Here is a 50,701-nt window from a genome sequence, read left to right on the forward strand (position 1 = left end):
GCGCAACGGTTCGATGTTGCAGTATCATACGAATAAGAACGCGCCAACCTCTTTGCGCCGGGAATGTTTCCAAAATTTGAAAGAGGCAAATTAGTGTTTGGTGAAAACCTCGAGTCTATGGGCATACTTGCAGCAAGATGTTCCCCGTTCGTGTTTGACCATGACAAATGATCCTCGAAAAATAACGACTCTCTCCTACAGACGCAAGGGCTTTCGCCCAGTGTGAGAAAACCATAGGGAGTGGTGATTTTGGGAAGATGTGGGAGAGACATTGCTGCCCGTGTCGTTGGGTCAACAAATCGATCCTCGGGTAGATGGCCGTGAAAGTTTAGGGTCCGAGGATGACAAAATGAGAAACGTTGCAACAGTGGCATGGTGTGCCGACGTGGATATCCGAAAGCGCAAGCTTCTCTGTCTCGCGGAGTTTCCAGGCGCCCTGCGTGGCCAGACTGCAGGCGCGGAATTGTGAATGTTGGAATACGGTCTGGTGTCATGACCATTTGCAGTAAAGACACATTTTTACTCTTCTCCGTCCTCTGGCTTTTTTTGAATTGCCAATACGCCAACATTATAGTGATAGCCTAACGACAGCCGAATAAAAACTTTTACGCACAGTAGAACTGGGCCCTACATTAACAGAGCAAGACGTTATCCACGTTGATTTGCTGTAGCTTGACTTCTGTCATATTTTCATACTGTCCCGTCTTTGTTTATTGATTTCCTTAGGACCTGGGGATCCTACCATGTCGTGGAGAGAATTGATGATAAAAGTCCCCCGTCCAATTGTCTCACATGATTTTTAAAAGCGACAGATAAGCAGGTGGTCATATATTTAAGTGGGCAGGACATATGCGCCAATGAACGTCGGAAACGATCCCCTACGTACTGACGTAATTTGGGTCAGTTGTGGCCTCAACCCATATTATTAATTAATATAATAATATCTGTATGGCTATCAGTGCCTATCAGTGTCATGACAAGACCCATGTGAAAAACTGAAAAATATACAAATTGTATCACATTTGACACGTATAGCTCTGACATAAAATACTTGTCCAGAGATTTTATATATATATATATATATATATATATATATATATATATATATATATATATATCTATAGGTGAATTGTTTAAACTCAAATGTGAGTATCTTTCCTTCTTGTACATTTGTATTGTTCAATACAAATGTGAAAACATGTATGGCTCGGAACTGTTGTGTAAAATCTTCAAATCCGGAGCAACTTTACGTGTTGCACACACTAAGGCGCTGAGGTTTTGATGGAAACAAATGTCCGTGCTGGTAAGCGATAACTACCAATATTATGATTACTAAACTATTTGTGTTCCTGCACCTTATGTACTGGCATTTAATAACTACTGATAGTCACTATTAGCCTGCTTACTCAATTGGTTTGCTTGGAAGTGCTGTTGGTTAGCGTTAGCTGACTTGCAGGGTCCCGATTCTTAGTAGCATCTGGCAGCAAAGAATGTTACTACTGCTAGGCTAATACAACAACAACCATCGCAGTCAGTTGGTGATGCTTCGACAGACACAACTTCAACATAATGATAGTGAATTCAATTATCAAAATGTAACATTTGGTGCCTTCATTAGTGGTACAGTGGGCGATGACAGCCGCGAGTTTTGTAGATATCTGGGATTGTTTTCCTTTAGCTAGCTAGGATGATGAATAACTCGCTAACGACACACTGACTCGCAAGCAAGCTGTATCAGACAGTAGCCATATCTCTCTGTACACTGTTGACTATCTTGCTGTACAGTGTGTTTAAGAGCAGCTCTGCGTTGGAATGTAGATGTTAGCCTAAAATATTGAATCAGAATTGTCGACTGTGCTCCTCATCCATCCTGTTTGCAAACTGTATTTCCTCAGGCCAGCAAGCACAATAAGCATGGTCCGGAAGCGCAAGTACAGCTCTCCGGAACCGTTGACCACGCACTCTAAAGTTCAAAAGAAGAATGACACTGTATGTGAGCTTCAGGTTTCTAAAGGTGTACCACCCACTCCGAAGAACATGACGGTCTCTGCTTTTTCTACAACAAGGGAATCTGGGATAGAAGTTCCCGATGTGCGAATACCACAATCCAGTAGGTTCAAATTATGTATAGAGGAATTGATGGGAGAAAAAAAACGATGAAATAAACGTCAAAAGAGAGTGACAAGTTGGAAGTAGCTCTATATATAGCTATATATAAGTAGCCCATAATGATAAATGTTTTTCTGCCTGGTCAAGATAATACATATAATTTTAAAGTAGTATAAAGTTTAACAAAACCCCTTTCATATACTCAGTCTAGGGTTATGGACAATTGTCATTGTCATTATTTCCTCCATTTTGTAGCTACAAGTCCATGTCCGGATGTAGAAGAGTGTCCGCAGTCCTCCAGCCCCTCACACACAGAGTCAGAGACTGAAGAGGATGATGCAGAAACGGGCCTGGTCATAACTCTGGGTGAGTTATCACATTCTGCTGCTTGATGTTCAGCTCAATGGGCTTGCTGCGATGGATTACAAAAGCCTATCCTGAAATGTTCTTCCATTTTCAAAAGGAAGCCTGACTTGAAAGTTTGAGAGGCACCAAGTCTCAGTCGACCAACGTGGTCGGCTGGTGTCAACAAGCTTTCCCCTCACCCCCTCCCCCCTTCCCCTCACAGATGGAGAGGGCTGCGGCAGCCGGAAGACGAGAAGGAAGACCAAGCGAGTGTCCGACGGCAGTCAGGGGGAGGGTCAGCCCGGCGGTGGGTTTGGCCTGCAGACATTGTCCTCCCAAGACAGCGAGAGCCAGAGCGATGACGAGTTTGGCCAGCTGGACATCGACCTGGAGAGGAAGTCGAAGCAGCACAACCTGACGTCCGTCCACATTCGGACCATCCTCCATGTGGGTGGAGCACAACTCTTCCGAACAACCCGTTGCTCAACAGAGAGCCTGCTCATTGTGGAAACATGCTAAGGGGCCGTGGGGATGTTAAGAGTTGCAGTTATTCACTAGTTATGAGGCAAATTGTTTTGTTTAATGATTCATGCTTTTCAATTTGGTCGTTTTATGGGTCAAATTTGAATGTGGTGTAAATATCAGTGATTTAGACATTTCAGCACTGTAATGTTCAAAGTGAAATGAACTGAAGCCATTTGTGACCATGGACCTGTGTGTGTGCTCTACCCCGCAGGAGGTGATTACTAACAAACATGTAGTGGCCATGATGAAGGAAGCCATCAAAGAGACCCAGGACATGCCCATGTTTGTGAGTGCTAATGTTTCAGTTTTCATGAATTTTACGTTGACAGTTTCAAAAGTTGTTTTTAGCAAATGGTTTGGCCATTTGTTGCACTTAAAAATAAAGAAAAATAAGTATAATAATTGTACCTTTTTCACCACAGGAACCTAAAATGACACGGTCTAGACTGAAGCAAGTGGTAGGAGAGGGGGTGAGTATTTTCTGCAATATGGTTGGATAATAAAAGATTCTGGAATCCTGAGAACATTCAATTTATGTTTTTCTTATCTGCTACCGGTGTGTAGGCCATTCCCAAATGGAATATCTCACCCATCAAAAGGGTCAATGAGGTGAAACCTTTATCTTTTCCCTTCACAAACATACAAATAAAAAGTATTTCAAGTGATAGATGAATTGCAAGATAGATGTTTTTCATTCTACTCTCAAGAAAGAGTTGAATCACCCTGGAGCACTGTGCTAATATGACCCCCCCCCTCCCTCTACTTCCTGGTTCCAGCCCCCACAGTTTGTGGACATCCCTCTGGAAGAGGAAGAGGACTCCTCAGATGAAGAGTACTGCCCTGACGAGGATGACGAAGACGAGACGGCTGAGGAGGTATGGAACACTTCCCTCCCCAGAATGCACCAGCCCATTTGTATTTGAGAAACTGAGGAATTCCCTTTTCTGGAATTGTATCCATCTTTCACGCGTGTCCTCATATTTAGCAGAAAAGGTTAGCAGAAACTGTTACACAGGAAAAGAGTGTATATACATGAAGGGATCAGGTGTTTATCTCTTTTTTGAATCTCTTTATTTGGACTTGGTTCCTCACAGACGTTTCTGAGCGATGTGGACAGCACATCCTCGTCGCCGCGGTGTGCCCACCGCCCTCAGCCCAGCACCCCAGTCCAATCTTCACCCACAACCAGCAGTCCAAGACAGGTAACACTGCCAACACATGAACCTGTCCTTGTGTTTGGGGAGGGCTTACACCATACATACAGTCTAAAATGTTGCATTTTGTCGACTCATTTTAGGACTCCTAATAGTAAAAAAACAACAAACAAACAAGCAAAAATATAACATTTTGCATGAGTTGATATGTATTATTCGTGTAAATGATCTCAACGTATCCAAGCCAAAAACGTAATACTTAATGAGTATGATGACAAACTCATTTATCTTCGTCGACAGAAGCCCAGGTGTTCCCGGCACCTCAGGGTGGCGGCTGTCCCCATGGGGCCCCCTCCGCCCCCTCCCTCCTCCAGTGGGTCCCCCGGGGCCCCGGACACCACCTTCATGGAGAAGCTCCATGCTGTGGAGGAGGAGCTGGCCCTCAGCTCCGTCCACCCCGAGACCTACCAGGTGGGCAGGAAGTTCCCCACGATCAAGGATGCTTGAAGGCATGATCAACTGTAGTCCATCCATTTACTCCGCAATAACGCACCTGTACTGTAGTTACACAGCACAATGTCACAGACGAAGCAGAAGACAATGGGTCCTATCCATATTTCCGAGCTGAATATATCGTGTGCGATCCTGTTTTTGGTCCCTTTACCCTCATTGTGTCACCGTCTCTCATCCCAGGCGCTAGGCGGCGGCGTGGCGGGCGGTCTCGTGGCTTGCCGGACGCGCTCCAAGCGCCCGCTGCGGGACGTCCCCCTGGGCCAGCTGGAGGCGGAGCTCCGCGCCCCGGACATCACGCCGGACATGTACGACTGCGACGCTGTGATGAAGGACCGCCACTGGAGCGAGTGGCTGCAGGGCCTCATGACCTCCGACATGGAGAACGACGGTCAGGGAGGGGAGGAGGGGGGATTGTTTCCTAAAGGCGTGTTCACGGAGACGTCACATGCAGACAGATGTAGTTTGTCCGTGCTGGCGTCCTTCGAGTGTTCTTAATGGCCCTGTCTGTTTGCTCGCTCATGTTTTCGCACATTCTGACCTTTCCCCCGCGTCACCCCTGCTGTTTGCTGTCTTGGGGAGGGGAGAGGATGGGGGGGGAGCGATGACTATGGAGACCACGGAACCCCCCCCCGCCTGTTTTTTTCTGTGGTGAACATAATGTACTGAGGGCTCTCATCCTCTTAACAATCCTCCGTCTCTTCTCCAGCATGCCCTAACATACTATACTTATGTGATGTTTTTTGGGGGTTGCATCTGTAGTTTTGTAACCTTATATTATTGAAAACGTCGTTTTTTACAGACCCAGTTGAAATGACAAAGTTCTAAATGATCCGAGTGAAACGGGGGGGAAAAAAATATGAAATTTCCGCTCTTTCTTGCTTCTTCTCTCTCTTAGAAGACGGTGATGACGACGACGACCCAGAGTACAACTTCCTGGAGGACCTGGACGAGCCCGACCGGGAGGACTACAGGACGGACCGCGCCGTCCGCATCACCAGTGAGTGTGTGTGTGTGTGTGTGGGGCATGATCTACACAAAACACCGTTGCACGTAACAATTCATATACGTTCGGCCCCTACACCGACCAATACAGTCATCCTCTAGACAGGTTGACCAGCGTAAAGCCACAGCAACACTATACAGGCCTGGAAAACGCTCTGATGAACCAACTGGCGGAAGAAGGACAAGAATTCATGTGGCGTCTCTTGTCTTTCTCTTTCAGAAAAGGAAGTGAACGAGCTGCTGGAGGAGCTTTTTGAAACGGTACGTCTGTCTTTCTCTCTCTCTCGCTTTCTGCTTTTTCTAGCTTTGTCACCTTCTCGCTCTCTCGCTCTCTCGCTCTCTCTCTCTCTCTCTCTCTCTCTCTCTCTCTCTCTCTCTCTCTCTCTCTCTCTCTCTCTCTCTCTCTCTCTCTCTCTCTCTCTCTCTCTCTCTCTCTCTCTCTCTCTCTCTCTCTCTCTCTCTCACACGGACACACATTCTCTTTCACTCTGTCTTCGTTCAATCCGAATCGGTCTAGGTATTCGCTCCATCTCTCCTGAATGTGTCTCGTTTGTCACACTCAGTTCCAGGATGAGCTGGGAGGGAACGAGGGCGAGGGCGAGGGCCACGAGGAGGACGAGGAGAGGGAGGAAGAGGCTCCGTCTCAGAGCATGCCCAAATTCAACGTCCCCCAAGCTATACGGTAAAGCCACTTTGTCCCATCTGACTCCTCCACAGTCTGTCCCCAAAAACACACGGCCCCCATCACTTGTTAATGTGCCTTTGGTAACCAAAGTTCTCTTGACCAAAACACTACCCGTGAGTGTTTGCCCATAAACCCTCGACAGCGCTTTAGACCTTCGGTTTAATGGACGTTGATGTGCCGATAAGCTCAATTCTGCTTCTCATTTCTTCTCTCAAACACACGCACACACTCTTACGCACGCACACACACACACACGCTCACATTACCTTGTTGACTTGTGCTCGATGAGCCGTGACGGCCATCTGTCCCTGTGTGCTGCGTGGGCCCCTTTACGCCTGCACCTTCAGGAGCTCTGCTTGCAGGTGGCCACACAACTGGCCATACTTGCTATGTGGAAATCAAGGAGTTATGTCACCTTAGTGTCACATGAGCTTCCTTTAAAAAGCCAAATACAAATTCTAGATCGTATAAATATGTCAGTGTTCTAAGGAAATATGTTTTGAATACCCTCAATACACACACACACCCACACACACACTTAAACACATATAATACACCTCCCTTTGGGACAGGGCAGCAGAGAAGTGCTGTACCTGCTTGGGTAGGGAGGTACAGAAAGGCTTTGGCAATGCTTTTCCACCTACTAAGGATCAAGAGGTGGATTCATTTGCTTCTGAGCTACACTTCCAATAAATATAGGAACACAATTTCACTGATTTGTCATCCATTTCACTTTGTGCTTGGCGTACTTAGCAAAAGTAAAATATCGATGCGAATAAACAGCAAGGTCTGTGGACATGTGAGAAAGAATGTTTCCCCCCCCAAAAAAACATTGAATATAAGTCTAATAAATATTATTATATATATATATTTTTTTTACTGACAATCTGTCTCACGTCTGTAAATGCTCTTCCGGTGCTGCCGCGCTCCCTCCCAGGCCGCCAGGTGCTCATGTCCCTCCGTACACCTGAGGGAGTCACACGGCTCTCTGGCACGCCGCTCGTTCATCGCCGGGGAACACGGCCACGTCGCCGGCCACGAACGCATGTCGAAGCACGCGCACACGTTCTGTGCCCAATGCACAGCCAGCCTCGTTAACACAGATGGATGGACGGATGGCCACTCACGCCCCCACACACATGCTATTCTGTTATCGTCCCTCCATAAATCCCCCTCGTGGAAGCGCTTGTGTGCCTGTTGGCGTCACAGTTTCTGCCCTGGGCTCTAATGTCTGGTTTTAAATGTTAACGACTGACGTCTGTTGTGAAGGTTTTTTTCTTCTTTCCTACCTGCTGTCTGAGAAACGGTGCTGTCTGCTCAACTATCAAGGACAGGAGAGCTGGAGAGGTGGGAGGGGGAGATGGGGATGGAGATGGAGGGCCGTGTTATGTTGCATAATGGGCACCTAATCATTCCTTTTCATCAAGACATTATTTTACGTTGGGACAACCTTGTAAGAAACCCTTTCTATTCATACAATCTCAACAGGTGGTGTGTAGCAGAGGGGATAGAGAGACTGACTTGTAACCTTATGCTCATGAGTTTAAATCCACATTCAGCCTGTTGTTGGCCAAACATGAAGTAGTTTTGTGGAGGAACCCGCATCGCTGCTTGCAGCTACATTTCTTTTATTGGTTTTGTGTTCCTCCATTGAAGGACATGAAGAAAAAGAAAAAAAAAGGTTTTTCAAACAATTGCTTGCACCTGTTGAACTATTGTAGCGGTAAGACAAAATCAATAATTAAATTGTCCTTTGACACCGATCTCAATGATTCGGCTCTTTTTCTTTATCTTGTCAGGTTCGAGGCTCCGCTAGCTAGCATGCTCTCCGAGCGCCGCCGTGCGGTCAGGGAGCAGTACGAGGCCCTGCAGCAGCGGCGAGCGCTCCAGGACACGCCCACACACACGCCCAGCCTCCCCAGCCACGTCTTCGACACCACCTCAAGCACCACCCCCCTAGTGCTGTTCTGCCCCCAGGCCCGCCCCGCCCTCACCCTCGACTCCGCCCAGAAAGCCCAGCTGCAGCTGCAGGTCCAACAGGTAGGCGCGGTGACTCGAGCACTTTCCCGTATTTGAAATTTGAATGCACGCTATTTTCGATCCAGGGCGGGGGAGTTATGGCGGGCCAATGAAACAAACGAGCCACGCCCGACATCCAGAGTTGCTCACATCTGACTTTGTTGACGTTTCGAACTTCCTCCCCGATGAAGCACGTCCAGCTGCTGACTCAGCTCTTCCTGCTCTGCAGTCCAGTAGAGGCCCTGCACCACCAGGCCTGCACCACCCAACAGTACCTGGTCAGTACACAAAACCGTCTCCAATCGCACCCCCACCCCGACTCAGCATACAAACTCCTTCATCCCTCATTTCCCCCCCCCCCTGCTGTGTCCAGGAGGAGCTCCAGACGTTCGCCAGGCGGCAAGAGGAGAAGGGGGGGCCCAGTGTCTTCAGGGTCTGTAACCTGAAGGGGGCGCTCTCCCTCATTGCTGAGCAGGAGATGCCATGTCCCAAGCCCCAAGCTCCTCCCAACGCCACCTTGCCTCCTCAAGCGCACCCCAGTTCCTTCAGTAAATGTGAGTGTGTTTGTTTCTTTGCCACAACGGGTAACAGGGAGTCAAAGTCTTATGTTCATATTGTATAGATCAACACACCTGATTCAAATGAATGGTCATTACCCGGCTTCCACAGAGCTTGATAACGACTCGTTCGTTTGAATTAGGTGTGCTGGTGCAGGGAAACACCTATACATGCAGGACAGCGGCCCTCGAGGACCAGGGTTGCTTACCCCTGGCATAGATGAACGGAGGCCAAGTTTCTAGTTTTTTGGTTTACCTACAGAGCTCTGCCATCATCTTCTATCCGTCATGTCTAAAAATAGGTCAAGGAGGCAGAATAAGCATCCACGTGCCAGCGTTGACCAGAGTATGTAGGTGGACTGTGTTATTAAAAGTGACTGAGAGCTCCCATGTGTGTCGTTGGCTCCACAGCGCGCACCTATGCCCAGCTGCCTGCTCCGACTGCCTGGCTGCTGGCCACCAGGCCTGTGTTCCTGTACCCTGAACTCCTGCCCCTCTGCAGCCTGGACCCAGCCCTGCACCGCCCTCGCACCAAGAACCACTACACACGGGGGGAGGAGAGGTGACCACAAACAAACTCACCTCAAGAAGGATAAGCCTTGTTATTTGACCACTTAGGTCATATCGCACCAACCTTCACGTCGAGGGTTTTTGTGTTTGGATACACGTTTAGTTTCATACAGATGACCCAAAAGACTGAATGAGAATGTTTTCACACACACACACCATAAACCTGGTTGGAGATGTTATACATATATATACAAGGTCTAAGGAAACTCGAACGCTCTTTGCAATCAAATATAACTGGGTTTTTATTGAAGCTTGAAGCGATCTCCTAAAGTGACCTTTCCATGCTTAGATTCTATGGGTCTCTAGTTCCTTAATTGGAGGTATTGTTCTGACTTTCTTCCTCCTCCCTTACAGAAAGAGCAAAAGGGAGAACCTGCCTATTCATGGGAAAATATATCCTAATAATACAAGACCTTTGTTTAAAGGAAACAGTTTTACACATGTCGAGTTACACATTATGGGATTTATTAGAACTAATCAATCAATTATTGCCACCACAATGTTAAAGGTAAATCAGGTGCCATCAACTCGACCTGTGTAAGAAGGTTATGTGAACACTCAATCTCATCAATTCGTCATCAGTACCGCAATATGTGCCTTCTGTTCCAAGAATCGAATGCACTCAAAATGTATGTTTCTCATTTTGAAATCACTCACCTCTGAGCTGAAACGACCTCTCCACTAGTACACCGCAGGCTAATCGTTTGATGACTCATACAACCCGGTATCATCGTCAAAGTGCGCCACGTCGGCGTTTAAAGTTCGGATGAATTTCGGATGAAACATGAATGAACTCAAGGACCAAACTGGTTGTCTCCCCAGTCTCATAGTCCTGGGCCTGGAGCACTTCAAAGACACGCAGATGCCCCACTATCTGATGTGCCAGTACCTGATCCGCAAACACAGCCACAGCCACCTTCGAACCCACATCAAGGAGATGCTCAGCCCCAAAGCCTCTCACAACATCTTCAAGGTGGGGCCCCTCGTCAACACTGTCACCAAGAGTCACCTGGGGAACCATTACGTTCAGTGATAATAACAGCCATACTCTTTGTGTATCTCTCTCTCTGTTTGTGTAGCTGTACTATGAGAACCACATGCTCCCTGCCATGCCCCTGGCATGTGGAAGGGTCATGCCTGGGGAGGAGCGCCCCCCTGTGGAGAGAGAAGAGTCCATCATGCCAAACTGGCTGAAGGTATGCATGTACCTCACCACCACTCAGGACAGAAATTACACAGAAAAGTGAAAAGACAACAAGACTGATATTCATGTATTAGTACATAACTAGAAGGCTACTGGTTAATGAAATCCAATTTGTATAGCCCTTTTTCGAGAAATGTCACGGAGGGCTTCACATACATTTACATTTAGTCATTTAGCAGACGCTCTTACACAGAGCAACTTACAGTAAGTACAGGGACATTCCCCCCGAGACAAGTAGGGTGAAGTGCCTTGCCCAAGGACACAATGTCATTTGGCATTGCGGGGAATCGATCCAGCAACCTTCTGATTACTAGCCCGACTCCCTCACAGCTCAGCCATCTGACTTACACCCATACTTCAGTAGATAACTTAAACTCCAAAAGCTGAGGTATAACTGACAACTGACACATGTTTGTATAAATTCTCTGCAGAAAAGTCTACCTGTCATACACAAGGCAGTAATGGCGTATAACAAAGCAATTGGGCAAGACTGTGATGAAGAACCACCAGTGCGTTCCTATACCTTCCCCAGGGGAACGCAGTACCCCCCTTCTCTGCCCCGAAACGTCCGGCTACGTCTGCACCCCCATATGAACGACCGAGTCTGCCGCCCGCCCATCGCCCCCAAGCCTCGCCCCTTTCACGGTTTCACCCCCACAGGCTCTCTAGCACCGCTAGCCAAAGCACCGCTAGCCAAAGCACCGCTAGCCAAAGCACTGCTAGCCAAAGCACCGCTAGCCAAAGCACCCACAGAGGCACCCAGCTTTTTGTCCCACATCCCAGGACCTATTCCCTCACATGGTGTCATCCTATTGGCTAATGCCCCGAGCACTCCATTCCAAGGGGTCTTGCCATTGGTTACTCCTGCTCATGGGGAAGTGGCCTCGGGTCTCATGCAGATCAAGCCAGCCACCCCCACGGGATCCCACCTAATAGGCCAGTGCGTGATGTCCACTCCCACAGAAACAGCCTACCAACAGATGCAGCAACGGAAACTGTTACCCATTCATCCTGCCCCTCTAAAGCAGAACCCCACCATGGCCTTCTCTGCGGGCCCTCAAACGGGCCCTTGGCTCCCTTGGCGTATTCGACGCCCCCCCACTTCTAACCACAGAGCCAAAGCCAGGGAAGCAGCTCTGGCCCGCCAGCGAACCCCCGCCAGGCCCATCCTCCCAGCCCCCCCCAGCCCAGACCTCGAGCTAAGCTGCACGTCCACCCTGACAGATTATGGACTTCAGTCAGCTCCTGTGTTCCTCTCCTGCGCGCCCTCGCCGCCCCTCCTCCCCTCCCCGTTGACCGCGAGTCCCACCAACCCTGGCCCGAGCAATCAGAACTGCAGCTGGAGGCAGCCAGTAGAGAGGTCAGAGGTCAGAGACGTGGTCGAGCCTTCGTCCGCAAGCTCCCAACCGCACGGCAGCCAAACAAGCGGCCTCTCGCTCCACCACGGTAACGCCGCCGTCCCAGACCCCTCAGCACAGGGGGCCTCTACGGACAGGAACTCCGACTATGTCCTGCTCCAGATGACCTCTAACGGCTCCACCCAGACGTTCTGGGTACCTCAATACTGCCTCACCCTCAACACCACTCACAATGACTTCCAGCAGTTAGGCAGCGGGCCCGGCGACCTTTCGGCTGCCCCGCAACAGCAGCTAGCGCCAGATTTACCCTCCGGCCTCTCGTCGCCGACCCCGTCGCCAGCTCGTGCCGCGACCCAGCAGGAGGCTCCCCCGGACTGTGACCTGCCCAACGCCACGGCAGGACAGAGCCTGGAGGAGCAGCTGTACCAGCTGGTGGAGGGGTTAAAAGATGGGGCGATCGAAGAAGAGAAAGAGGGAGAGGAGGAGGAAGAAGAGGAGGAGGAGAGGGGCGGTTGGGGGAATCTGGAGGGTCCCCTCCTCACCCTGTCGGCATCGTCCGGGAGCCCCTGCTCCAGCCTGGACAGCCAAGCCGACGCCCTGGAGAGGATGATGGCAAACGGGATGGAGGGAGGGCGGAATGAGATGGAGGAGGAGGAGGAGGAAAGGATGGAGCTGGGATTGGAGAGGTGCTCGGGAATGTCCAAGGTGCCCCCGCACGCCCCACCAGAGGAGGATCTGAACAGAGAAGAGCAGGGGAAGAGAGATGGAAAAGGGGGACACCGCACCACGCCAAACATGACCAGGGCTGGTAGAGAGACACCGGGAGGAAGTGGAGGCGATGGGGTGAGGAACGAAGGAGAGGAGGAGGGGGAGGGTGGCGAAGGGGAAGGCAGCGGGGGAGGAGGGGATGACGGTAACGGAGGGAGGGGGGAGGGAGACGGAGAGCAGAGCGGGGAGGGAGAGGGCGGAGGCCGGGGAGAGGGGGAGGAAGAGGGGGAGGGTGCGGCGAGCGGAGGGGAGAAGGACGGGGACGGGGACCCGGAGAGGCAAGGCGACGAGGAGGAGGAAGAGGACTTCGATGACCTCACACAGGACGAGGATGAAGAGGAAGTGATGTCATCTGCCTCAGAGGAATCTGTGCTCTCCGTTCCAGAGTTGCAGGTACATGAGTCCTATCAATATCAACCCCCCCCCCAAAAATAAATAAATAAAAATAAAATAAAAATATGTTTCTACTTGAAACAATACATCATAAGCATGTGTTGAGTAAATTGCATTTATACCAATACAGTAGACAGTAGTGGTGGAAAATGTTCCCTTGAGCTCTGTAAACTACTTAGTTACCGTCCCCAATCTCTGGAATCCCACAGGAGACCATGAAGAAGCTGACATGGCTCGCGTCAGAGGGCCGGCTGTGTGGAGAAGGCGACTCTGAGGAGGACGCCTCGCCAAACTCCCCCGTTTCCCAGAACTCCCAGGAGGAGAACTCGGACGAGGAAGAGGAGGGTCCGGGGGCCAAGGGGGAGGGCCTGGATCCCGGGGAGGGCGGGGTCAGTAAGGCGGCGGGCGACGAAGACGCCCCCCAAGGTGAAGACGCCCCCAGGGCCGGCGGCAAGGCTGCCGGACGAGGTCGAGGTCAGTCAGGAGACACTGGACCAAGCTCACACATCATTCATGTGAAGAAATAGTGGATTTTATTTTGACGAATTAAGGAAGTTTAAAGTTTATAATATTAAACATGAGAAGGGGGGGAAGTCTTAACACAAAGAATCGTGGTACCCAACAGCTTAATGTCCTGTTGAATCGTCCATTCACACCCAAAATGCAGGCGTCTCCATCTGTCTCAGTTTGGACGATGTGTTCCACAGGAAGGGGCCGTCCTCCGCCCCGCGGCCTGAGGCGGGCCAGGCGGCAGGAGCGCGACAGCAAGGACGCGTCCAAGCTGCTGCTGCTGTACGACGACCACATCCTGGACAACGACCCCCTGAGGGAGAGCAAGGACAACGCCTTCGCCCAGGCCTACCTCAACCGGGTGAGCCGGAGCTATCAGGCTCGCTTTGGCTGGCTGTCTTGTCGTGGGGGCCACTGTAAAGCCTTTTATATCAGATATTACACTGTGATGTATTTGCGTTCATGACTAATATTAGCTATCATATTACATGATAGGATATGGTACATTTGCTTCATGGCTAATATTAACCAAATATCATCTTACGTGATAGGATGGTATATAATGACTTTTATGGCTAAAATTAGCAATCATCATATTACATGATAGGATTTAATATATTAGCTTCATGGCTAATATTAGCTATCATATCATCTTGCATGATAAGGGATGACGTTTTAGCTTTTATGGACTTCAGTTCTCCCCCTACCCTCTCTGTTTTCAGGTGAAGGAGACTCTCCAGGACGTCCCGGGGAAGGTGGAGGAGTTTCTGGGGCTGCTGTACGAGTTTGAGCAGGGCGGCGAGGGGCGTAGTGTGGTCGAGCTGTTTACGCAGCTGCGTGGCGTCCTGGCCGACCAGACGGAACTGCTGCGGGACTTTGCAGCCTTCCTCCTCCCCGACCAGGCGCTGGAGTGTGGCCTGGTAGGGTCCATGTCCTCCTAGTTGTCTTTCTTAAGCAGCCCAGTGGCTTTCATGGCTGTAGTCTGTAGCATATTCAGGCAAAGCCTGGTGGTTTATTTTTATAGGTTCTTTCTGTTGCAATGAGGCCTGACGTTGTGCCCCTTCTCTATACATTTTGTCAACATGTCCACTTTCCGTTTGATCCCTTAAATTTAGTCTGCTCCTTCCTTTCCTCACGGACCCTCGTATCCCCCCCCCCCCCCTCAAATCTAGTTTGAGGAGCAGCAGGCGTTTGAGCGAAGCCGGCGGTTCCTGCGCCAGCTGGAAATCAGTTTTGGGGAAAACCCGTCTCACTACCAGAAGATAGTGAAGGCTCTGCAGGGAGGCCCTAACCTCAGCCCCGCCAGCATAGAGGAGGTACGCTGCTCACAGCCTCCCCATGGTCTGAGCCCAGAAAAACACTTTTGTTGGGTGGTTCATTTCAAATTTGCTGCAGTGAATTTTGATCTCTTAAAGCGCGTAATGCTCAGTGTAAACATTTTATTCGAACCTCCAGATTGAGTTGTAAATAAATGTGCAAGACATAGTTTTCGTTTTCTATGTCGATGTTTACTGTCATACATTTCCTCATTTCTTTTTCTTCAACGGCATCACTGTATTTCTGTATTCTGAAGAAGGCATTTCAACCTCTCTTTGTGGCCTCTGTCTTTCCAACAGCTGAAAGCACTGATGTCGTCGCTACTGAAGGGACACACTCATCTGCAGGGGGAGTTTGGGGTGTTCTTTGATGAGCTCCGCCCTCCCCCAGCCCGCCCTGGGCAGTTTGAGGAGGCCTGTTGGCCGGAGGAGGGCGGGGTGGGAGTGGAAGGCAGCGAGGGGGCCGGCTTGGCGTCTGGGGGAGGGGCCAGTAGCGGGTTTGAGGAAGTTACCCTTCCTGATCTGGAGGAAGAGGAGGAGGGGCAGAAGATTCCCCCCATATCAGCACGAAGCCGGAGAAGGAAGATTGGCAACTATAAGGTTTGGATGAAAATACTTTTTTTTTTTTTTCTTTCCTTTCTAATTGACAACAAATGATTTTACTTTATAATTCAGATTGGTCGGTTGTTGCCTACACAGGAGTGTGATTGGCCAGAAAAGGATTGCTCCTGCCTCTGTCACGATGCAAAGCTTCGTCGACACAAAAGGAAAGTGTGTTCTCGTTGCCACATCAACAAGGTAATCTAACAGCCTTTTGTGGCTGTTGTTACACTGTCAAAGTGAATTAGGAATTCCTAGGAAAAGCTATTGAAAATATTTTAATGGTGGTTTGCAATAGTTATATGGTATATTGTGACAATGAAACAAATGTATTTTATAAAAAGTGAGAGTGAGGAAAATTCTAATTTATTATGGGTATATTACAATTAAATAAGAAATTGACACATTGCTGACCTTCCTAGGCCCCAGATGGTGTTTCCAGGGCGATAAAGAGTCTTGACCCCTTGTACCCCGCGTCAACCAGCCCCACGGCTGAATTACCTACAGATGGAGGTGGAGAAGAGAGGGAGGAGGAGAAGGAGGATGAGAAGGAGGAAGAGCCAGAGGAGGAGGCAGAAGAGGAGAAGGAAGTGGATTCTGAAGTCAAAGATGAAATTGACAGTGGGGCAAACAGTCCACTGCCTGGTATGTGCAAATGACAGTTAGGGCCATAAATATTTGGACGCTGACACAAGATTTGTTATTTGGGCTTACCCAAACATATTCCAAGTTACAGTTAAATAATGAATATGGATTTAAAGTGCAGTCTTTCAACTTTAACACAAGGGTATTTGTATCTACATTGGAGTGAGGGTTTAGGAATTACAGCTCTATAATATGTAGCCCCCTTCTTTTCAATGAACCCAAAGTAATCGGACAATTGGCTCAAAAGCAGTTTCATTGACAGGTGTGAGCTATTCTTTGTTATGTCTTCATCAATTAAGCAGGTAAAAGGTCTGGAGTTCAAAGTGTGGCATTCACATTTGGAAGCTGTAGCTATGAACCCACATGTGGTCAAAGGAGCTCTCAGTGCAAGGGAAACAGGCCATCATTAGGCTGTAATAAAGAGAGATAGCGGGAACAGTAGGAGTGGCCAAATCAACAGTTTGGTACATTCTGAGAAAAAAGACAATGCACCAAATGCCTCTGCCATATCGGTTCTTTCATTTTAAATACATTGTGGTGGCGTACAGAGCCAAAATTGTGAAAATTGGGATAACTAACCTGCTTTCAAATAAGTTGCTCTCTCTCTTTCTCTCTCGCTCTCGCTCTTGCTCTCTCGCTCTCTCTCAGCACAAGGACTGGACTGCTGGGAAGGCACTGAGGAAGGCAGACTCCCTCTCACGGTAGAGAGGGGGGAGGAAGAGGACGAGGAAATGGAGGAAGAGGAGGAGGAAGAGGGGGAGGAGGAGTGGAAAGATGGGAAGGGAGAACCCAGTCCTTCACCGAAGAAGAGCAGGGTGGAAATAGAAGGGTCCGGCTCATCTCATAGCCCCTCAGTCCCCCTCTCTGGAGTGATGGAGACCCCCCCTCAGCCTCGCCCCAGCCCCCCCTCTGACCCCCCCGTGTGTGCCAAAAACATCTCCCTAACTGCAAGTGGAGAAAAGGTTATCCTTTGGACAAGGTGAGCGAGATCATTCTTTACTTCCAAGGCTTCTTGTGTTCTTATTTGTAGTTTTTACAAATGATTCTATGTGAATACAATTTTATTGAGTTAAAAATGCATCTCGGTCTGGGTCCACAGAGAGGCGGACCGTGTCATTCTAACAACCTGTCAGCTGCAAGGAGCCAACCAGAGTACCTTTCAAGCAATCTCCACACAGCTGGGCAACAAGACCCCTAATGAAGTAAATGGCTGCTTTAAATTGATTTTGCAAAAAGCCATAAACAAAAGTCTAAAAGTTGGTCAGCGTGTTTCAGAGGTTTATGCCTCAATTTGGGCAAGTTATTTGTCTATTTAGAATATAATATCAAATGTATTCAGACTAGTTTAGGTTTCTCATGCATACTGGTCCTTGTTTGTTCCTTTCCTACCGTGTTCTGCAGGTGTCGAGGCGTTTCAGGGACCTCATGCACCTGTTCCATACTGCCGCTCGCCAGGTCAACTCCAAGGATGAGGCTGTTGCTACGGACAAACAGGCTGCCACTGATGAGAAGCTGGAGTGAACTGGAATGGACCAGTTCTGAACTGCACAGACACGTCTGATTTGAATACACCTGAAACGGATTACTACATGCCTCTCAGAACAGCTTTGTTAAGGAGGGATGCACAATTTGTATTTCAGGTTTTTCACGTCAAGATTCTTGTGATGCCTGGACATTCACAATATTTGGACCGTATGGTCATTTCTGGCATATATTATATATATGTTGATGTGTGTATATATATGTATGTTAGAGTAAAACCAGCGATGCAATGGGCAGCTTCTATGTTTGACAGTGGTCAGGCATAAAGGAACTCTGAAGTTAGGATGACGTTGAATTGCACCACCAAAATACAATGTGTTTCAAAGAGTTGTTGTAAAATGTTTATAAAAAAATGCAGTGGTCCCTCTTTTTTAAGCCTTGGTTGTACAGTTGTGTGGCACAGTTCTGAGATGCAGTTTTATTTTATACAATATTGATGTGTGCCTCATCATTTGGCTTGCAAATATTCAATCATCTGTGATGGATGAATGGTGGTAGTTTTATCAATAAAAAACTTTACATGCACAAATATATTAATATGATACATCTTTCCAAATTGTTGGTGTAAGTTGTATGCATCTCGGAGTAGGAGACGGAACTGGGACAACCCACCCGCGCGATAGATTTACGTCACTACGTGCACCCAAACCAGAAACCAAAGCAGAACCTTTACCCATTCAATTTGTTGCCGCAAGCAGGGCCGCACGGTTGCAATCTACAGCAACCAGTAATATAAAACCGATCGAACTTTTTGGGTGTTCATTTAATAATTGTACAGATGGATACGTTTTCGCGTTGGTCTCACCTGTTTTTGGTGCTTGTATTGGCTGGGCGCAGCGACCTTTTTGCGGCTGCTAGCGATGTGCTAGATCTTGGTGACTCCGATTTCGAATACACGGCAGCCGAGCAAGAGACAATGCTGGTGGAGTTTTTTGCCCCCTGGTAATCAATTTTATAGACATTTAACTGTTATGGCGTACGATGCTTAATTGCAAGTACTGTACATTCAAAGCGAGTAGATGAATTTAGCCAGCTAGCGCAACTCGATGTGTGCAGGCAGGCTGGCTAATCATCACAAAAAGTTGAAAAATGTCGACTCGTTCTTTTCTTGGCCACACTTGCACCAGTTACCTCAACTGTCACACGTTATTATCACACCTCAATGTACATGATGATTAGCTAGATATGTTACTTCCTCTAGTCTAAACGACATCCATGCCGACATAACGAGCTGCTTATTCACCATCTCCTAACGTCCATCAGGTGTGGTCATTGTCAGAAACTTGCACCAGAATATGAAACTGCAGCAACCAAACTGAAAGGGACTGTCTCTTTGGCTAAAGTGAGTATTGCGTGCCGTCACATAAAGTGTTTTAGGGAATGTCCTCACACCAAAATATTTTGCGTGTAATCTTTTGTGTTGATTGTCAGGATATCCTGCCAGGATATTAATCATGTTCCAGTTTAGGAGTTGCCTAACTATTGTGGTTTTTGTTCATTTGTGGACTTGGAACAGTTCCCACAGTAGGCTTTATATCTATGTTACTGCATCTGTAAGTCTGATAAATTGGCTTTTTTACCCATGACTACTATATCCCAGGTGGACTGCACAGTGAACTCAGAAACATGTGGACGCTATGGGGTCAATGGGTACCCCACTCTGAAAATCTTCCGCAACGGAGAGGACTCTGCTGCCTATGATGGTCCCCGGAGTGCAGGTGCACTACTACAAATTGTGATTCTGTGAATGTGTGTTTCTAAGTTTAAATATGCTATGTCACAGTATTGTCAACGTGTCTTAATAGATGGTATTGTGAGCTTCATGAAGAAACAGGCAGGTCCCAGTTCGTTCCCGTTACACACTGAGGAAGCTCTGAACAACTTTGTGAACAACTTTGAGGCCAGCGTGGTGGGTGAGTACAAATCCTGTAACAGTTATGATGACCAAAGTATAAGTAGCACAAATCACAGGAAGAGTAATAAAATAGACCAAGTCATCCATCTTTCCCTATGTTCCATCTTCCTATGTCCAATTGAAGTCTCATCCTGTACTCTCTCCCTTGAACTTTTTCCTTTTGACGTTTCGTGCCCCATTTGTTACCTTCTCCAGTATGTTTCCATGTCAGTCCTTCTCAATTCTCCCTACCTGTGGTCAGGCTTCTTCTCCAGCGGTGACAGCCCTCAGCTGGCCGAGTTCCTGAAGGCGTCCAGCAGCATGAGAGACAGCTACCGCTTCGGCCACACCACAGACCTCGGCTTGGGCCTCAGCCACGGCGTGGAGTCAGAGTACGTTCCGAAACTTCTAGACAAGTACCGGGAACTGATCCTGTTGGGGATGTTCAATACCCAATTATGAGGATTCATTACTTTTAATATCAGTCTTATCAGTTTGGAACAGATTCATTACTTTTAATATCAGTCTTATCAGTTTGGAACAAATCAGTTTTATCAGTCTTATCAGTTTGGAACAAATCCAAACTCAAGTTGGAACAAATCCAAACTGCAGTTGAGTGCACTACATTTCACAAAAATGCAGGTTTTAGATGCCGTGTGTGTGTGCGTGCGCTCGTCTGTGCGCACACTGTTTTTGTGAACCAGGAGTGTGCTGCTCTTCCGACCCCCGCGACTGAACAGCAAGTTTGAGGAAAGCGTGGCTAAGTTTGGCAAGGATGTGTCCATCGCTGCCCTTCGACAGTTCATCAAAGACAATGTGTAAGCTTTGTGTGTGTGTGTGGGAAGATGAACCACTGTGTAGGGGGATAGAGCTGAGTGAGGAGGTGCTTTCTTGCTCAGTGTGATGACATTTTGCTCTCTGGACTTTGTTTGTCTTCCTGCATTATATCAATCCGGTATGTTTGTACCCTTATCAGGTTTGGGCTGTGCCCTCACCTGACTCCTGAAAACAGAGAGAACTTGAGGGGGCAGGACTTGCTCACAGCCTACTTTAACGTGGACTACCACCGCAACATCAAGGGAACCAACTACTGGAGAAACAGGTTAGTTGTCAGTTATCATTCAGTCAGCCATAACGGAATAGGCAAATTCTCTGAGCAGTCTACTCTGAATTGAAACTGTATTGCAGAACTATACTACCATAATTTTCGGACTATAAGCCGCGCCTTTTGTCCAATTTTTTGACCCTGCGGCTTATATAACGGTGCGGCTAATCTATGGATTTTTACAGCTAACGGTTAATAAATGGGAGCTTCCTTAAGCAGCCATCTCTTTCCCGACAATCCCCTCTGTGCACAAACCTTTACATATGGTAATTAAACATTAAAACACCTGTGCGGCTCCAGTGCGGCTTATATGTACACATCATTCAATTTAGCTGCTGCGGCTTGTATAAGAATGCGCCTTTATAGTCCGAAAATTACGGTACTCACTTGACATTCAATGCTTTTTTTACATCACTGAATGCTCCCCCCTCCCCACCCCTTTGTCTGACCCTCCCCTCAGGGTGATGAAGGTGGCCTCTCAGTTCCAGTCCCGGGGGCTGAGCTATGCTGTGGCTAACAGGGCAGAGTTTCAAGATGAGCTGGAAGAAGAGTTCAGCGTGGGGGCGGATGGGGGAGAGCTGCCCATCATCTCCATCAGGACCACAAACGGCCACAAGTATATCATGCAGGAGGAGTTCACGTAAGTAACTATTTTGCCAAAACATCTCTCCAACTTCTTGTGCCAGAGACTTAGAGCCACGGGTGCTCATACCCTTTGACTTGGCTCCCACTTATATTGTATACTCCCCAAGTCATGTATGCAAATTAGAACTTGTGCATCCGTCCTACACACTCAAACCTTTAGACATTTATGTTGACCTGATGTGTTCTGGCCAAACAGCATCTGTGTGTGTGTCTGTCCTGCAGGAGGGATGGTAAGTCCCTGGAGAAATTCCTGGAGGACTACTTTGCTGGCAAACTGAAGAGACACGTTAAGTCGGAAGCAGTCCCAGCAAGCAACAGCGGCCCAGTAAAGGTGTGTCATGGGCTGTAGGGTTGCAAGTTTTTGTCTATGCTGGCCCTCGTCACTTGACAGGAAAGCAATAGGAGGGACATATCGTCGAGGGGCACTCGTAAGCTGTGCCCGTGTTCGAGCCTTGAGGGTTTAGGTTGGTTGAGGGGCAGTTCTATGGGCGTATGTGAAGCCCTCTGTGACATGCTTGCGTGTAAAAAGGGCTATACAAATACATTTGATTTGATTTGATTCGACTGCTTGGTCCTTACTCTGATCACTAGAGGGTGCCCACTGGCATTGTTTAACAAGATTCCTCCCAGACTAATGCATTTCCCTGTGTATTCAGGTGGTGGTGGCAGATAACTTTGAGGAAATAGTGAATGATGTGACCAAAGATGTGCTGGTGGAGTTTTACGCCCCCTGGTGTGGCCACTGCAAAAGCCTGGAGCCCAAATATATTGAGCTGGGGGAGAAGGTATAGTATTCCTGTTCCCGCATGTCTTTTTTGTTCCCACTGTATTGATGGCGTATAGAATAATGTGTATGCAGTTGTTTCTGCTCAGCATATAGCCTTTTCTTAAAAGTATTGATGCAGAAGTTTATATATTGTCATGCACATGCTTTAAACTCACGTTTTTGTATTGTCTTCGTGTTAGCTCTCAGCAGATCCAAATATTGTCTTAGCCAAGATGGATGCCACCGCTAACGATGTTCCACTGCCCTATGACGTCCAGGGGTAAGCATCATCCACATACCGTACCTTACTTGCTCATGGGTTGATTTTGTCGCTCTACGGCTGTTTGTGGGGTTGTTGATCTGATGGTATCTCTACCTTTTTGTCTTCAGGTTCCCGACTATTTACTTTGCCCCAGCGGGGCTGAAGGACCAACCAAGAAGATATGAGGTGAGACCAACACTACTGCACTATGAGGAAGTCTAGCTCAGTTGGTCACGCAGTTCTTAATCACATCCTTGAATATACATTTTTGCTTCATATGTGTCTCTAGGGTGGTCGCGAGGTGAATGATTTCATCAACTTCCTGAAGAAAGAGGCCACAAATCCTCTCGTCCTGGGTGCAGCCAAAGAAGACTTGTGAGAAAAGACGACAGAATTCAATCGGAGTTGAAGAAGTGGGTGTGCTGGGAAGGAGGCAAATGAGACAAATGAACTACTTTAGATGAGCCACCCATTGAACACAAACTGTTACAGACCAGAAGATCGGCTCTGATTTTCTGTGCCTTACCAGCAATATTGAATGCTCAATTTGGCACATGGCAAACTTTGAAAGTTACACGATCAATGTTTTGGCACAAAACTGCAAACATATAAAATGGAGGTTGCCAATACTTAGCAGTAGAATGTGAAATCTCAAATAACAGTATTACAGGGCTCTTTTGTCAGTACATGGCAACATATAGAATAAATATGCAAACTTCCGCAAGGTGATTTTAAAGATTTAAATGGCTATTTAGGACTAATAAAGAAATGAGATCCACATATAGTTTACTACATTTTGGAAGTTTGTTGAAATGGGTAATAACCACTGATACAAGGCATAGTTTTTAAATCTGTCATCTTTTGCTGTATATGGTTTTGTATGAAGTTGTAACGCACTTCTCCATGGTTATGAGTCTCAAAAGCCACATTAGAGCGCAATAATGTTTTAGACCTGGTAAATAAAGCACCCATTTTGGCTCATCATGAAAACCACACTGTTGAAAGTGATAATGTAACCAAGGAGTATGTTCTGTCCAGATAGTTTAGAGATTAATGTTTTAGATATTGAAGATATCTCGTAACTTGCATCACGTTTCTTTGCATTTATTTGCAACTGATTTACTACTGAAAGCGTGTTTAGCAGGTGGTAAGAAAAGACGTTTGCAATGTACGGATGTTAATAAATGCCTACGACATTTATATTTGTATTTTGACTGAGTCATGTCCCGACTACCATTCCAGTTAAGGTACAGATTTGCTGGTGCCGTACAAGTTTGATTGGTTGTTTCAATCGCTAATCAAAATACCGTTGTCTGTAATTGGTTGACAAATTCTACATCCCGCCCAGCCTCGTATATTTACCATCGTATTTTAGTGCGTAGGAAGAACTGCCGGCAGAAGATACGCACGCTGCCAAGATGATGGGAGCACCAGTACTTGTGTTGAGTGAGTGACCATTTGTATTCCTTCATTATCTCAAAATCATAACATGTATTTTTGTTTCAAAGCAATTTAAAAGAAAAAGAAAAAAAAAAAGACAGTTTGGGCCTAGCATGTGCAGTGAAACTAAGCTGCCCGGTGCTGGCTTGCATATTAGCACACAGGATACCTAGTGACGCGTCAAGTTGCTGCACCAAACTGAAGTAATTATTTTAAATGTGTGCTTATAATAATTTGGCTACCTTTTTGTATTTACACATTAAACCGTCTAATGCCACGGGTCACTTTAACGAAGCCACGGAGTAAGCTAGCTAAGCTAACTGTCTTGCGACTTTTCAAAGGAAAGCTAAGTGCGCACTTCATTCATAGTGATCCACCACGCAGTATGTTTACATTACTTTTATGGTGTGGATGGTTCTAGCGAAGTACTGTTTGCCCATGATTTGTATGGAGCACAGACATCGTGATGGTGCTGATGTTATTATTTGTGTAGCTTGTGTGTAAACTGTCCAACACTTGTTGGTGCAATGCTGCGTTCCATTTGACACTCCCCAAAATCGTGATCTCCGCACATTCGTTCATTTTGAATGACTCTTGTGACTGGGGAACAGTTGGTCTCGGAGTTTCTTTCATTTTCTCGTGGCCGCGCATTGGGACCAACGACTGGAAAAAGAATGGACATACTAACAGCCCCTCAAAAGCGATGACTGTAAAAACTCAAATGAAGCCAAAACTCCATCGCCCCCTGGTGGCTGGCTGCAGTACAGGTCATAAGTCCCGACCCCTCCGTGTTGGCGGATGGGATATGAGCCAAAAAAGTCAACGTGCACGTCTAATTAAAAAAAGTCCAAGATTATTGCTGTAATTTTGGTCCATTATTGAGAGAAATTTTGTTCTCATATGTATTCTCAACGGGTGTGCTCAAACCTTCGGCGAGGACCACCATTGTTCTCATGTATTCATAATTATTATTTTCCGACCCCTTAAAAAACGTGAATATTTGCACTACATAGACAACGTCGGTGTCAAAATGTTCGTCTTGGTATTGCTTGTATTGGCGCGAACGTTTCGTTTGACGGTTTAGGCTTGAATTAATTTTTTTGTGGCAAAAAGTGCCTTGTGTGGCGCAAGGCACTTCACCCTACCTGTCTCGGGGGAATGTCCCTGTACCAACTAAGTCGCTCTGGATAAGAGCGTCGCTAAATGACTAAAATGTAACTGTCTTCATTCAGTTATGCTCAATTGGCAACATCCGGGGCTGAAAAATGCCAATGTGGAAGTGGCTTAAAGTGGAATACCTTGATGGTCGCCAGGGGCTTGCTCCAAAACTCTGGCTCCAATTGACTCATTCAAAATTCACCAACTTCTCCCATGAAATACTAAGTCAAAACTAATTGTCCACGATCATTATGGTGTCATTATCTGAAAATAATTATAGTAGCTATTAGGCCTCAAATATTGGTATACTTTGGGGCGTGGATGGCTTGATGGCCCCTGGCTAGTAGACCTGTCAGAGGAGAAAGGCCATTAGCGAGGTGGGCGTGCATCGTGTCCTTGGCTTCTCCCGCCCTTTGCCCCTTCGCAACACCGCCCCCTTGTCCAAATTTGGTCACTTCTAGCTCCAAAGATGGCGACCAGGAAGTGCAAAACTCAAGGGTTTATAATGGGCTTTCACAAACCAATGGGTGACGTCACGATGACAGTCCACACAAACACACAAACACACAAACACAGTCTATGGTTCTGCTGATTCAGGATTTCCAAAGTCAAGTGGGATGCAGCATTATTCTACTGCAAGATGACTTTGTCCAGTGTTAATTTGGTTTTAACCCAGGATGTTGAGCCACAAATTAAAAATTTCTACCAATTTTAGGCCAGAATATGAAGAGGGAGTCGGGCCGTAAGGTCCAGATGGGAAACATAACTGCAGCAAAGGTAAAAAATAAATAAGTGATCCATGCACCCTTCTCTTCCTTTTTTAATCAGTGAATGTATAATGCCTGGCTCTAATTCAACAGACAATAGCGGATGTCATCAGAACATGTCTGGGACCAAGAGCCATGATGAAGGTGTGTAGATGCCTTATGATACTTGATGCAATGTTTGACCTTAAAGCTGCACTAGGTAAATGAAATGCATTAAAATATGAGAAACGGTGTATATAAGCTTTAGTATTATTGAACATGATATCAAAATAGGGGGGGCGAGGGGTCCTCATTAGCTTACACATGTTAAAAGTGGACAAAAAGTATTTTTATCCCAAAACAAATCTTGTCTATTTTTTTTAAATTCATTTTTTACCTACAGATGCTTCTCGACCCTATGGGAGGCATTGTCATGACCAACGATGGCAATGCCATCCTGAGAGAGGTGAGAACTACATCTCCCATGAGCATCTTTACTTTGCTGCTGGAAAAGAGTGGGCTGAGCTGTAGGCTCACAATGTCTCCATGTCTGTGTACGCAGATCCAAGTGCAGCACCCGGCAGCCAAGACCATGATAGAGATCAGCCGCACCCAGGATGAGGAGGTGGGCGATGGAACTACCTCTGTCATCATCCTCGGTGAGTGGACTTTAGCCTGACTACACCTTAACAGTCATCCTATCCAGATTGCATGCCTTGGCTGTCTGAAGACGTAATGTGGGTATGTCTGTGTTTTTAGCTGGTGAGATGCTGTCAGTGGCAGAGCAGTTCCTGACTCAGCAGATTCACCCCACAGTCATCATCAGTGCCTACAGACTGGCCCTGGAGGACATGCTCGCCATGCTCAAAGACATCAGGTACGCCAGTGTCCTGGACACGCTCTGGAGCATGCCTGAGTCTCGTGTGCATTACATCACAGCTAGCTATGCTTTGAATCGGGGTGCATGAACACTCCCACATTCAGGCTGGGGTGCTGACTGATGTAGACCAAAACCCTTGTGCCTTATGATGATATTCATCCTTGCTCAGGAACCTGTGACTGACCAACTGGTCACTCCAAGCTTTGCCGGTGCCGGCAGGCTTGGAGCTGAGGGCACATACAGTAGTTTTTAGCGTTTTGGATACAGATGCATGCCAGCTCACGGCTGCACATTTGCACCCAACAAAATGTCAGCTCCTGCTATTCTCCCTGTTTATCCCCAGTACGCCCGTGGACCCTGACGACCGGGACGTCATGCTGAAAATCATCAAGTCTGCCATCAACACTAAGGCGCTGAACCAGTGGTCTGAGTTGGCGTGCAACATCGCCCTGGACGCTGTGAGGACCGTGGAGATGGAGGAGGCTGGACGCAAAGAGATCGACATCAAGAATTACGCCAAAGTGGAGAAGGTACTGTAGCTTGTGGTGTGTGTGTGTGTCCAGATGACTCTTCCAAGTTGTGTGTGTGTGTGTGTGTCCAGATGACTCTTCCAAGTTGTGTGTGTGTCACGACTTGCCAATTGTGTAACCACCGTTGGGTGTGTTTAAGGTTCCCGGTGGCATCATGGAGGAGTCCTGTGTGCTCAGAGGAGTGATGGTCAACAAGGATGTGACGCATCCCCGCATGCGGCGCCTCATCAAGAACCCACGCATCGTGCTGCTGGACTGCTCCCTGGAGTACAAGAAGGGAGAGAGCCAGGTACACTCTTTGGTTCCTTTCCTTCCCCTTTCTCTTTCCATCCGTCACACTTCTTCTTCTCTTTTTTTTTTTTTTTTTTTTTCCTCTCTTCTGGTCTGCTCGCACGTTATTTGCACACAAACGCACACATCTTTCTTTTTTGTACAGACACACAGAGCCTCCCTATGAGTGCTTCCCTTGCTGATGTGTGTATCGTGTCTCAGACTGACATAGAGATCACACGGGAGGAAGACTTCTCCAGACTCCTGCAGATGGAGGAGGAGTACATCAAGCAGATCTGTGATGACATCATTCGCATCAAGCCAGACCTCCTCTTCACAGAGAAGGGCGTCTCAGGTAACTGGCGCGCGCACACACACACACACACTCAAAGAAGCCGACTTGTAGAAATGGCTCCTTATGTTCAAGCACCCCATTTTCCATCTCCCCCTTTCTCCTCTCAGACCTCGCCCAGCACTATCTGATGAAGGCCAACATCACAGCCATCAGGCGGGTCAAAAAGACCGACAACAACCGCATTGCCAGGTAAGGACAGCTTGTCAAGTCGCCTCGTCTGACCCGTCGACCGTTTGTGGCCCCTCTCTCTTAACCGACCTCCCCACCCCGCCTCCATGGCGCTTTACCCAGGGCCTGTGGCGCTCGCATCGTCAACCGCACGGACGAGCTGCTCGAGGAAAACCTGGGCACGGGCGCCGGCCTGTTCGAGGTCAAGAAGATCGGAGACGAGTATTTTACCTTCATCACCGAGTGCAAGGACCCCAAGGCCTGCACCATCCTCCTGAGGGGAGCCAGCAAGGAGATCCTGGCCGTAAGTCCCTTCCCCTCCTGGGGTTCATCACATTTTTACGTTGCTTAATGGCATTAGACCCTGGAAGAAAGTACTGGGGAGCTGTTTGATGCACTGACGGGACACTGACATTTGAGTCTTGACCCGGAATTGTATGTTTTGAATGCTGGAGTGGGGGGATAGAAGGTGCTTTTTCAGCTTCATATGTCAAGGCTAGCTCATGTATGTCTCTAACGAATGTGATTTTTTGCCCACCCTTCGTCCCTCTCCAGGAGGTGGAGCGTAACCTGCAGGACGCCATGCAGGTGTGTCGCAACGTGCTGCTGGACCCCAGCCTCCTGCCGGGCGGCGGGGCGGTGGAGATGGCCGTGTCCAAGCGGATGATGGAGCGCTCCCGCAGCCTGACGGGCGTGGAGCAGTGGCCTTACCGCGCCGTGGCCCAGGCCCTGGAGGTCATCCCCCGGACGCTCATCCAGAACTGCGGCGCCTCCACCATCAGAGTGCTCACCTCCCTCAGGGTACGCTGAACATTTCACAGGCGTTGAGTTCAAATGGCCACGTTCCTAAATGTAGCCCTCAGCTTGTGCTGTAACTGTGGACCTCCAACCTTTCTCTTTAGGCGAAGCACACCCAGGAGGGCAGCACCAACTGGGGGGTGAACGGGGAGACTGGCACCCTGGTGGACGTGATGAAGCTGGGCATCTGTGAGCCTCTGGCTGTGAAGGCTCAGACCTACAAGACTGCTATGGAGGTGAGACGGCCTCACAGGCACATTTGGACTCGTTTTTTAGTACTGAGTCTGGTTGTGATCAGTAAAGAATACTGTTCATCAATTTCAGTCATGGCCAAAAGTATTGACATTGGCAGTAACCATTTTGTGTTTTGCAAAAGTTGGCTACTTCAGTTGCTGTTCATATTGATTCATATTGTTTCTAGATTATTGTGCATGGTGATCAGATACATTTTTTATAAAAGCTATTGGCCAAAAAACATGACATTTGACACAAACTTCAAATTTCAGTTTTTGGGGCCCCGCCACAAAATGACCTGTTAACAATTGCACTAATCATATCATCAGCACATGGGGGAGGGGAAAAAAGTGTAAATGAGGTGAAATCATTGACTTGACTGGATTATGAGAGCAGACTGATTTTTATATAAAAAGTGGGACTCTGACTTTAAATATTGAATGTTTTTGCAAATAAAAGCCTTTTTTTTAAAAGTATAAAATGCTTGTTTCCAGTATACCATAGAAACATACAAATACTGAAGCAGTTGACTTTGCAAAACAACTCGTCACTGCCAATGCTTTTGTCCATGACCGTACTACCTGTATGCAGCAGGCACTGACACCAACCCATTCTAACTTAGTTGCTGTCACGTTTCCCATCAGACCGCTGTCTTGTTGCTGCGCATCGACGACATCGTCTCGGGACACAAGCGGAAGGGAGAAGAGAAGAGTGGGGCAGTGGAGTAGAGGAAGGCCTGGCTGTGGACTGGTGCAGGGCGTGTTCCACTGCTCCCTGTTTAAGGACTGTTCACCGCTGGCATGGTTCTGTCTCTGCAACCTCATGTGTCCAGAACAAATGCTTCATTCCACATTGTAGCCAGTTACTGCTGTTACTTAGTGTTCTGTTAGAAATGAGCAATTGAAATAAAATGTTCTGCTCATTCTTGTGTATTTTGTGCGTGTTGGTGGAAACATTACTACAATGAACTTTTGAATTCTGAACTTTTTATTCAAGTAAGCTTTAAAGTTACAAAAAACAGGGTAAAACAAAGAATCCAATTCAACCACGCTAACAGAATGTGGAGATATTATTACAGATGGATAAGTACATATCGTGGGGCTGACAACCTTCCATGACATTCCTCAAGAGGTTAAGAAATGGTCTAGTCCAAATAAACCGATCATACACACAGTATTGAATTCATATTCCTGAGTACAGGATACCCTTTTTGACCATTGGAACAACAAGCAGAGGCCCCACTGTAGTAAGAATAATGGTTTCCCATGAAGGGGGAGTATGCCAGATTACTGTGACATTGAAGTAAGAGGCCCCTACACTCCAAATATCCATACATATTTAAAGAACTTGCATTCACTGATGTTCTACCCAGTCCTGTTTGATTATGGTACATAAAGTTTTGTACATAAACTAATCCACTTGATTTAAATTGCACTCAAGATTACATCCTGCAATCTCAAAGAGCCTGCAGCTACATCTGACCATAGCCGCGGGAACATATTTTATTGAAGGGGGGGGCTTAATGTTGCTGGACGGTGCCACGGTGGATTTTCATGTCATATCATTTTAAATTCTCGTGCTGTCAGCAGGGGGTGCTGCAGCACCCTCAGCACCCCTAGTTCCTGCGGCCATGCGTCTGACCCATCTTCAAGGGGTGTGGCTGTGTCGTAGATGACAACAAAACACAACAGAAATGGCTGCCACAACCGAAAGAGAAAAAGCAACCTGCTCTGTGCATTCCATATCTTTTTAGCACAGGGTACAATCTAGCAAGAGTGAAACAAACGAAGAGGGAAGACAGATGAGGTTCTGTCATTTCTGGGCTCTTTCTCCTGTCTCTGGGTCCACACCACTGTCCAGCTCTGTTGACAAAGTGTGAATGACATTTTGGTCATATGTACAATGAATGTGTTTTAAAAGAAGTTTACAGTTGGTTAAGAAGGTTGATACAATGAATGTTTAATCAACTCCATTTGGTAGAGATGCCATTTGCAGTTTTATGACACCTAAAGAAGAATGTTCTGGGGGGGTTCAGGGCCATCAGCTGGGTAGTGCTGGTGGACTGGATTCTTCCGGTTCCATTCTAGAATGCTAGATGGAGCTGTATGGAATTGTCTTTGTGTTATTGTCTTAAGTTTGTGTGTGTAAATGATGTCAACATTATTGTGTTTACGTCATACGTCAAAAAAACATTAACTCTTCACCCGACTTCAGCTTAAACGATTGATTCTCTCAAAAACTTCCACGGCAGAAGTCAACACTTGTCAATCAACATAGTTTGCCAATAAAGTGTAACTTGAGGTTTGGACTACACGTATATTTTATTATTTACTCTGTGCACCTGTGTAGCTAACTTATGACGTGTGTGAGGGAGAGAACATTGAAATATATCTTACCCATACTAGACTCACTGTTGGGAGGTGTGAGGTTAGGTAGCAGGGACCTCGGGGTGAGGCCGGAGGAGCCATTGGCTCTCATGGCCCCTATTTTAGGGGAAGGGCCTTGGACGATGTCCTCCATATCCATAGCTACACTCAGAGAACACAAACAGAAAAAGGGAGTGTTTAGTCAAATGAGAAGTACACAATACACAGTTGTTTTTAAACTTCCTAGTATCAAACTCTGCTTCACTTCCTTAAAAATAAGTGAAACCAATGCCTCCGTTGTCACCCAATCACGTGTCTGAACTGAGTTGATCCAGGACGTCAGTTACATTTCTTTCAGCCAGTGCTCATCCCAATCACCTGTTCTGTTTTCCTTCATCTGGTCTTATTTCCCTGTCCTTGTAAATTGGTGCCAGGCAAAAGCTGTGAACTCACCAACAGGACCTTGCAAATGTTGATGACGGTAAAGTGCTTGATAGGTTGGAACGGGGGGGAGGGGCTCCCCACTGATGGTGATGATGGGTTGGTCACTAGATGCAGAAATGGGGTGCTCACTGTAGTCAGTCCAGAGCACCCCACTATTAACAGAAGATGTTGCTGTCACATCTGTTTAAAGACATAGGTCAAGTTAACTGGCGTTAGAATGCCTTCCTGTGTCTCAGTAACCTAAAGAGCCTGACTGTCCGCAGTCCATCATTTGCACAGATTAGCATGAACTTGATTGAACTGAATAAAATGACCTGGTTAGCTCATTGTTTCAGATGGATGCTGAAAAAGATGGCGGTCAATAGGTTTTATATTAACGGAGCTGCAGGTGATGATCGTAAATCTGTCAAATGTGTAAGAGGGTTTGTTATTTTGTACTCCAACACAACGAGAAGTGTCAAACAAAGTAGGCTATGGTAAAACAAAAGAGCCCATTTCCCTTGTGGTGCAGATACTGAGATAATTTGTCTGACTACCAGTCCTGAAAGACCAGTAGGCCTTTTGTGCCAGCACCACAACTAATTACTTTGTTATGGCAATGCTGGCCTGCCCTTAAACCTCTAATAACCTTTAATAACTAACACTAAATAATGCATAGACAATCAACAATAGGCTACTCCTACACAATTTCTACTTCTCGATATTTCTTTTTGATCAGGTAAAATACTTCTCATTTCAACGTTGACAATGGCTTAAGACAATAAGGTAGACCATTAGGTAAGGTCGACATCATAGGCTGCAATATGAAAAAACTGGCGAGACAATTCCCTCGACATTTCACGCACCAGCCGAGTGTGCAATTATTTCTTTATCCAGCGTATGGATAAAAAACTTACCAAGAACTTTCTGTTTGGTCAACCTCAAAACTTGTTAAAAAGTATATATAGGCTAAATAAATATGCAGGACTATGCGAAATCACCCTATATAAAATTGCTATAAGCCAGTCTTACCATAACACCTGTTTTTTCTCAATTTTCGGAAAGGACAATTCTCTTTGATTCGTAGTAAACACGCGCCGTGCTTCCTTCTTGCAGGGATGGTTGTCATAATTTGTTTTCTTCAGCAATAACCTCAGTTTGGTTGGAGGGTGTATGTTGAATTCCGAGTAGTCTTTCAAATGCGTAGTTGTTATCGTGAGTAGTCTACCTCCGAACTAACACTTCTCCGTGGGTTTTCGCTCTTGCGCACTGGGCACCGAAGCGCAATTCAGGTGGATGTTTTTTCTTCCCTCCGACCGATACTATCTCCCTGCGACAGACATTACCCGTTTCTCAAGTTTGCGTGACGTCACTTTACCAGTTCACCTAAAGTAGTAGGGTGTTACGTAATTTTATTCCCAGATGGATAAAATTGTTGCCAAAAGTGCAATGAAACAATTAAGTGTCACGTACATAGCCTACATTAATTATGAGTCTTATGGAGAAAAAAAATCCTGGCTATTAATCCATTCATGCTACGAGGGGATAACCTACAACAAATTGTACACGGAAAAAGCCGAAAACTAAAAGACGGAAGAAGGAATCATTTTATTGGGCTTTATCCAAAATCCAAAACACAGGGCGAACAGGACACTGACAGGAAGGAACTAAACAACTATACAAACTTTCAGACTGATGTAGATTATTTATGGTCACTGAAGCGTTTGGGATTACAAAAATATAAAATGCATAGCGAAGGTCAAGAAATAACACAGATATTTCATATACACTAAAATCTGCTTAATACATTTGCATTCAGAAATGTGGAATTTCATGGTGAAGAAATAGTTCCCAGAGATATTAATATAAACATAGCTATACATTCTAAAACACTAGACTAGTAGTTATTGTTGGGAAATGTTTACTTTTGAAGTAAGAGAAAAATAATATTGCTTATTTATTTTCATGTATTTCAGTTACTCAAAGAAAAAGCATTATTCTCATTCTTTAATGTGTCAAAAGACTGAGTACTTGCATTATACAATGTCTATGTCAAGTCTTTTGTTACTGTACATAAAAAGGGTTAATTAATGTCACAGCTTGACCACTTTTGCATACAATACAGGGATTGACTTGTAAACTATTCTTGATTGACAGATTATTCTAACCAATTATCTGTAATATTGCAACACAAGATTCAGTACCATTATAACATCTGATACTGTATTATACAGACAAACTTACTAACATGATCCAAGACACCTACGCTATCTGTAGAATCTTTCAGGAACCTTAGTTTCAGAAACAGTTTTTTGGATCCTGTCAAAACTTCCCCAAGTGGCACAATTTTGAGTGAAACCACAAACTGTTGTCTTGCATTGACATTACAACATTAACCCAAGCTACTTGGTTCCACATGAGCCAAAATCTCTTTTGTGAAGCATTGCCTAACCTAACTGATGCCAACAGGTTAACTTTTAACTTATTGATCTCTTGGAAAGCCCTCTATAGGTCACAATCTATTTGTCACAATGGAAGTGTATGATAAAAATAAAACCTCCAAATCCAGGTTTGTATCATCCTATCCTTTTTCCATGCTAGATTTCACAGCCATGTCTCTTCTCTGTTTCATTCACACCCTACTTCCTCTTTTGGTCATGGAAAGACACTCTCCCTGTTCCTACCATTCTTTACCTTTCTTACCCATCTCTTCTCTCTCCCTCCCTCTCCCTCCCCCCCCATCCTCCTATCCCCAGAATCTCTGGCGAGGGGATGAGGGTGACTCGTCGGATACATGGGCTTCCTGGGCAAAGATGGTGCCTTTTGCATCCATGGCAAAGATGAAGTACAAGTTGGCACCCAGCATTGCCACGGTGGGCAAAAAGGACAGTCCGAAACCAAAGCCCCGTATGCTGCTGCCAAGGGCAGCTGCCGCCCAGTACACCAGCCTGCAGGGGCACAGAGATGTGGTTACATGTCTGCTGCTTACTCAATACGATTCACCTGCTGTGGATCTAGGGAAGCGCCATTCAGTCAGACATTCATATCAAACCCACGCAGGAGAGTTCAATGGACAATTATCGAACAATGACTTGTCATTGGTCCCTTTAAAATAGATTTTTGACGTTTCTTTACCTTCCGAAAGCGAAAATGATGGTAAGCAGCGGCACCAGTTTGAGCAGATCCTGGCTAAGGTAGGGCGCCATGACAGCCAGCTGCAGGAAGTAGATCAGGAAGAGGGAGATGGAGTCGTCCACGAAGCGGCGGTGCACGCCCACCTCCCTGGCCTCCAACTCGCCGTCACACAGAGGCTTTACCGCACCCAGGCGCAGCCGACTCACGCCCAGCACCAGCCAACCTGGGGGGAGAAACAGTAGGGTTGGTATATGCCGGGTAGTCTCTAAAACTAGTTTTTTCTCCAATGTTCTTGAACAGAACTTCTGTTGTACTTTTTGTTTACAGTTGGAATTTCATGGGAAAAAAAACAAAATATAGGAAACTCATTTGCAGGTACTGAAAGAGGAAGAATTCCCCAGAGATATGAAAAAAAGGAGGTGAAGCAGAAGCCACTGGTACTTCCTACATACCCAGTACGATGGGAACCACAGCAAAAACGGAACAGCGCAGGGTGTACACAAGTCTGAGGGGGGAGCTGTTGAGCAGCGGGGCGTCAAAGGGGAGGAAGACGTACCCCCCCCACACCAGCAGGGGGAAGATCAGGGCAGCCGTGGACACAGACACACCCATCTTCAGAGAGTCTCTGTTGCAACAACCACTCCCCCCTGGAGAGAGAGAGGGGCAAAGAGAGAGGTTGGCGCAATCCAAAGGCCTTTTTTATCAACTGTGAAACAGGTCTAACAGGTTAAGGGTATACGGTGCACAAAACAATGTTAGGAGGATGGAAAGACACGTTTGTCTTTAGCATGGGTTACAATACAACATAGAAATGAAGGAAAGTTACTGAGTGAGTGTATGAGGTGTGCCTTCCTGCCTTCTAACGACAGCAAAACCACTGATGAACAGCTAGAACAATCAGGAGTGGTGAGGGAGTCGGGCTAGTAATCAGAAGGTTGCTGGATCGATTCCCCGCCGTACAAAATGACGTTGTGTCCTTGGGCAAGGCACTTCACCCTACTTGCCTCGGGGGGAATGTCCCTGTACTTACTGTAAGTCGCTCTGGATAAGAGCGTCTGCTAAATGACAATGTAAATGTAACAATACACTTCTGGTCCTTGATTATCTGCTGTACAGCATTATTTGTCGATTTGAATCAACACATCTGATTTATGAATAAATGAAGTGTGAAAGGTGTTTTTGTGGTGCCTACATTTCGGGGAGGCTTCCTCTATGGCCCAGTCCTGGTAGTAAACATCTGGTGGGGTTCCATGGGGACCGAGGAACGGCGTTTTTGTCGTCTCACCATTCCAGAACGTCTCACTTTCTCTGGGAGAGACCGGGTCACTGGAGGAGTGCAAGATGGTGATGGCCGGATTGAAGACCTGCGCAGCCTTTGCGGGCAAAGAGTTCATTCCTCCTTCCCCCTCCTCGTCTTCCACGTCAATCTCCAGCTGTCCCTTCTCCCCCCTCTGTCTCGGCGTCTCCGTCTCCAGCCACGCTTCCGGCGCTCGGGCCCTGTCTGGGCCCCCTCCCAGCTCGCTCTCCGTCCTGCTCTCGCCGCCGTGGAGGGAGAGACACTCCGACCGCAGGCTCCTGCACTCTCCCTCGCCGCCCGCGTTCTCTTTCTCGGTCACCTCGCTTCCGTTGTCCCTCCCCTTTTCAGAGTCTCGGTCCTCCCGCCACTGGAGTGTGGCTGGCTCAAATTTTGCAGAGCTGACCATCTCCTCCTCCTCTCTCTCCATCTTTTTCTCAGGATCCATCTCTTTCGGCCAGGGTACCTCTGCGCTCCATGCAAGGCCTTTGAATGATGCCTCGTTAAGTAGCTCCAGGTTTGAAGGTAGGAACTCAGACATTGGTTTAGCACCCAACGTTCAAACAGGTTGTTTGTCTAGTGGCTCTGGTAGTCTACGCAGTCTTGGTTGAGTTTCAATATCTATGGTCACATTATATTCCTTTGTTCTTCCTGCCAGTGTAAATCTTTAGTAGTTTTGCCTTGACCAGTGAAAGTTTCAGTTCAGATATGCATGACTGATGGATTCCTGTGTCATCCCCTGCAGAGCCCAATAAAGGAAAGCATGTTAACAAATCATACCTCCCTCTAGATAATAATCATATCTTGAGAGGGCTAGCAACTTAGTATTGCCTGATTGGGGCACTGATGTCGCTGCCATGCTCTAACAATAAGCAAGTACAATAGGATATATATACATAAATAAAAGAATGAATACGTTAACTTAATCAAGACATTTCCTCCTTGCAAGTTGCTCTGAACAAAAGCGTTTGCTACTCAATAAAAATGTAAATATACCATCACATTGCCCCCCCCAAAGAGAAAAGTCAAGCGTAAGATGGAATTGAAACTAACTTAAACCCTTAAACAGTCCATATTGTTTTCTTGTAACTTGTGAACTACATGTTCTTATGATTCTTCACTTTGGCACTTATTTTGGTTTTTTTCCACAATATATGCTCACGTTTTGGCTACCCGCAATGTTTGGGACTATCTCGTAGCTATGATCAGTGACCTATGCACTTTTGTAAAGCTTTCTCTTGGAAGTCGCTTTGGATAAAAGCGTCTGCCTATTAATAAATGTATAGTAAAGAACGACAGCTTAACTCCGCCTTGAACATTCCTTGCAACCTGTGCGCATGTCGGAGATATATAAGGCCGCATTTACGCCCGACTTAAAATTCTAACATGATTTAAAACTGAGTCGACAGGCCCATTTCCAATGTATAAAAAATGTATTTTTAAAACGATATTTTCGCTCGTAAATAAATATTATCCTTTTTAATAATCTATAAAGGTACTAAAAAACAACACGGAAGATGACAGCGTTCGCTAAAACATTTGACTTACGAACGGTAACTGGGCCTACTCTCTAAATTTACGAACTAAACCCACTTCCCATTTGACTAAAATAATATATACTCACTTTCAGTCCGTATTTAATTCGTGTTCTGACAGTTCGCAGGCCTATGTACAGCCGAAAGTTTTTCCACTTCAATTGTTGTTTAACTTTTTTTCCCTTGGGGGTGGAATATCAGGTGTGGTCATGCAGGTAAATCATTAAAGGGGAGTTGTTGTTCTTAAAGGGCACGAGCTGAGACGCCTACACTTGATCATAGATTTTGAACTGAAAACTGAGACTTAGGCTGACATATCATGGCTGTATGAAAATACATGCACGATAATATGACCATTGTTATTTTGGGCTCTAGAAATGAAATGCTCTGTAGTAGACGTTTGGAATGCTGAACTATACATCGAGATCATTGGCCTGGTGTGGAGTTGTCAGTGCACAACTTCAGCCATACACATATGGAATTGAAACTCAACTTAAACCCTTAAACTGTACTCAACTGCTGTTTATTCATTGTACCGCTAGAGATCGCAAGAGGATTTGAAATATTACTGAAAGGCACAATGATGGATGTCAGATTCAGACAGTAACGTTGCATTTGCACAGGAACAGTAGGGCTCGTGTTTGTTTACAGTTTTGAAATTAGATGCAATTGAAAGAAATGACTATTGGCTCCAGGCTATCTTGATCCATTTATAACGATAACAGTGCAAATAGGCCCACACACATAATTGGAGAAAGGGCCCCCCAAAACAGACTTTTGTAGCCTAATATGATGTGCCAGTTTGGGCCTGTTCTCTTAATATTATTATAACATTATTCGGACTGTTAAGGCAGAAACCCACCTTATTGCGCGCTCCTGTGTATGTGTGTGTTAGTGTGTGCGCGCGCGCGTTTGTGCATCCACAGGCTAAACGCGAAATGAAAATCGAGGGAGTTGTTGAACCAGTCTTTCAACTCCAGTACTCGACCACACAAATCGGGAAAGTCGACGCGCAGTGTGACAGTAATATAACAGTCGTCTTTATCGCATTTTAAAATCTGAGTTGGCATGAGGACATATTAACGATTACACTAAGGCAACAGACTTGTATTTATGGATGGAAAAAAGCATCTGCCGGGTTTCACACAAACAGTGCAGTCTGCTACATGGGCATAGTTTAGCCAACAGTAGTCTACATTGCAAAACGACTCAAGGCCAAAGAAAAGCGATTTTGACATTCTTTTTATATTTGGGTGAGTAACCAGATTTTTATGCGTGAACCTGCTAGCCAAATGTATGATGCATTAATCGTAGCGATCATGTTCAAGATGTAGCCTAACTGGGGATCATCGTGAATAGTGAAGATAAATAGTTCAGTTATTGTCCATTGTATGTGGAGCTTACAATTATTTCTCCGTTGATATAATTTCGGGTTGCAATTAAAAAGCCAATTCACACAAAAATGTATTGTACCTAACTTGACACATTGTCAATATTTCACAACTTTAAATATTTTATAAACAGCATATGATTTGACATGACAATATTCCCATCCAACATTTAAATTTTTACTTGAAATCCATTGATGTCGTCATGAACGGTTACTACAGCTGACTGTTGAGAAGTAATGAGTCAGGAATTCTTTGGCAGAAAATACTCTTTAAAAAAATAAATAAAGTCTCCTTCCTGATTTCCTGTTTGCTCTAATAAGCACATTCTCTTCCCACATGTAATTACTGCATTTGCTTCTCTGAATTAATGAACCAAATTACTCTCCCTTTCTTCTTCAAGCCTATCACACTGACTTGATGATCACATGCCTGATCATATTCATAATTACATCATCATTTAACTCTCTCTTTCACTCTCGCTCACTGTGTCATCAGGTGCACAGTTCCACATCGACACAAAGACCCACTGTCTCTCGGGATATGTTTCCATGCTCAAGCTTTCTATTCATTAGGGGCTTCTGGGAAATGGACATCCAAATAGCATGTAATATATTGATGCATTGACATGCATATAGTATAGTAACTATGCATAGTTTAGTAACTCAAAATTCATGAATGCATGTGAGAACACCCACACTTGGCATTTCGGCAACTCTTCCCCCATGGATGAGCAGTTAAAATAAACATCACTTTGTTACACACATGCATGCACCCAGGCAGACTTGCATCCATGCATGTAGACCAGCAGACAGAAATAGACACAAACCTACATAGGCTATGCACAGGTGAGCACACACACACTGACACACACAAGCAAACACACCCAGAAACACACACACACACACATAAGATAGAGACAACACAATAAGTAGGCCTATACGGTATGTGCTTATGGGATCGCATGACTAGGCAGCTCACGATTGATTTGTTCCAGATGAGGGGCTGTAAAGTCACACATGTGCAAACTGTTTGTATACTGTGTAGTGGTGTTTCATAGTCTTGCCAGATACACAGGGCTGCTTGTGATGAGCGCCAAACAAACAGAGAACGCCGCTCCACAATTGTGCAAGAGCATGTGTGTACTCGACTCACACGCATGCTTAATCAAATTCAGAGAGTTTGAATATGTGTTGTGGCAAAGCAGAGAGCCAGGGTATGTGTTTGTCTGACAGTGAGTTTGGGGGTCGCTCATTGACAACTGACTAATGCGGCCTGTGCAAATATTTACAGTTACAGAGCATGCCATATCTCATCAGGATAAGCACGCTACGCTGTGTGTGTGTGTGGGGGTGGGGGGGTTATTGTAGAATCCACCAGCCTTCATGATGTAACATGCTTCAGGAACTATATCTAATGGTCATGAACTGTAAAATGAAAAATAATAATAATTTGGGTTGAGTTAGAACTTTTTCTAATGTGAATTGTTTTGGAATGATGTTGAGTAGAGATTTCCAGTGTGGGTCTTCACAGACTATGTTTATTGAGCAACATCACAACCACACCCAAATCCCACACACTCACTCTAGCACTATTACCTAAACCGGAATGTGCTATGGAAATGACCATTGCTGTTGTGGATTCAATCATCCCTGCCTGCCTTTGTTTAACTAATCTGTGTTAGTACAGGACACAGACACACACATTCACTCACATCAAAGGCATACCAAGAAGGAAACGGGGGTGGGGGTTTACTTGAGAGATACAAATCTGGGTTCTGTTGTTCACACTGCAGTGGGTGACCATGTTTGTGGTAGTAACTTTAAAAGTCTCACTGTCGGGGTTGTAAGTGCACATTGTTTCCATGTTTGTGTCTGTGATTGAGTGAGAGAGAATTTGTGCCAGAGAGAGACAAGGTTTGAGGGTGCACCCTCATGTTTCACTTTTCAATCGAATCAGACGTTGTTGAAGGATGTGACATGATAGGGGTGCAAGACTGTGTACACCACTGGCATGCGAATATGCTCTGCAACTGTGCTTTTTGAGTTATGATCACAATGGCAATTCCTCCTCTGTCTCACCTTTTAAAGGCTGCAGATGCTGTGCTGTCTTGCCTTTTTCCAAATGAAATACATCTGTTTATCACAGATGTTTAACACTGTCTCATCATCCCTGGTTTTTCTAATCCCCTGTTTCACCTCGCACAGAATGCAGTAGCTGTGGACGGAGACGAGAAACAGAGACAGAGAGAGGGAGGGAGGCACGAAGGAGGCGAAGAGATACGGCATGGCTCAGTTTAAACTACAGAACGTAGAGGATTTCTATGAGATCGGGGAAGTGCTTGGAAGGTGAGTTAAGAAGTATAAAAGCTGACTGATTTGGTACAGAGTATACGTATGGATATCACTGATGTAGTAATGTTTTGGAAACATGCACGCACAGGCTCTAATCAATAAGGCTCCTTCCTTTCTAACACCGGGTTGAAACATGTTGGTCAAATTCCAGCAGTTGGGTTCTGTCCTGCAGCCTGCTCTCAGACAAGGTGGAACTCTCTCCCAGGAAGTGCAATCGAAGGTTAAAGGCCAACATAGCCATCACTTCCCTGAAGCTCATTCTTAACTGTAATAAGTGCGGAAGTTTCACAATAAAGCAGACAAACGACACTTTGTGTGTTGCAGGCTAGTAGACCTAATGTCACAGAAAACCTGAAAACCATGGTACAAATTTGACCGTAATCTACTATTTTCAGGGTGGATTGTGACTTGAAAGTGAAGATATCTCTTTATAAACAGGGACAGGAAACGATAACAACTTCTACTCTTCTTTCATCTCTTCTTCTTCGACCTTCCCTTCTACCCTCTGTGCCGCCCCCTCTCTCTGGGTATAGTGGACACTTTGGGCAGGTGCGCGCGGTGCGGGAGCGCTCCTCGGGCGTCCGCTGGGCGGGCAAGTTCCTGAAGCTGCGGCGAAGCGCCAGCAGCCGCCTGGGACTGGAGAGGCGGAGCGTGGAGCGCGAGGTGGAGATCCTGCAGGCGCTGCAGCACGTCAACATCATGGCCCTGAAGGACGTGTTCGAGAGCCGCGTCGAGGTGGTGCTCGTCGTGGAGCTGTGAGTGGAGTGGAGTGGAGGGGGGAGAGGAGGGGGAGGGAAGGGAGGACGGCCGGGAAGGAAGGAGAAAGAGAGAGAGAAAGAGAGGGAGAAAGAGAGAGAGAAGAGGAGGAAGAGAGAAGAGAGGGGGGGAGATAGGAAAGGAGGGGTAGGGGAGGACGGGCGGGAAGGGAGGAGAAAGAAAGAGAGAAAGAGAGAGAGATAGGAGGGGAAGAGAGGAGGGAGAGAGAGGAGAGGAGGGAGAGAGAGGAGGGGGAAAGAGGAGGATGAGGAAGACGCAGAAAAAATGCTATGTTCTGAATGTCTACAAGATTTTCTGTCATCACATAGTATTTCACAAGAACGCACACAGGACTGCAACTCAACAGCTCCAGCAGACAACATGTGGTGGAATCAACGAAGTTGTTGTATTTGCTTCGATCAGATACAAAGTTAGCTGCGGCGGAGATGGAAAATAGTTGTGCTTTCGACCACTCCCACTGTCCTGTTTAAAGGGAACACAATGAGAAGCAGTTGAGCCTGCCAGCATGTTTAATCCTCCATCTATCGTTACCATCAGTAATCTAATATTCACACATCATTCTATACTGGGGCTCACAGTCTATTAATACAGAAGGGGCATGGGACTAATGGCATACGAATGCACACACTCATGTAGAGTCACCCACACAGACACACACACACACACAAATCTGCCGTGATATGAGTCAGTGTGTTTGTGTTCACTCCTTGTGTTGTCTTGTGTAAAACTGTGAGTGTCTAATGTGTGTGTGGATGAGAGATCAGAGTGAAAAAGATTTTCACGGGAAAGAATGCAAACTGTTGTAAATCATTCCCAAATGTGGAGGTAATGGCTTTTTAATGAAAGGAGGACCAGGAGGAGGGAGGAGAGCCCTATCGTAGACCAGGGATTGGTAAATACTATTAAGGGGTGGGCCAGGCAACAGAGTTAACAGTCTAACCTCTACACAATCTATGTAGATGTTTAACTTGTAGATATAATTCTATTTATCTTCCTCTGAATATAAAACCTTTAACGTGCCTGTCTGGATTGATCTCTGGCCCAGGTTCTACGTTTGGATCCTTTATGGATCAGTGCCTAGACAGAGACAGGGGCGTTGTTAATATCCAGGGGTTTGCAGCACTGGCTGTAGAGTGTGGTGTTGGTAAGCTGGTATCAAGCTTTCCCGAAGGGGTCACCAATAAATGGGTCTTGGTCAAATAGACACTGTACGTACCATGCATTCTTGTTTGTGACAACACGATCCCTCTTTTTTGTTCTTCCTCTGCATCCACACTCTCCACCTCATGTCTTATTCCCCTTATCTGCCTGTTTTTACTTCACGACTGCTGTCTGTCTCTTCCTTCTCTTTCAACCCTCCCTCTCTCCATTGACCTCTCTTTCGCCCCCACTCTTTCACTCCTCTCTTTCTACCCTCCCTTGCTCTCTCTTTCTCTCTCTTTTGCCTCTCGTTTCCTCCCTCTCTTTCTCTTCCTCCAGTATCTGTGGTGGGGAGCTGTTTGATTTCATAGCTGAGAAGGAGAACCTGTCAGAGGAGGAGGCCATTGAGTTCCTGAAGCAAATCCTCAAGGGAGTCGGCTACATGCACAGCAAACACATCGCCCACTTTGACCTTAAGGTGAGAGTGACACACTCACAAACACACGCACACACACACACATACTAATGCACACAAATAGCTAAGATAAAGAGGGGAAGAGGAAGTAGGAAAGATAAAGAGTATCCCCTTCTGCGTTGGTGTTTAAAAAAAAAAAAGAAATCGTGTTTGAGGTATTTTCTGCAGCTGGTTTGGTCCTCTGTATACAGCCAGAGAACATAATGCTGGCGGACAAGACGGTCCCCCACCCCCACATCAAGATTATTGACTTTGGACTGGCCCAACGCCTCACACAGGGAGAAGAATACAAGAGCCTCTGTGGAACTCCTCAGTATATTGGTAAGTGGAATGAACTGTCGCCAAATACTCACAGTTTCTTTTTAGTGTGTGTGAGAGTGATTGTGTGATAGTGTGTGTGTGTGTTTGTCTGTCCCTGTGTCATAGTTTTAATTTAGCAAGGGCCTTTCGCAACCTGCTGACAACACGTTGTCATAGAGACATGCAAAGAGGTAATGGTGTTGGTTATGGACAGGATATGACATCAGAGCCTGTTGTCATATCTTGCATAGCTTGCTGGGGGGTAGTGTCAGATGTGTGTGGCTAGGTGAGAAGTTTCCACATGCTTGGCAGCAGGCAGGAAATGCTGAGAGAAGCCAAGCTCGTCACAAGACTAACATTGTCTCAATGGATCGATGCATCTACCTGCCTGCTTGTGTTTGACTGCCTGTCAGTTGAGTTACGTGTATGTCTTTCTATGCCAGGCAAAAAAAATAAGGATTCGACAGTGAAAGCCAAGACACTGAGGATGTGTCTGTTCTGTACCTGCACTGTGATGAGCTGAGGTGTAAACTGAGACTATGAATATATGTCTCTCTCACTCTTTCACTTCCTCTCGTTCTTTTCACAAATATTGTAAAACACTTAAATGTGAGGATGTATTTATAGACCACCATCTCGCTTTCTCTCACTTCCTCTTTCTTTCACTCTCGCAGCCCCGGAGGTGATCAACTATGAAGCCCTTAGTGAGGCAGCTGATATGTGGTACGCGTATTCATCCTTTTTAAATTCTCAATCCAATGTGACTTTGTCAGAGCAGTATTTGATTACAACTCAAAATGTTCTTTATGAATGCAGTGCACTCAACTTTTTTTCTGCTTTTGTTTGCCACAGGAGCATTGGTGTTATAACGTACACATTGTGAGTATGACATGAAAATGGTACCTATAAATTCTATTGGTCCATGTTTTGCTCGCCACATCGTAGCACAAAGCTGGAAATGTCCTGTGTTGCAGGTTGAGTGGCATGTCCCCATTCCAAGGAGACACAGACGAGGAGACGCTAGTCAACATCGTGGGGATGATCTACGAGTTTGAAGATCAGTATTTCAGCCAAACCAGTGTCATGGCCAAAGACTTTATTGAGAAGCTGCTCATTAAGGACCCAATGTAATCAACCATTCACTCCCATTTTGACGTTATCAGTGGGGTTACAATGTGTTGTTGCTTTGTGAAGAATAGTCCTCCATGCTACAATATGTTCAGCGTGGTAACATGTCACTGTAAAGGGAAAGAGTAATAAGTCAATATTATACTATTTCACACTGTTATTTTAGAATATGTCTTTTGTTAGCTTAAAGTAAAGTTGTCTTTCCAACAGAGAGAGAATGACGGCAGATGAATGTTTACTACACCCCTGGATAAAGGTGAGAGAAAAGATCCCCATACACAATACACCAATGTGGATGACATATAGTATTTCAATGAACAGCTGTAAAAATGTAGTATTGTTGCATCACGTGGAAGTTGCATCACAGCCCTAGTAGAATAACCACACTCGGATCCTCAACTATGTGCTTTCAGCCACTGACACGCAAACAAGCTGCCAACCGAAGCCGCTCGTCCATCAACATGAAGAATTTCAAGAAGTTCAACGCCAAGAGGAAGTGGAAGGTGAGTCACTGAAGCGGCGCCTCTTTTTGATACCTGTGAAAAATGCTCCCTGTTGCCTCAGGGTTCTTCTGAGATGCAGAGGGCTGATTCAGACAGCAGTAAATCAAGCATTTTCTCTCCCTACGGAGTCCCATGGTGTTGATGCGGTGGTGACTGAAGGAGCTGCAGCTCCACCACCAGGCTTTTGTTGGGACTTCAAAAAGTCACATTTTCTCTCTTTGTCCCTCTTTCCCCCTCTCCATTTCTCTGTAGATGTCTTACAACATGGTGTGGGCTTGCAACAGACTATGTCGCCTGAAGCTACTTTGTAAGACGAGAGCCCAGGAGGACGATGACTTGGTGAGAGGTGGGGTTGACACGCAGGAAAATATAGAGGGATGTCTAGTCCACAATCAAAGTCGCTGTACTAGAATATACTTGTATGAATCCTCAGGTCAACCATTTTAAGTTGCCAGTATCGTGATTACTTTTTAAATTCAAGTGCATGGTAGTTGTTTGCCTGTTGCTAAAGTGTGGGTGATTATGCGAGTGTGTGTGTTTGTGATGGGAGTTCTTATCCTTATTCCCCTCCCCCACCAGAGAAAGTGTGAGAGTGATCAGGAAGACACGGAGACCAAGCCTGCCTCAATGATTCGCCGAAGACTTAGCAGCAGTTCCTAAAGCCACCCATCAGAGGGTGCCAAAGCACAAACATGTGCAATGAGAGTCGAAGGGCTGACTTTTAGTACCTCACTTTCTGAAGGGACAGGAGCAAATCGAGTGATGCACAAAAATCAGCACAGTCATTGAAAATTGCAGGACTGACTGCAGGATTGATTCCTTGTAAAGGTGAATGTGCTGACAAAGTTAGTGTTTGGCTTAAATATACAGAATTGAGATTGCATACGAAGGTTGCTGGCTATAGAATATGTTCTATATGTTAGAAAAATGCATAGTTTTTTGAATTACTTTTGTGTGGGTGTTTACCTCATTATGAATCAAATTACAATGCATAGGATCAAGGATTGAGGCATTCTAGACTGATAAATAGATAAGAAGCATGCTGTTATCTAGCAATAACTGTAGTTGTAGTAGTAGAAGACTACTAGAAGATATTAGAGGATTGTAGCAATTTAAGTATTTTGTCAGTTAGTGCCTTTCTGAACTGTAACAGAACAACTACTAAAAGTATTTAAATATTTCTTAATTTGAAACCTGTCAGGTAAACCGAATGCCTTACATAAGAACCAAATCCAAACCTGAGATTTGTGTGCCAACCCTTTTTCACTGACTGTGGGTTGAAGTGGAAATAATGGTGCTGTTATTGTAGCCAAGCCTTCTTTTGGTCCAAAGTAACATTTCTTATACCATTTCAACCCTTTCAGAAAACATTTGTGTTTACACAATTGAATAACTCAAACTACATCTCTCAATCAATCAGGCTTACCTTTGTTCATACAATTTTACATAAACCATTCTCAATTTCCTAATTTTCTTAATACAATCCACACTCGTCTTAACCAGTGATGCCTCACAAATGTGTTACAGCCCTAAAACCTCACCTGAAGAACCTTACAAAATACAAGTGTGGTGGTTTACACAAAAAGTCATGTTTACCCTGAAGACATATTAGATAATACCCAATTGCTCTGAAAGTACCAAGTCAATGAAAGGAATATTTAAGACGAGTTCAAGACAAAATCAACGTCTTTATTACATATGTAAGGTGCAGGTGTCTGATACACTCAAGTTGAATATCACAGAACACTGAACAATGAATACAGAAAATCATGGGAGTATATGGTATCACAATATGGTAGGATACACAATGATTAGCATAGCCTTTGCAGGCACAGAGAAAGACCTGTGTCATCTTACAAAGGCCTAACTTGGTTGTGCAAGCCTAAGTAAACAGCATAATGACAGTTTATCAATGCAACAAATACAATATTTATCAAATACAAAAAACATTATTAATATATTATTAATAGATTTCTCTTCTGGACATAACCAAGGGTTGTGTGCTTATGAGCTTAGTGTTGCAAGGTATAAATCAACATGTTTATTATATTCAGAACATTTCAAACAGTGTAAAGTAATCATTATCTTTAATTGTTGTTAAATGATCAGTGGTTTAAGGAGAGACCTCATTAGCCCATACAAATGATTACTTTATCAACCATAGTTGCACATTTTGTTGCTGCAGAGTATGATGGCGGTATTCATAACATGTTGTTTACATACATCTTATACATTTCTCATGTAGCTTTCTTAAACTTTGCTTGAAAGTGTTATTTCTTTGTTGGGCAAAGGCCAATTAGCTAATTGTCTCATTTTAAATGTCTGGGGAGGGGGGGTAAAGCCATAAGTCCCATTGTGTCACCGTTGTGGTTCTGAATGTCCAAGACTGACCAGTGACCACTATCAGTTTTCATAGTTGTTTGAATTTTGTGATATATTATTAAAGAAAACTTTATTAGCACAAAAAAACTGAGGTTGGTAAAAAGTCTGGCCTACTTTCATGAGTCATCAGTTTCAATGGCACATGTTTGAGATATGAGGAAATGGGCTTTGCATAATAATACTTTGACAGTTCACTGGAACTTTTGAAGCAGAGGCGTTGTTAGACATAAAACTGGGGCACAGGCTCCTATTCATATCCCTTTTTTTCTTCCAAGCTTGCTGCGCACAATGCACTACCAGTAGTAGGCTATAGAAACCCCCCTTGCTTAACCGACTATACAACAGTTCAGGGACGCAAGTTTGATATCAGCTTTGGCAGGGACATCAATAGTTAATGCGAGCGCGCACTTTTTTTTCAACACCTGGGGCCTCATGTATAAAAGATTGCGCAGCTTACATACCAGAAGATGCAGTACGGTTAAAACTTGAAAAGTACCTACGCACAGAAATATTCACATGTATAAAACTGGTCGTATGCCAGGTCCTGCGCACTTTTCCTTTATAAATCACAATCAACGTGAGACGCACATGAACGAGCCACTGACCCCGCCTTGCCTCCTCCCATATATGAATATGCAGATGGCCTAAAATGCGCCCTTGAGGTCATTTCTTTGTCTGATGTACAATGGCTAAACACACAAAAAAGAACAATTTCATAGACTGAGATAGAGGTTCTAACAACCGAGGTGGAGGCAAGGAAATGTGTCCTTGTTCACTTATTTACAAATAATCCACGGGGATCAATTGAGCATCACACGTGAGTGATTTTACCCACCTGTTACTGCGTTTCATCCTTGGGAGGTGGATCCGTGAGTCATCCTCGTGTGTGTCATGGATGAGCCAGAGTCAGGCTCACATAGACAAGGGCATTTTCCCATGCCAATCTTGGAGTTGCACAGCAAGTAAATATTTTATATGTGGTAAATAATCTGTGCTGCATGCAAAATTAACCATATACAGAGGGTGACATGCATTTCCTGACTTATTTTGTTGTTTGTTTGACACCCTCAAGTTTAACAGAAGTTATTCAGTGTTGGCGGATTAAACAGTTAATAGCATTTCCAGTTTGGGTTCTGGCATTTTGATGTGAATCATCCATCATCAAACTTTTATTTGCGGAGGTAATTATGTTGATTTTAATAGGAAACGTCATAGACATATGACACTAACTCTAGTGGAAACTTTATTTTGTAATGTTTAGTGAGGTTCGGCACTTTTCAGTTAGAATTCGCCATGTTACAGAGCCAGAAAAGACTTTGCAGACAGCCCGCACAATGTCATGTCAAGTACATTTTTGTACATTACACCGTGTGCGTGAAAACTAGTGTACGCAACGTTTATACATGAGGCCCCTGGACCTCTGTGTGTGTGCTGCAGTGGATATTTAGCATGCTCAGAAGAACACGCTGACATGGAATTCTGCGTGCATTGGTTTGTTTTCGGTTAAACACTTTTACAAGCGTTGATTGGGATACTGCGTTTATTTTATCCGGGATTATCAATCTAAATGAATGCACTGAAAAAAAAAAAAATTGTTAAAACTCAAACTCTTGATTTTACAGGGGCACAGCAGATTTATACTGGGACACGTGCCCCAGTAAAAAGGGTCTAACGGCGCCCCTGTTTTGAAGTATCTCTGAATAGCAAGATGAAAACAATATTGAGTCTGCAGTTACTCTACGGTTGAATGTAACATTTAAAGGTTATATGACTCAAATAAAATATGCCAGAGCATTATCTTTACTATTTTTGCACAGATGTATAGCTTGGCTTTCAAAACATGCGTGTTGTTAATTTAAAAGGATTTGTAGCAGTTAAAAACCAAAAAACAAGCAAATGGTGCATGCATTGTTGGCGAAGAAGTCCTGGATCCAGCTAGTCAGCAGCATTCTGTTCGGAGGAGAAGGAGTCAAATGAATAAAGAGCCCTCACACATTGAACATTCCTGAATCTGCCCATGCCTTATCTTCTTCCCTCTCTTACCAACTCAAGAGAACCGAAAATAATCGTTCCCGGAGAACTAGACACTCACGCTCGCGAGCATGTACGATAGAACCTAAATTAGATTTTTGTAAGACTGGTGCGTGATGTCAACGCGAAGGAAACGACATAGATTCAAGAGGTAAAGCGCGCTAGCATTCAACACACTCCGACAAACGCATTCGTGGCTTAATAGATACGCAGAGAGCAGAGTGTACTGCAAAAGTCGTACAGGAAGGAGGATACACATACACTACAACCTCAAATTATCCGAGGGGACCGAGACACTGCGCGTGGGAGTGGCGGAAAGAAAACATCGAGACAAGTAAACAGGTTTCCTTGTCAAGATCAAGCAACGATCTCACCTGAAGAGAAGTTTCGGATTTTGGGGGACC

The 50,701-nt window shown here is 45.5% G+C and overlaps 6 protein-coding genes across 7 annotated transcripts; 4 read left to right on the plus strand and 2 right to left on the minus strand.

Moving 5' to 3' along the window:
- Positions 1-1,260: 1,260 nt before the first annotated feature.
- Positions 1,261-18,344, plus strand: gon4lb (gon-4 like b). Its single transcript, XM_084706163.1, has 31 exons — positions 1,261-1,303; positions 1,896-2,110; positions 2,365-2,475; positions 2,678-2,901; positions 3,191-3,265; positions 3,402-3,449; positions 3,544-3,588; positions 3,756-3,854; positions 4,074-4,181; positions 4,434-4,604; positions 4,827-5,034; positions 5,542-5,643; positions 5,869-5,909; positions 6,212-6,330; positions 8,133-8,373; positions 8,544-8,630; positions 8,726-8,906; positions 9,321-9,471; positions 10,302-10,452; positions 10,559-10,675; positions 11,115-13,202; positions 13,412-13,676; positions 13,910-14,073; positions 14,435-14,632; positions 14,885-15,028; positions 15,329-15,628; positions 15,728-15,826; positions 16,051-16,273; positions 16,922-17,252; positions 17,373-17,475; positions 17,675-18,344. The coding sequence occupies exons 2-31, from the start codon at positions 1,915-1,917 to the stop codon at positions 17,792-17,794; spliced, it is 6,510 nt and encodes a 2,169-aa protein (XP_084562289.1). The 5' UTR covers positions 1,261-1,303; positions 1,896-1,914; the 3' UTR covers positions 17,795-18,344.
- Positions 18,345-18,463: 119 nt separating this feature from the next.
- pdia7 (protein disulfide isomerase family A, member 7) lies at positions 18,464-23,687 on the plus strand. Its single transcript, XM_084706183.1, has 13 exons — positions 18,464-18,757; positions 19,079-19,157; positions 19,416-19,533; positions 19,621-19,728; positions 19,972-20,101; positions 20,414-20,527; positions 20,686-20,811; positions 21,275-21,454; positions 21,682-21,790; positions 22,116-22,244; positions 22,426-22,505; positions 22,616-22,673; positions 22,777-23,687. Exons 1-13 carry the CDS (start codon positions 18,594-18,596, stop codon positions 22,864-22,866), a joined length of 1,485 nt encoding a protein of 494 aa, XP_084562309.1. The 5' UTR covers positions 18,464-18,593; the 3' UTR covers positions 22,867-23,687.
- A 145-nt stretch (positions 23,688-23,832) lies between these two features.
- LOC146300790 (T-complex protein 1 subunit gamma-like) lies at positions 23,833-29,988 on the plus strand. The gene is made up of 14 exons (XM_084706172.1): positions 23,833-23,933; positions 25,801-25,862; positions 25,946-25,996; positions 26,235-26,297; positions 26,394-26,490; positions 26,591-26,708; positions 27,055-27,241; positions 27,381-27,530; positions 27,734-27,866; positions 27,974-28,055; positions 28,158-28,338; positions 28,590-28,835; positions 28,937-29,068; positions 29,711-29,988. The coding sequence occupies exons 1-14, from the start codon at positions 23,906-23,908 to the stop codon at positions 29,792-29,794; spliced, it is 1,614 nt and encodes a 537-aa protein (XP_084562298.1). The 5' UTR covers positions 23,833-23,905; the 3' UTR covers positions 29,795-29,988.
- Positions 29,989-30,035: 47 nt separating this feature from the next.
- On the minus strand, positions 30,036-33,193 carry LOC146300791 (uncharacterized). 2 transcript variants are annotated; one of them, XM_084706193.1, is made up of 4 exons: positions 32,888-33,193; positions 31,886-32,056; positions 31,463-31,594; positions 30,036-30,928 (listed from the first exon to the last, which is right to left on the minus strand). In XM_084706193.1, the coding sequence occupies exons 1-4, from the start codon at positions 32,982-32,984 to the stop codon at positions 30,879-30,881; spliced, it is 450 nt and encodes a 149-aa protein (XP_084562319.1). In that variant the 5' UTR covers positions 32,985-33,193; the 3' UTR covers positions 30,036-30,878. The 2 variants fall into 2 exon arrangements, 1 of the variants encoding a protein (XP_084562319.1); XR_014766716.1 differs by lacking the exon at positions 31,886-32,056.
- A 1,404-nt stretch (positions 33,194-34,597) lies between these two features.
- On the minus strand, positions 34,598-38,135 carry tmem79b (transmembrane protein 79b). Its single transcript, XM_084669662.1, has 5 exons — positions 37,909-38,135; positions 36,183-37,023; positions 35,443-35,637; positions 34,991-35,213; positions 34,598-34,803 (listed from the first exon to the last, which is right to left on the minus strand). The coding sequence occupies exons 2-5, from the start codon at positions 36,823-36,825 to the stop codon at positions 34,602-34,604; spliced, it is 1,263 nt and encodes a 420-aa protein (XP_084525788.1). The 5' UTR covers positions 36,826-37,023; positions 37,909-38,135; the 3' UTR covers positions 34,598-34,601.
- Positions 38,136-38,758: 623 nt separating this feature from the next.
- Positions 38,759-48,353, plus strand: LOC146300793 (death-associated protein kinase 2-like). Its single transcript, XM_084706207.1, has 12 exons — positions 38,759-39,072; positions 41,415-41,555; positions 42,095-42,316; positions 43,818-43,956; positions 44,145-44,274; positions 44,928-44,976; positions 45,106-45,132; positions 45,228-45,380; positions 45,592-45,637; positions 45,795-45,884; positions 46,137-46,223; positions 46,464-48,353. The coding sequence occupies exons 2-12, from the start codon at positions 41,494-41,496 to the stop codon at positions 46,542-46,544; spliced, it is 1,086 nt and encodes a 361-aa protein (XP_084562333.1). The 5' UTR covers positions 38,759-39,072; positions 41,415-41,493; the 3' UTR covers positions 46,545-48,353.
- The last annotated feature ends 2,348 nt before the right edge of the window (positions 48,354-50,701 follow it).

This window comes from Hypomesus nipponensis, chromosome 2, assembly GCF_054491055.1.
Source record: "Hypomesus nipponensis isolate SF chromosome 2, ASM5449105v1, whole genome shotgun sequence".
In the NCBI taxonomy this organism is placed as follows: domain Eukaryota; kingdom Metazoa; phylum Chordata; class Actinopteri; order Osmeriformes; family Osmeridae; genus Hypomesus; species Hypomesus nipponensis.

Excerpts from the sequence above, each read along its gene's own strand:
- gon4lb (XM_084706163.1), top strand. The coding sequence starts at position 1,915 with ATGGTCCGGAAGCGCAAGTACAGCTCTCCGGAACCGTTGACCACGCAC. Across the intron at positions 3,266-3,401 it reads CCCAGGACATGCCCATGTTT|GAACCTAAAATGACACGGTC; the intron begins GTGAGTGCTAAT and ends TTTTCACCACAG. Across the intron at positions 10,453-10,558 it reads CCTCTCACAACATCTTCAAG|CTGTACTATGAGAACCACAT; the intron begins GTGGGGCCCCTC and ends CTGTTTGTGTAG.
- pdia7 (XM_084706183.1), top strand. The coding sequence starts at position 18,594 with ATGGATACGTTTTCGCGTTGGTCTCACCTGTTTTTGGTGCTTGTATTG. Across the intron at positions 21,455-21,681 it reads ATCATGCAGGAGGAGTTCAC|GAGGGATGGTAAGTCCCTGG; the intron begins GTAAGTAACTAT and ends TCTGTCCTGCAG. Across the intron at positions 21,791-22,115 it reads GCAACAGCGGCCCAGTAAAG|GTGGTGGTGGCAGATAACTT; the intron begins GTGTGTCATGGG and ends CTGTGTATTCAG.
- LOC146300790 (XM_084706172.1), top strand. The coding sequence starts at position 23,906 with ATGATGGGAGCACCAGTACTTGTGTTGA. Across the intron at positions 26,298-26,393 it reads GCAATGCCATCCTGAGAGAG|ATCCAAGTGCAGCACCCGGC; the intron begins GTGAGAACTACA and ends CTGTGTACGCAG. Across the intron at positions 29,069-29,710 it reads CCTACAAGACTGCTATGGAG|ACCGCTGTCTTGTTGCTGCG; the intron begins GTGAGACGGCCT and ends GTTTCCCATCAG.
- LOC146300791 (XM_084706193.1), bottom strand. The coding sequence starts at position 32,984 with ATGACAACCATCCCTGCAAGAAGGAAGCACGGCGCGTGTTTACTACGA. Across the intron at positions 32,057-32,887 it reads GAGAAAAAACAGGTGTTATG|ATGTGACAGCAACATCTTCT; the intron begins GTAAGACTGGCT and ends GTCTTTAAACAG. Across the intron at positions 30,929-31,462 it reads CAACAGTGAGTCTAGTATGG|AGCTGGACAGTGGTGTGGAC; the intron begins GTAAGATATATT and ends CTTTGTCAACAG.
- tmem79b (XM_084669662.1), bottom strand. The coding sequence starts at position 36,825 with ATGTCTGAGTTCCTACCTTCAAACCTGGAGCTACTTAACGAGGCATCA. Across the intron at positions 35,638-36,182 it reads AGAGGAAGCCTCCCCGAAAT|GGGGGAGTGGTTGTTGCAAC; the intron begins GTAGGCACCACA and ends CTCTCTCTCCAG. Across the intron at positions 34,804-34,990 it reads ATCATTTTCGCTTTCGGAAG|GCTGGTGTACTGGGCGGCAG; the intron begins GTAAAGAAACGT and ends GTGCCCCTGCAG.
- LOC146300793 (XM_084706207.1), top strand. The coding sequence starts at position 41,494 with ATGGCTCAGTTTAAACTACAGAACGTAGAGGATTTCTATGAGATCGGG. Across the intron at positions 45,133-45,227 it reads GGTGTTATAACGTACACATT|GTTGAGTGGCATGTCCCCAT; the intron begins GTGAGTATGACA and ends CCTGTGTTGCAG. Across the intron at positions 45,381-45,591 it reads CTGCTCATTAAGGACCCAAT|AGAGAGAATGACGGCAGATG; the intron begins GTAATCAACCAT and ends TCTTTCCAACAG.